This window comes from Vulpes lagopus, chromosome 2 (genome assembly GCF_018345385.1).
Source record: "Vulpes lagopus strain Blue_001 chromosome 2, ASM1834538v1, whole genome shotgun sequence".
NCBI lineage: Eukaryota > Metazoa > Chordata > Mammalia > Carnivora > Canidae > Vulpes > Vulpes lagopus.
In genome coordinates, this window is record NC_054825.1 from 38,974,078 (window position 1) to 39,046,166 (window position 72,089).

Below are 72,089 nucleotides of genomic sequence, written 5' to 3' on the forward strand. Positions count from 1 at the left end.
ACCATTAGCCAACCTTATTAAAAAAAGAAGAGAGAGAAAAAAAAAAAAAGAAGAGAGAGAAGACTCAAATTAATAAAATCATGAATGAGAAAGGAGAGATCACTACCAACACCAAGGAAATACAAACAATTTTAAAAACATATTATGAACAGCTCTACGCGAATAAATTAGGCAATCTAGAAGAAATGGACGCATTCCTGGAAAGCCACAAACTACCAAAACTGGAGCAGGAAGAAAGAGAAAACCTGAACAGGCTAATAACCAGGGAGGAAATGAAGCAGTCATCAAAAATCTCCCAAGACACAAGAGTCCAGGCCCAAATGGCTTCCCAGGGGAATTCTATCAAACGTTTAAAGAAGAAACAATACCTATTCTACTAAAGCTGTTTGGAAAGATAGAAAGAGATTGAGTACTTCCAAATTCGTTCCATGAGGCCAGCATCACCTTAATTCCGAAACCAGACAAAGACCCCACCAAAAAGGAGAATTACAGACCAATATCCCTGATGAACATGGATGCAAAACTTTTCAACAAGATACTAGCCAATAGGATCCAACAACACATTAAGAAAATTATTCACCATGACCAAGTAGGATTTATCAGCGGGACGCAAGCCTTGTTCAACACTCGTAAAACAATCAATGTGATTCATCATATCAGCAAGAGAAAAACCAAGAACCATATGATCCTCTCATTAGATGCAGAGAAAGCATTTGACAAAATACAGTATCCATTCCTGATCAAAACACTTCAGAGTGTTGGGATAGAGGGAACTTTCCTCGACATCTTAAAAGTCATCTATGAAAAGCCCACAGCAAATATCATTCTCAATGGGGAAGCACTGGGAGCCTTTCCCCTAAGATCAGGAACAAGACAGGGATGTCCACTCTCACCACTGCTATTCAACATAGTACTGGAAGTCCTCGCCTCAGCAATCAGACAACAAAAAGACAGTAAAGGCATTCAAATTGGCAAAGAAGAAGTCAAACTCTCCCTCTTCACCGATGACATGATACTCTACATAGAAAACCCAAAAGCCTCCACCCCAAGATTGCTAGAACTCATACAGCAATTTGGTAGCATGGCAGGATACAAAATCAATGCCCAGAAATCAATGGCATTTCTATACACTAACAATGAGACTGAAGAAAGAGAAATTAAGGAGTCAGTCCTGTTTACAATTGCACCCAAAAGCATAAGATACCTAGTAATAAACCTTACCAAAGAGGTAAAGGATCTATACCCTAAAAGCTATAGAACACTTCTGAAAGAAATTGAGGAATACACAAAGAGATGGAAACATATTCCATGCTCATGGATTGGCAGAATTAATATTGTGAAAATGTCAATGTTACCCAGGGCAATTTACACGTTTAATGCAATCCATATTAAAATACCATGGACTTTCTTCAGAGAGTTGGAACAAATTATTTTAAGATTTGTGTGGAATCAGAAAAGACCCCGAATAGCCAGGGGAATTTTAAAAAAGAAAACCATAGCTGGGGGCATCACAATGCTAGATTTCAGGTTGTACTACAAAGCTGAGGTCATCAAGACAGTGTGGTACTGGCACAAAAACAGACACATAGACCAATGGAACAGAATAGAGAACCCAGAAGTGGACCCTGAACTTTATGGTCAACTAATATTCGACAAAGGAGGAAAGACTATCCATTGGAAGAAAGATAGTCTCTTCAATAAATGGTGCTGGGAAAATTGGACATCCACATGCAGAAGAATGAAAGTAGACCACTCTCTTTCACCATACACAAAGATAAACTCAAAATGGATGAAAGATCTAAATTTGAGACAAGATTCCATCAAAATCCTAGAGGAGAACACAGGCAACACCTTTGTTGAACTTGGCCACAGTAACTTCTTGCAAGATACATCCACAAAGGCAAAAGAAACAAAAGCAAAAATGAACTATTGGGACTTCATCAAGATAAGAAGCTTTTGCACAGCAAAGGATACAGTCAACAAAACTAAAAGACAACCTACACAATGGGAGAAGATATTTGCAAATGACATATCAGATAAAGGACTAGTTTCCAAGATCTATAAAGAACTTATTATTAAACTCAACACCAAAGAAACTAACAACCCAATCATGAAATGAGCAAAAGACATGAAGAGAAATCTCACAGAGGAAGACATAGACATGGCCAACAAGCACATGAGAAAATGCTCCGCATCACTGGCCATCAGGGAAATACAAATCAAAACCACAATGAGATACCACCTCACAACAGTGAGAATGGTTAAAATTAACAAGGCAGGAAATCACAAATGTTGGAGAGGATGCGGAGAAAAGGGAACCCTCTTACACTGTTGGTGGGAATGTGAACTGGTGCAGCCACTCTGGAAAACTGTGTGGAGGTTCCTCAAAGAGTTAAAAATAGACCTGCCCTATGACCCAGCAATTCCACTGTTGGGGATTTACCCCAAAGATTCAGATGCAATGAAACGCTGGGACACCTGCACCCCGATGTTTCTGGCAGCAATGTCCACAATAGCCAAACTGTGGAAGGAGCCTCGGTGTCCATCGAAAGATGAATGGATAAAGAAGATGTGGTCTATGTATACAATGGAATATTCCTCAGCCATTAGAAACGACAAATACCCACCATTTGCTTCTACGTGGATGGAACTGGAGGGTATTATGCTGAGTGCAGTAAGTCAACGGAGAAGGACAAACAGTGTATGTTCTCATTCATTTGGGGAATATAAATAATAGTGAAAGGGAATATAAAGGAAGGGAGAAGAAATGTGTGGGAAATATCAGGAAGGGAGACAGAACATAAAGACTCCTAACTCTGGGAAACGAACTAGGGGTGGTGGAAGGGGAGGAGGGTGGGGGGTGGGGGTGAATGGGTGACGGGCACTGAGGGGGACAGTTGACGGGATGAGCACTGGGTGTTATTCTGTATGTTGGTAAATTGAACACCAATAAAAATTAATTTATTAAAAAAATAATAATAAAATAAATTTAATTTGACAGTCTTCTTTTAAATTGGGTGGTTAGCCTATTTGCATTAATTAATTGCTGTAAATTTGGGTTAATTCTTACCTTCTTATTATGTGTTTCTTACTTACCTCTTCATTTTTTCTTCTTTATTCTCCTTTTTAAAAGTGTGTTGTCTTGAGTGACTTAAGATGGAGGAAGAGTATGAGGTCCTAGCTTCATCTGGTCTGGAATTCAGGTAGGTAGTTATCAAATCATTCTGAACACCTGTGAAATCAGTCAGAGGTCTGAGAAAAGAAATGATGCAGTTCTATAAAAGATAGACAACCACTTTTTGGAAGGTAGGAGGTGCAGAGCGGTGAATCAGGGATGATAGAGGATATGGTGTAGTAGGGATCCAGCTTAAGGAGGCTACCCCAAAGTATTATAAGCAGTGGAGGCAAAATTGGAAATTTTATAGCAGTCTACTATAGTGGGGGACATCCTTGGCTTAAAGGTGCTCAGGTGGCAAATCAGGGAAGAATACCAGGTGGGACAACGTGGTCTCAGGATCCACAGGGTCATAAAGAGAATGGGGGTGCCTGAGTGCAGCACAGTTCTCAGACATCAAAGTTGGGAAGTTGGCTGGCAACAGAGTCTAGGCACCAGCTTTCTGCTCAGTGTTGCCATAAACGACAAATCCTACACAGTCATGTGACCTCTCTCTGGGCAGGAGCCCAGCAAAAAGCAGAAGCCTGGTGAGACCCTGTCACTCCCTGGGAAGCCTGGGAGACCCTGGGAGTAACAACACAGGTCTAAGCTGGTCGAAGTTCAGAAAGTTTGGAGATTTGAAACTAGGTCACATGCCTGAGATAAAAACACTTGGGGCACCCGGGTGACTCAGTGGTTTAGCACCACCTTCAGCCTAGGGTATGAAAATATAAATAAAATAAGTATATATATTTATATAATTTTATTACCTTCCTATTTTGGGATCTAGTTTCCTTTAACAAAGAAATCAAAATACACCCAGTATCTAGTTTATTGTTTTGTTCTGTTATACTCTTTTTTTTTTTTTCTTATTTTGTTTTGTTTCTGTTTCCTTCAGGGGTTTTTTTTTTCCGGTTTTGTTATTGGTATTTTTGTTTTCTCTCTATTTTTTCTCTTCTTTTCTGGGCATAATGAGGAGATGGAGAAACACACCCCCCAAAAAAGAACAGGAGGAAATACTCACTGTCAGGGATTTAAAAGGAGAATTACAGACCAATCTCCCTGATGACAATGGATGCAAAAAGTCTCACCAAGATACTAGTTAATAGGATCCAAAAGTACATAAGAGGATTATTTGCCACAGCTAACTGATTTATTCCTGGGCTGTTGGGGGGGGTTGGGGGTTTCAACATCCACGAATCAATCAATGTGATACACCACATTAGTAAAGGAAAGGTAAGAACCATATGATCCTCTCAATCGATGCATAAAAAGATTTTGACAAAATACAGAATCATTTCTTGATAAAAAAAAAAAAAACAAATCCTCCATTGGGATGTTTGAGTGGCTTGGAGGTTGAGCACGTGCCTTAGGCTCAGGGCATGATCTCAGATTCCTGGGTTCAAGTCTCATGTCGAGCTCCTTGCATTGAGCCTGCTTCTCTCTCTGCCTGTGTCTCTGCCTCTCTGTGTGTCTCTCATGAATGAATAAATAAATATTTTTTTTAAAAAAAACCTCCACTATGTAGGGAGAGAGGGGACATAGCTCAATATCATAAAAGTCATATAAAAAAACCCACAGCAATTATTATCCTCAATAGGGAAAAACAGACCTTTTCCCCTAAGGTCAGAAAAATGGCACGGATGTCCATTCTCACCACAGTTGTTCAACATAGTACTAGAAGTCCTAGCCTCAGCAATCAGACAACAAAAAGATATAAAAAGCATCCAAATTGGAAAAAAAGAAAGGAGTCGGACCCTCACGCTTCACAGATGACATGATACTCCATAGAAAACCCAAGACTACTAAAAAACTGCTAGAACTGATAAAGGAATCCAGCAAAGTCTCAGGATATAAACAAAACATGCAGGAATCAGTTGTATTTCTATACACTAACAATGAGACAGAAGAAAGAGAAATAAAGGGATTGATCCCATTCACAATTGCACCAAAAACCATAAGATACCTAATCAAAGACCCAAAGAATCTACAATCTGAAAACTATAGAACACTCACGGAAGAAATTGAGAAAGACACAAAGGAATGGAAAAATATTCTATACTCATGGGTTGGAAGAACAAATATTGTTAAAATGTCTATGCTATGCAAAGCAATCTATACATTCAATGCAATCCTTATCAAGCCTCATGTTGAATTCACTGTTTTCCCATCCCTGCTTGAAGAGCATATGCTCTTTCTCTCTCTATCCCCCCACCAAATTTTTTTTGTCTATTTCAGGGAAGGTGGGACTCACATGGAAACTCATAAAGCTTTCTATATTTGCCTTGACCTTCTAAGAGCAACATTAATCTGGAAAGATTCAGGCAGGAAAACATTCCAAACAACTACCATATGCCCCAGAGTTGCTTACAAACACTTTGGGAGGTTAGTACCCTTCTCTGGTTTGGAATGGGAAGCCAGAAGTCTCGGAAAAATAGGTCTCTCCTGCCACAGCAGCCCGGCTGAGATACCCAGTAAAAAATGCAGCTTCCAGGCCAGTGATTGATATGGATACAGCTTCTCCACCCTCTGGCTCACATCTCTTTGTCTTCTGTAACTAAAAAGAATCGGGTTCCACTTCCCATATTCTCTGTTAAAACCAAGGGGACTGCCATGTTAAAGATGTTACAGAAACAACCTAGCATTTCCTCTCCTTCCCTGAAGAAGAAAAAAATGTGTGCTTTCATTTTTCAAGAAGATTGATGAGCAAACGACATTTTCTTCATATGAAGATATGCAATAAAAAGAATCATAAAAAAAAAAATAAATAAAAAAAATAAATAAAAAGAATCATAATATTGGTGAAAGCATGAGGAAAACTAGACCAAGAAAGGTGAACTATCCCAGTATCTTCTCCAAAGCCTCATAAACTCTAGATTATAATCCATCTCTTTCTCACTGTAAAATATGTTCTTTTAACAAATAAGTTCTGGTCTCAGTGCATACATCACATGGAGAAAATTGTAGTATGGACTTTTACCTCAAAGCAATACTAGTATCCAACTTGGGATTTTAAAAGCCCTTGGGAAAATGTCATATAATTTCCTTCAAAAATCTTGGCAGGAAGTAGTGCAGATTCTAGGAGTCAGCATCACCACAGACCATGGGAACATAAATATAAAGTTCAGGCCAGGGATTCTTGTTTTCAACAGTGGCTAACTAGCTGCCAACAGGACAGCAGCTGTGATTTTACTTTCTGCCCCTGTTTCTTCAGAATCTAATAAGGTTTGAGAACATGCACTCTCTGCTCAATGGCTGGGTCCATCCTGTTGGGTGACCAAACAGTATTGTGGCAAAAACATCACAGAGGCTTCAAACTTTCATGTCAGCACCTTCTCACTATTGATACAGTAAAACAAGGATGCTTCTTCACGTGGAAAGGTGAGGATGTGATGGAGGAGCATGGTGTGGTAGAAGGTGACTTGGAGCAGGTGTGCCCTCAACATGGAGCAGTACAGTAGCATGATCATTGCCTCAGCCCCACCCATGGCTAAACCTATAAGAAGCTGCTTGTTACCATTAAGGGGATAGGAGGTGAGAGCAATGATGCATGTTATGTGGGCTTTTACCCACTGGGTAAGGCAGATCCAGACCTGGCATCAAAACCAAAAGCCGTCTGTTCAGCTCTAGCCCAGACATGGAGACAGCCAAATATGGTTGTTTTAGTCTGTCTACTCCTTTCTGGGGTTCAGGTTACCTATAGCCTTGCTGTGATATGAAACATCTGGGCTATAGAAAAAGGACTTCTCAGCCAGAACACTGAGAGCATGGGATGCAGATTCACCACCCTCTGAGACAACAGGCTGTGACAAATGAATTTCCTTCTTTACAGTCAGCCCCAGGGCAAGCTCTTGATTTCTTAGAAGAAAGCTGCAATAGGAGAGGGAAGCTGCTGGGACAGGAAGCCCTGCCCACCATGAGGAGACTCCTGTGTGTACTTGGCCTCAAGGACCCTGATGACTAGGTAGACGCATTTCGGGAAAACCACAAACTACCATACCTAGAACAGGAAGAAATAGAAAACCTGAACAGGCCAATAACCAGGGAGGAAATTGAAGCAGTCATCAAAAACCTCCCAAGACACAAAAAGTCCAGGGCCAGATGGCTTCCCAGGGTAATTTTACTAACCATTTAAAAAAGAAACAATACTTATTATATTAAAGATGTTGCAAAAGAAATAGATGGAATACTTCCAAACTCGTTCTATGAGGCCAGCATCACCTTAATTCCAAAACCAGAAAAAGACTCCACCAGAAAGGAGAATTATAGACCAATATCCCTGATGAACATGGATGCAAAAATTCTCAACAAGATACTAGCCAATAGGATCCAACAGTACATTAAGAAAATTATTCACCATGACCAAGTAGGATTTATCCCCGGGACACAAGGCTGGTTCAACACTCATAAAACAATCAATGTGATTCATCATATCAGCAAGAGAAAAACCAAGAACCATATGATCCTCTCAATAGATGCAGAGAAAGCATTTGACAAAATACAGCATCCATTCCTGATCAAAACTCTTCCAAGCGTAGGGATAGAGGGAACATTCCTCAGCATCTTAAAAGCCATCTACAAAGAGCCCACAGCAAATATCATTCTCAATGGAGAAACACTGGGAGCCTTTCCCTTAAGATCAGGAATATTACAGGGATGTCCACTCTCACCACTGCTATTCAACATAGTACTAGAAGTCTTAGCCTCAGCAATCAGACAACAAAAAGACATAAAGGCATTCAAATTGGCAAAGAAGAAGTCAAACTCTCCCTCTTTGCAGATGACATGATACTGTACATAGAAAACCCAAAAGCCTCCACCCCAAGATTGCTAGAACTCATACAGCAATTTGGCAGTGTGGCAAGATAAAAAAAATCAATGCCCAGAAATCAGTGGCATTTCTATATACTAACAATGAGACTGAAGAAAGAGAAATTAAGGAATCAACCCCATTTACAATTACACCCAAAAGCATAAAATACCTAGAAGTAAACCTAACCAAAGAGGTAAAGGATCTATACCCTAAAAACTACAGAACACTTCTGATAGAAATTGAGGAAGACACAAAGAGATGGAAAAATATTCCACGCTCATGGATTGGCAGAATTAATATTGTGAAAATGCCAATGTTACCCAGGGCAATTAACACATTTAATGCAATCTCTATCAAAATACTATGGACTTTCTTCAGAAAGTTGGAACAAATCATCTTAAGACTTGTGTGGAATCAGAAAAGGCCCCAAATAGCCAGGGGAATATTAAGAAAGAAAACCAGAGCCAGGGGCATCACAATGCCAGATTTCAGGTTGTACTATAAAGCTGTGGTGATCAAGACAGTGTGGTACTGGCACAAAAACAGACACATTGATCAATGGAACAGAATGGAGAATCCAGAAATGGCCCCTCAACTCTGTGGTCAACTAATATTTGACAGAGCAGAAAAGACTATCCACTGGAAAAGGGACAGTGTCTTCAATAAATGGTGCTGGGAAAATTGGACAGCCACGTGCAGAAGAATGAAACTAGGCCATTCTCTTAAAACCATCCACAAAGATGAACTTAAAGTGGATGACAGATCTAAATGTGAGACAAGACTCCATCAAAATCCTAGAGGAGAACACAGGCAACACCCTTTTTGAACTTGGCCACAGCAAGTTATCCCAAGAGATACATCTATGAAGGCAATGGAAACAAAAGCAAAAATGAACTATTGGGACTTCATCAAGATAAAAGCTTCTGCACAGCCAAAGAAACAGTCAACAAAACTAAAAGACAGCCTACAGAATGGGAGAAGATATTTGCAAATGACCTATCAGATAAAGGGCTACTATCCAAGATCTATAAGGAACTTATTAAACTCAATGACAAAGAAACAAACAATCCAATTCATAATGGACAAAAGACATGAACAAAAGTTTCACAGAGGAAGACATAGACATGGCCAACAAGCACATGAGAAAATGCTCCACGCATCACTGCCCATTAGGGAAATACAAATCAAAACCACAATGAGATACCACCTCACACCAGTGAGAATGGGGAAAATTAACAAGACAGGAAACAACAAATGTGGGAGAGGATGTGGAGAAAGGGGAACCCTCTTGCATTGTTGGTGAAATGTGAACTGGTGCGGCCACTCTGGAAAACTGTGGGGGGGTTCCTCAAAGAGTTAAAAAGAGAGCCACCCTACGACCCAGCAATTGAACTGCTGGGGATTCACCCCCAAAATACAGAGGCAATGAAATGGCATGACACCTGCACCCCAGTACTTTTAGCCACAACGTCCACAATAGCCAAACTTTGTAAGGAGCCTCGATGTCCATGGAAAGAGGAATGCATAAAGAAGATTGGTCTATGTATACAATGGAATATTACTCAGCCATTTGAAATGAAAATTACCCATCATTGCTTCATTGTGGATGGAACTGGAGGGTATTATGCTGAGTGAAGTAAGTCAATTGGAGAAGGACAAACATTATATGGTCTCATTCATTTGGGGAATATAAAAAGTAGTTTAAGGGAATAAAGGGGAAAGGAGAGAAAATGAGTGGGAAATATCAGTGAGGGTGACAGAACATGAGACACCTAACCATGGGAAATGAACCAGGGGTGGTGGAAGGGGAGGTGGTGGGGATGAGGGCCTAGTTGATGGGCACTGAAGGGGGCACTTGATGGGATGAGCACTGGGTGATATGCTATATGTTGAAAATTGAACTCCGATAAAAAATAATTTAAAAATGAATAAAATAATAAAAAGAAGAGGGAAAGAAAACCATTAGATCAAGAAGGTAGATTTAGGGAACTCAGTAATTCCATAAAGCAAAATAATATCTATACTATAGGAGTCCCAGAAGAGGAGTAAGAACGGGGACATGAGGTTTATTTGAACAAATTAGCTAAGAACTTCACTACTCTGGGGACGAAACAAGAATTCATGTCCAAGAGACACAGAGAACTCCCCTCAAAATCAACAAAAGAAAGGTTAACACTTTGACATATTATTGTATAATTTGCAAGTTATAAAGATAAAGATGAAATCCCAAAAGCAGTTTGGGGCAAGAGGTCCTTAACCTATATGTGTAGACACCTAAGGTGGGCAGCAAACCTGTCCACAGAGACCTGGCAGGCTATAAAGGACTGGAATGATATATTCAACATGCTAAATGTGGAAAATATGCAGCTAAGAATATTATATCCACCAAAGCTGTCATTAAGAATAGAAGGAGAGAAAAAGAGTTTCCAAGTCAAAAACTAAAGGAATTTGTGAACACTAAACCAACCCTGCAAGAATATTAAAGAGGACCTTTTGAGCAGAGAGAACAAAAGTAACAAAGACCAGAAGGGAACAGAGAGAATCTACAGGAATAGCAACTTTACAGGAAATATAATGACACTATTCATATTTTTCAATAATTACTCTGAATGTAAATGGATTAAATGCTCCAAAACAAAAGACATGGGGTATCACAATGGATTAAAAAATAAGACCCATTGATATACCACTTAAAAGAGATTCATTTAGGGCCCAAGGACACCTCCAGATTGAAAGTAAGGTGGTGAAGAATCATTTATCATGCTAATGGAGTGGCCATGCTTATATCAGACAACTAGATTTTAAACCAGAGTATAAGAAATGAAGAAGGACACTATATCATAATAAAGGATTCTATCCAACAAGAATATCAAATAATTATAAATGTTTATGCCTCTAACTCTAGAGTAGCCAAATATATAAATCAACTAATAACAAGATTAAAGAAACAAATTGATAATAATACAATAACAGAAGGGAACTTTAACACCTCACTCACAGCAAGAGACAGACCACCTAGGAAATAAGGCCTTTGAATGATAAACTGGACCAGATTGACTTCACAGATATAAACAGAGCATTTCATCCTAAAGCATCAGAATATACATCCTTCTCAAGTGCACATGTAACATTCTCTAGAATAGATCATTTACCAGGTCATAAATCAGGACTCAGCTGGTACAAAAAGATTGATATAATACCATCCATATTTTCAGACCACAATACCAAAGTCAACTGCAAGAAAAAAATTTGGAAGGACCACAATACATGGAAGTTAAAAACATCCTACTAAGTGAATGGGTCAACCAGGAAACTAAATAATTTAAAAACTACATGAAAGCAAATGAAAACATAACTGTTCAAAACCTTTCAGATGCAACAACGGAAGTCCTAAGAGGGAAATATATGGCAATATAGATCTTCCTCAAGAAGCAAGAAAAGTCTCAAACACACAACCTAACTTTATAGCCAAAGGAGCTGGGGGAATAAAACAGCAAATAAAGCCTAAACCAAGCAGAAGAGAATTAACAAAGATTAGTGAAGGAATCAATGATATGGAAAGTTTTTTAAGTAGTAGAACAGAACAGTGAAACTAGGAGCTGGTTCTTTCAAAGAATTAACAAGATTGATAAACCCATAGCCAGACTTATCAAACAACAGAGAAAGGACCCAAATAAATAAAATCATGAGTGAAAGAAGAGAGATCACAATCAACAACCACAAAGAAATACAAATAATAATAGAATATTATGAAAAATTATATGCAACCAATTAGGGAATCTGGAAGAAATGGATGCATTCTTAGAAAAGTAGAAACTACCAAAACTGAAACACTAAGAAATATAAAACACAAACAAACCCATAACCAGCAAAAAAAAATTGAATCAGGATTCAAATATCTCCTCCAAAACAACATTCAATGTCCTGATAGCTTTCCATGAGAATTCTACTAAACAATTAAAGAATTAATATGCAGTCTTCTGAAACTGCTCCAAAAAATAGAAATGGAAGGAAAACTTCCAAACTCATTCTATGAGGCCAGTATTACCTAGTTATAGTGGCATGCTTCATGAATACTGTTGACCCACTTGAAATGCCTTCTGTTTTCAGTATCCAAATGGATATTCTTTTCTGCTTTGTCAAAGATTAGTTAACCAAAGAGTTGAGGGTCCATTTCTAGGCTCTCCATTCTGTTCCATTGGTCTGCATGTCTGTTTCTGTGCCAGTACCACACTGTCTTGATTATTACAGCTCTGTAATAGAACTTGAACTCTGAAACTGTGATGCCACCAGCTTTGATTTTTCTTTGTTTTTATTGGAGTTCAATTTGCCAATATATAGCATAATACCCAGTGCTCATCCCACCAAGTACCCCCCTCAGCGCCCACCACCCAGTCACCCCAAACGCCTACCCAACTCACCTTCCACTACCCCTTGTTCATTTCCTAGAGTTAGGTGTCTCTCATGTTTTGTCACCCTCACTGATATTTTCACTCCTTTCCCTTTATTCCCCTTCATGAATTTTTATATTCCCCAAATGAATGAGACCATATGTTTGTCCTTCTCTGATTGACTTATTTCACTCAGCATAATACCCTCCAGTTTCATCCACGTCAAAGCAAGTGGTGGGTATTTGTGTTTCTAATGGCTGAGTAAAATTCCATTGTATACATAGACCACATCTTCTTTATCCATTGATCTTTCGATGGACACCAAGCCTCCTTCCAAACTTTGGCTATTGTGGACATTATGGCTATAAACATCGGGGTGCAGGGGTCCTGCCGTTTCACTGCATCTATAACTTTGGGGTAAATCCCCAGCAGTGAAATTGCTGCTAGTAGGGTAGCTCTATTTTTAACTATTTAAGGAACCTCCACACAGTTTTCCAGATTGTCAGCACCAGTTCACATTCCCAACAAGAGTGCGAGAGGGTTCCACTTTCTCCACATCCTCTCCAACATTTGTTGTTTCCTGCCTTGTTAATTTTTCCCATTGTCACTGGTGTGAGGTGGTATCTCATTGTGGTTTTGGTTTGCATTTTCCTGATGGCCAGTGATGCGGAGCATTTTCTCATGTGCTTGTTGGCCATGTCTATGTCTTCCTCTCTGAAATTTCTGTTCATGTCTTTTGCCCATTTCATGATTGGATTGTTTGTTTCTTTGCTGTTGAGTTTAATATGTTCTTTATAATTGTTGGATACTAGCCCTTTATCTGGTAGGTCATTTGCAAATATCTTCTCCCATTCTGTAGGTTGTCTTTTAGATTTGTTGACTGTTTCTTTGGCGGTGCAGAAACTTCTTATCTTGATGAAGTCCCAATAGTTCATTTTTGCTTTTGTTTCCATTGCCTTCATAGATGTATCTCTTGTGAGAACTTGCTGTGGCCATGTTCAAAAAGGGTGTTGCCTGTGTTCTCCTCTAGGATTTTGATGGATTCTTGTCTCACATTTAGATCTTTCATCCACTTTGAGTTTATCTTTGTGGATGGTTTTAAGAGAATGGTCTAGTTTCATTCTTCTGCTCGTGGCTGTCCAATTTTCCCAGCACCATTTATTGAAGAGACTGTCTTTCTTCCAGTGGGTAATCTTTCCTGTTTTGTCGAATATTAGTTGACCATAGAGTTGAGGGCTCATTTCCGGTTCTCTATTCTGTTCCTTGATCAATGTGTCTGTTTTTGTGCCAGTACCACAGAGGATCACAGCTTTGAAGTACAACTTGAAATTTGGCATTGTGATGCCGCTGGTTCTGGTTTTCTTTTTCAATATCCCCCTGGCTATTTGGGGTCTTTTCTGATTCCACACAAGTCTTAAGATGATTTGTTCCAACTCTCTAAAGAAAGTCCATGGTATTTTGATAGGGATTGCATTAAATGTGTGAATTGCCCTGGGTAACATTGGCATTTTCACAATATTACTTCTGCCAATCCATGAGCATGGAATATTTTTCCATCTCTTTGTGTCTTCCTCAATTTCTATCAGAAGTGTTCTGTAGTTTTTAGGGTATAGATCCTCTACCTCTTTGGTTAGGTTTACTTCTAGGTATTTTATGCTTTTGGGTGCAATTGTAAATGGGAATGACTCCCTTATTTCTCTTTCTTCAGTCTCATTGTTAGTATATAGAAATGCCACTGATTTCTGGGCATTGATTTTTTTTATCCTGCCACACTGCCAAATTGCTGTATGAGTTCTAGCAATCTTGTGGTGGAGGCTTTTGGGTTTTCTATGTACAGTATCATGTCATCGGCAAAGAGGGAGAGTTTGACTTCTTCTTTGCCAATTCGAATGCCTTTTTATCTCTGTTTGTTGTCTGATTGCTGAGGCTAGGACTTCTATTACTATGTTGAATAGCAGTGGTGAGAGTGGACATCCCTGTTGTATTCCTGATCTTAAGGGAAAGGCTCCCAGTGTTTCCCCATTGAGAATGATATTTGCTGTGGGCTCTTGGTAGATGGCTTTTAAGATGTTGAGGAATGTTCCCTCTATCCCTATGCTCGGAAGTTTTGATCAGGAATGGATGCTGTATTTTGTCAAATGCTTTCTCTGCATCTATTGAGAGGATCATATGGTTCTTGGTTTTTCTCTTGCTGATATGATGAATCACATTGATTGTCTTACGAGTGTTGAACCAGCCTTACAACCCCGGGGATAAATCCCACTTGGGTCATGGTGAATAATCTTCTTAATGTACTGTTGGATCCTATTGGCTAGTATCTTGTTGAGAATTTTTGCATCCATGTTCATCAGAGATATTGGTCTATAATTCTTATTTTGGTGGGGTTTTTGTCTGGTTTTGGAATTAAGGTGATGCTGACCTCATAGAACGAGTTTGGAAGTATTCCATCTCTTTCTTCTTTCTGAACACCTTTAGTAGAATAGTATTGTTTCTTCTTTAAACATTTGGTACAATTACCCTGGAAAACCATCTGGGCCTGGACTTATGTGTCTTGGGAGGTTTTTGATGACTGTTTCAATTTCCTCCCTGGTTATTGGCCTGTTCAGGTTTTCTAATTCTTCCAGTTCTAGTTTTGGTAGTTTGAGGTTTTCCAGAAATGTGTCCATTTCTTCTAGATTGCCTAATTTATTGGTGTATAGCTGTTCATAATATGTTTTTAAAATCGTTTGTATTTCCTTGGTGTTGGTGGTGATCTCTCCTTTCTCATTCATGATTTTATTAATCTGAGTCTTCTCTCTCTTCTTTTTAATAAGGCTGGCTAATGGTTTATCTACCTTATTAATTCTTTCTAAGAACCAACTCTTGTTTTTGTTGGTGTTCCACAGTTCTTCTGGTATCTATTTCATGAGTTCTGATCAATTCTTTATTAATTCTCTTCTGCTCCTGGGTGAAGGTTATATTTGCTGTTCCTTCTCCAGATCCTTTAGGTACAAGGTTAGCTTCTGTATTTCAGTTCTTTGCAGATTTTGGATGGATGCTTGTATTGCGATGTATTTCCCCCTCAGGACTACTTTTGCTATATCCCAAATATTTTGAAGGGTTGTATCTTCATTTTCATTAGTTTCCATGAATCTTTTGAATTCCTCTCTAATTTCCTGGTTGGCCCTCTCATTTTTAGCAGGATGATCTTAACCTCCACTTGTTTGAAACCCTTCCAAATTTCTTCTTGTGGTTTACTTCTAGTTTCAAAGCATTATGGTCTGAAAATATGCAGGGGATGATCCCAATCTTTTTGTATTGGTTAAGATCTGAGATATGACCCAGTATGTGGTCTATTCTGGAGAAAGTTCCATGTGCACTTAAGAAGAATGTGAATTCAGTTGCATTGGGATGTAAAGTTCTGTAAATTTCTGTGAAATCCATCTGGTCCAGTGTATCATTTAAAACTCTTGTTTCTTTGGAGATGTTTTGCTTAGGATATCCATCAATTGTAGAAAGCACCATGTTCAAGTCTCCAAGTATAAGTGTATTATTATCTAAGTATGTTTACTTTGGTTATTAATTTACTGATACACTCCGCAGCTCCCACATTCGGGGCATAAATATTCATGATTGTTAGGCCCTATTGTTGGATAGATCCTTTAAGTATGATATAGTGTCCCTCTTCATCTCTTACTACAGTCTTTGGGATAAACTTTAATGTATCTGAGATGAGGATTGGTACCCCTGGTATCTTTTGAAGACCATTTGAATGGAAAATGGTTCTCCAGCCTTTTATTTTCAGGCGGTAGGTGTCCTTACATCTAAAATGAGTCTCTCGTAGACAGCAAATAGATGGATCTTGCTTTTTTCTCCAGTCTGAAACCCTGTGCCTTTTGATGGGATCCTAAAGCCCATTCACGTTCAGAGTTACTATTAAGAGATGTGAATTTAGTGTCATCATGATACCTATTCAGTCCCTGTTTTTGTGGATTTTCCTTGGACGTCCTCTTTCTTTAACAGAGTCCCCCTTAATATTTCTTGTAAAGCTGGTTTGGTGGTCACATATTCTTTCTGTTTCTGCCTATCTTGCAAGCTGTTTATCTCTCCTTCTATTCTGAATGAGAGCCTTGGTGGATAGAGGAGTCTTCTTGGCTGTATGTGCTTCTCTTTTAGGTCCTCGACTAAATCCTGCCAGCCCTTTCTGGCCTGCCAGGTCTCTGTGGAGAGGTCTGCTGTTAACCTAATACTTCTCCCCATAAAGGTTAGGGATCTCTTCTCTCTCGCTGCTTTTCGGATCTTCTCTTTATCTTTGGAATTTGCAAATTTCACTATTAAATGTCGGGGTGTTGAACGGTTTTTATTGATTTTAGGGGGGGATCTCTCTATCTCCTGGATCTGAATGCCTGTTTCCCTTCCCACATTAGGGAAGGTCTCAGCTATGATTTGTTCAAATACACTTTCTGGACTTCTGTCCCTTTCGGTGCCCTCTGGAACCCCAATTAAATGTAGATTTTTTTCCTTCTGAGGCTGTTATTTATTTCCCTTAACCTTTCCTCATGATCTTTTGTTTTTCTCTTTTTTCCTCAGCTTTCTTCCTTGCCATCAACTTGTCTTCTATGCCTTTCGCTGGTTCTTCTACCTCATTAACCCTGTCATTAGGACCTCCAGTTTGGATTGCATCTCATTTAATTGATTTTTTTCTGGCCTGATTAGACCTAAATTCTGCAGTCATGAAGTCTCTTGAATCCTCTATGCTTTTTTCCAGAGCCACCAGTAGCTTTATCATTGTGCTTCTGAATTGGCTTTCTGACATTGAATTGTAATGCAAATTCTGTAAATCTGTGGGAGAGAGTACTGCTTCTGATTCTTTCTTTTTTTGGTGAGTTCTTCTTTACTCAGTGCAGAGTGGCTAAAAACAAGCTGTACAGGAAAAAGGAGAAAAAGAGAAATAATGGGAGTGGGAAGCAAACAAAAAACAAAACAAACGAACAAAAAAACAAGGAGGGATATCCTCTGATTCTATACACTGTAAGTCTCTAGACTTCCCCTGGAACTCTCCCACACTGCTTGGTCAGGAACTTGCTCTTCCCCTGTCCTTCCAGCTGGCCTTCTGTGGTAGGGGCCTGTTGTGCTGATTCTCAGGTGTGTGCACCTGGGTGAGCTGCCCCGCCCCCTGCCAGGTGCAGGGTTCAGTTGGAGCCATTTTTCTTGTGAGGCCCCTGCTCCCTGCCAGCCCTGCTCAGTCCCAGTTACAAGGTGACACCAGGAGGAACAACAACCTTGGAGGCGGCCAGCTCTCCAGCTCTGGAATCCGCTCCAGCAGTAACCACCACAGTCTCCCAGTCTGTAGGGGCCTGGATGCTCTGGGGGCGGGGGCACTGATCTGCACAGCTCAGGGCCGCCTGGTGGCAGGAGTGTACTTGCTGTCTTGTGTCCTCCTGGTTTCTGCCTGTCCCAGGGGGGCCCGGGATCCTGGGCTGTGTCCCCGGCGCCCTGGCTCCAGGGCCTTCGCTACAGGAATCGTGCTCCTGGGACCGCGCAGCCCCCTCCGTGCAGAGCTGCTGCCAGAGCGGCAGCCTGAGCTGCTCCCGGGGCCGGCCTGGCAGGCGCTTCAGCACTTTAGGGCGTGTGGCGCGCTCTCCCCGGGGCGCATGTCCTCTGTTAGTGATCCCAGGAACCGAGGGGCATCACTGCCCCTCCTGGGATCCTGCCCAAGTTCCCTGCCAGCACCTTTGGTCCGGGAAGATTGGTAAAGCTCCTGCTTCTCTGGGGCTGGGCTTTCCTGTCCTGGGGGCACTCACCGCTCTGCCCCCCGGCCCTAGCCCGGCTTCTCGCGGGGGCACCTCCCCTTGGACGCTTTTTTATTTCTTTATTTTTTCCGTCCTCTTACCTTGATAGAGGCACAAACTCTTCTCACTGTGGCATTCCAGCTGTTCTCTCTTTAAATCTCAGGCCAAATTCGTTGCTTTTCAGGATGATTTGAAAGTTATCTAGGTACGTTGGTGAGGACAGGTGACTTGGGGACCCTTCTCCTTGCCATCTTGCCCCGCTTCCTCGATAAATTTCAAACCATTCTTAACATCAACAAATCTGACCTAAGATTTAAAGAGAGAACAGCTGGAGCTCTACAGAGAGAAGAGTTTATGCTTCTAACAAGGTAGGAATATGGGGAAATAAAATAAGAAAAAATCGAGTTGGGGAAGGGCCCCATGAGGAGCCAGGCTAAGGCCAGTTGGGGAGAGCCTGGGGACAGGAAAGCCCAACCTCAGAGAAGAGGGAACTTTTAAAAATCCACACCAGAGTCTTCCCAGATGGAAAGGAGCTCAGCAGGGAAATTGAGCAGAACCCCAGGAGGAGCAGGGAAGCCTCCAGTCTCCCAGAGTCACTAATAGAGGAGGGGCGCCCCAAGTAGAGTGAGCAACAGACTGTGGGCCGATCTCCCTAAAGGGTTGGAGCAGGAACCTGGCTGGGCCTTGGGGAGAAGCCAGTTGGTCAGGTAGTGGCTCTGGGCAGAGGAGTCTGCGCCCTGCTGCCTTTGGGAGCCGCACCCCAGGAGCGCGATTCCATCAGCACAGGCCCCAGATCCCAGGGCAATGAGTGGGTACAGCTCAGGATCCTGCGCTCCCCCGGGACACGCAGAGGTGGTGAAGGCACAGGACAGTGAGGACTCTCCTGCCACTGGGTCCCACCAAGCTGTGCAGATCAGCCCAGCTGCCCCAGGAGCATCTAGGCCAGTGTGGATGGGGAGCTGTGGTAGTTACTGTGGGGAGCTGACTCCAGAGCTGGAGAGGTGGCTGCTGCCAGTGGTGGTGTTCCTCCTGTGCCTATAAGACAGGGGGCTGCCAAGGAAAAAAGGCCTCTCAGGATAAACAGCTCTCACTGAGCCCAGGATCCAGCAGGGGGCTGGCGGGACATCTCCCCCAGGTGTACACACCTGAGAATCAGCACAGCAGGCCCCTACCCAGAAGACCAGCTGGAAGGACATGGGAAGGGCAAGTTCTTGACCGAGCAAGCTGGAAAGCTACAGGGGAAGTCGAGGGATTTACAGTATATAGAACCAGAAGATACCCCTTCTATTTTTTCTTCCTTTTCCTAGTAAAATGTGTTTTTATACCACACTGTAAATTTCCAATTTTTTTCTCTTTTCCACCTTAGCTACAATATTTTACTACATCTTAATTTTTAAGTTTCTTCCTTTTTGACATTCATATTTCTACAATTATAGGTCCTACATATATTTCCCACTTCTTGATTCCCTTAAACATACTCAACTTGGCAAGATATACAAGATGTCTTTTTGTTCAGTATTTTTTGCTTTCCCTGCCTCATTTTGTTCTACAATGGCAGAAGTTAATACCTTCTAAAACATGACCAGCATGCACTCAGAACCAAGTGGTATACCATGCTGGTTCATTCTGTGAGATTCCTCATTCCCATTCTGCCCCCCTCTTTTATCTCATTTATGTTTAGGTGGACAATGTTGGGGCCTTCTACAAGTATTTCTGGTTTATATAAATTTGGGACTGAGCATCTTCTAACATACAGAATTTAATATACTCAGAACCAAGAGGATCACCCTCTAGGACCCCTCAGGTAGACTACATTCTCCCTCCCCTACAACTTTGCCACCACGAACATCTCCCAGTCCCCCCTTTCTTTTCTTCTCTTTTTTCTTTTCTTTTTCCTCTTTACCTTTGCTTTTTTCTCTTCTTTTTGTTTTCTTCTTCTTTGGTATTCTTGGCCTTTTATTTTTTACTATTTTGTTTTAAAATTTGCTTTTCACTTGAGTGGTCCTTTTGTTTTATTTTGTTCTGATTTTTGTTTTCAATTCTGGTCTCTGACCTCGGCATAATCATCTAGGCTGAAATTTACTTAGGGCATGGTTTATATTCTTGACTCAGCCTGTTCATACATCCACTCTGCACTGAGAAAAATGATCAGAAGGAAGAACGCACCACAAAAGAAAGAATCAGAGACAGTACTCTCTCCCACAGAGTTACAGAACTTGGATTACAATTCGATGTTAGAAAGCCAATTCGGAAGCATAATAATAAAGCTACTGGTGGCTTTGGAAAAAAGCATAAAGGATTCAAGAGACTTCATGACTGCAGAATTTGGATCTCATCAGGCTGAAATTAAAAATCAATTAAATGAGATGCAGTCCAAACTGAAAGTCCTAACGATGAGGGTTAATGAGGTAGAAGAAAGAATGAGCAAAATAGAAGAGAAGTTGATGGCAAGGAAGGAAGCTGAGGAAGAAAAAGAAAAACAATTAAAAGACCATGAGGAGGGGGCAGGGCAAGATGGCGGAGTAGTTGGGTTCCCAAGTCACCTGTCCCCACCAACTTACCTTGATAACTTTCAAATCATCCTGAAAACCTAGGAATTCCACCCTAGATTTAAAGAGAGAACAGCTGGAACGCTATGGAGAGAAGGGTTTGTGCTTCTAACAAAGGTAGGAAGATGGAAAATAAATAAATAAATAAATAAATAAATAAATAAATAAATAACAATCAATGGGGGAGGGGCCCCCCGCGGACCCCAGCTAAGGCCTGTGGCAAAAGCCTACAGGGACAGGAAAGCCCAGCACCTAGAGAAGAACTTTAAAAAATCTGCACTGGATTCTTCACAAAAAGAAAGGCACTTAGCACAGAAATCAGGTTAGCACAGGAACTGCAGAAGGGGCAGGGATGCCTCCAGGTTCCCCAGGACACTAACAGAGGAAGTGGGCCTGGGAGAGAGATCACCAGGGAGACCGTGGGCCAAACGTGGTAAAGGGCCTAGCACGCCCACTGGGCCTCCAGAAAGCTCAGGTGGTGGGTTCGGGTGGAGAGAGCTGTGCCCTGCTGCATTTGGGAGCCACGCCCTGGGAACACATTTCCAGCAGCGAGAGCCCCGGATCCCAGGGTGCAGGGAGACACAACCCAGGATCCTGCATTCCCCCAGGACAGGCAAGGCGGGGAAGGAAGAGGAAAGCGAGGAAGTTCCTGCCGCGGGGTGCCCCGGAGCTCTACAGATCAGCGCCTCCCACCCCCAGAGCATCCAGGCCTGTGTGGACTGGGATACTGTCTTAGTTACTGTGGAAGCGGACTCCAGAGCTGGAAGGCTGGCCGCCACCAATGTGGTTCTTGCTCCTGGTGTCACTCTGTGCCTAGAAGGGGAGGGGCTGCAGGGGAACAGGGGTCTCACACGATAAACAGCTCCCACTGAGCCATGCACCTGGCAGGGCGCAGGGCAGCATCCCCAGGTCCACACATCTCAGAAACAGCACAGCAGGCCCCTGCCCCAGAACCCCAGCAAGAAGGTCAGGGGAAGAGCAAGTGACGGAGCAGCGCTGGAGAGAAACAGGGGAAGACAAGGGAATTACAGTATATAGAACCAGAGGATACCCCTCCTTTTTTTTTTCCCTTCCTTTTTCCGGTACAATTCATTTTTAGCCACTGTGCACTGAGCAAAATGACTAGAAAGAACTAACCACAAAAGAAAGAATCAGAAACAGGACTCTCTCCCAAGAGTTACAGAATTTGGAATCCAATTCAATGTCAGAAAATCAATTCAGAAGCACAATTAAAAAGCTACTGGTGGCTCTGGAAAAAAGCATAAAGGATTCAAGAGACTTCATGACTGCAGAATTTAGATCCAATCAGGTCGAAATTAAAAATCAATTAAATGAGATGCAATCCAAACGGGATGTGCTACAACGAGGGTTATTGAGGTAGAAGAAAGAGTGAGGGACATAGAAGACAAATTGATGGCAAGGAAGGAAGCTGAGGAAGAAAGAGAAAAACAATTAAAAGACCATCAGAAAAGGTTAAGGGAAATAAATGACAGCCTCAGAAGGAAAAATCTACATTTAATTGGGGTTCCAGAGGGCGCCGAAAGGGACAGAGGCCCCGAACAAATCATAGTTGACAACTTCCCTAACTTGGGGAGGGAAACAGGCATTCAGATACAGGAAATAGAAAGGTCCCCCCCCCTAAAATCAATAAGAACCATTCAACACCTCGACATTGAATAACGAAACTTGCAAATTCCAAAGATAAAGAGAAAATCCTTAAAGTGGCAGGGCACAAGAGATCCCTAACTTATATGGGAAGAAATATTAGATTAACAGTAGACCTCTCCACAGGGACCTGGCAGGCCAGAAAGGGCTGGTAAGATATATTCAGGGTCCTAAGTGAGAAGAACATGCAGGCAAGAATACTCTATCCACCAAGGCTCCCATTCAGAATAGGAGAGATAAAGAGCTTCCAAGATAGGCAGAAACTGAAAGAATGTGTGACCACAAAGCCAGCTCTGCAAGAAATACTAAGGAGGATTCTGTAATAGAGGATCCAAGGGAACAATCCACAAAAACAGGGACTGACACTAAATTCATATCTTTCAATAGTAACTCTGAATGTGAATGGGCTTAATGACCCCATCAAAAGGCGCAGGGTTTCAGACTCGATAAAAAAGCAAGATCCATCTATTTTCTGTCTACAAGAGACTCATTTTAGACAGAAGGACACCTACAGCCTGAAAATAAAAGGTTGTAAACCATGTACCATTCAAATGGTCCTCAAAAGAAAGCAGGGGTACCCATCCTTATATCAGATAAACTAAAGTTTATCTCGAAGACTGTAGTGAGAGATGAAGACGGATACTATATCATACTTAAAAGAGTCTATCCAACAAGAGGACCTAACAATCATGAGTATTTATGCCCCAATAGTGGGAGCTGCCAAGTATATCAATCATTTAATAACCTAAGTTAAGACATAGTTATATAATAATACACTTATACTTGGTGACTTCAATCTAGCACTTTCTAAAATTGATGGATTTTCTAAGCTCAACATCCCCAAAGAAACAAGAGCTTTAAATGATAAACTGGACCAGATGGATTTCACAGATATTTACAGAACTTTACATCCAAACGCAACTGAATACACATTCTTCTCATGTGCACATAGAACTTTCTCCAGAGAGACGACATACTGGGTCACAAATCAGGTCTTAACCAATACCAAAAGATTGGGATTGTCCCCGGCGTATTTTCAGACCATAATGCTTTGATTAGAACTAAATCACAAGAAGAAGTTTGAAAGGATTTCAAACATGTGGAGGTTAAGGACCATCTTGTTAAAAGATGAAAGGGTCAACCAGGAAATTAGAGAAGAATTAAAAAGATTCATGGAAACTAATGAGAATGAAAATACAACCATTCAAAACCTTTGGGATACAGCAAAAGCAGTCCTGAGGGGGAAATACATTGCAATGGAACAGAATAGAGAATCCAGAAGTGGACCCTTAACTTTATGGCCAACTAATATTCGACAAAGGAGGAAAGACTATCCACTGGAAAAACAGACAGTCTCTTCAATACATGGTGCTGGGAAAATTGGACATCCACATGCAGAAGAATGAAACTAGACCATTCTCTTACAGCATACACAAAGATAAACTCAAAATGGATGAAAGATCTAAATGTGAGACAAGATTCCATCAAAATCCTAGAGGAGAACACAGGCAACATCCTTTTTGAACTTGGCCACAGTAACTTCTTGCAAGATACATCCATGAAGGCAAGAGAAACAAAAAGCAAAAATGAACTATTGGGACTACATCAAGATAAGAAGCTTTTGCACAGTGCAAGAAACTGTCAAAAAAACTAAAAGACAACCTACAGAATGGGAGAAGATATTTGCAAATGACGTATCAGATAAAGGGTTAGTTTCCAAGATCTATAAAGAACTTATTAAACTCACAGCAAAGAAACAAACAATCCAATCATGAAATGGGCAAAAGACATGAACAGAAATTTCACAGAGGAAAGACATAGACATGGCCAACAAGCACATGAGAAAATGCTCCACGCATCACTGCCCATTAGGGAAATACAAATCAAAACCACAATGAGATACCACCTCACACCAGTGAGAATGAGGAAAATTAACAAGGCAGGAAACAACAAATGTTGGAGAGGATATGGAGAAAGGGGAACCCTCTTACACTGTTGGTGGGAATGTGAACTGGTGCAGCCACTCTGGAAAACTGTGTGGAGGTTCCTCAAAGAGTTAAAAATAGACCTGCCCTACGACCCAGCAATTGCACTGCTGGGGATTTACCCCAAAGATACAGATGCAATGAAACGCTGGGACACCTGCACCACGATGTTTATAGTAGCAATGTCCACAATAGCCAAACTGTGGAAGGAGCCTCAGTGTCCATCGAAAGATAAATGGATAAAGAAGCTGTGTTCTATTTATACATTGGAATATTACTCAGCCATTAAAAAAGACAAATACCCACCATTTGCTTCAACGTGGATGGAACTGGAGGGTATTATGCTGAGTGAACTAAGTCAATCAGAGAAGGACAAACATTATATGGTCTCATTCATCTGGGGAATATAAAAAATAGTGAAAGGGAATAAAGGGGAAAGGAGAAAAAATGAGTGGGAAATATCAGAAAGGGAGACAGAACATGAGAGACTCCTAACTCTGGGAAACGAATAAGAGGTGAGGTGGAAAGTGAGGTGGGCGGGGGGTGGGGGTGACTGGGTGACGGGCACTGAGGCGGGCACTTGATGGGATGAGCACTGGGTGTTATGCTATATTTTGGCAAATTGAATTCCAATAAAAAATAAAATAAATAAAATAAGGAAAATTCCTTGTGTCTTCCAAAATCACCTTTTCTATGAAATCTCCAAAGTATAAAGACACCAAAAAAAATCCAAACTAAAGAAGATGGGAAGAGAAACTAACATCCATAAAGGATATACATATGGTCAACAGGTATATGAAAGATGATCACCATCACAAATAGAAATGCAAACATCACTAAGGGAAAACTACAAGTAAAACCACAAGGAGATATCACCTCACCCTTATTTAGGTTAGTATTAGTAGGGGATCCCTGGGTGGCTCAGTGGTTTAGAGCCTGCCTTTGGCCCAGGGCGCAATCCTGGAGTCCCCGGATCAAGTCCCACGCCAGGCTCCTGGCATAGAGCCTCCCTCCTCCTGTGTCCCTGCCTCTCTCTCTCTCTCTCTCTCTATGTCTATCATAAATAAATAAATAAATCTTTTTAAAAAAAGATTAGTATTAATAAAACAACAATAACAATAAAAAACAACAAAAAACAATAAAAAATAACAAAAACCAAAAAAACAAAGGATAAGAAATGTCAGCAAAAATATGCAGAAAAAGGAATTCTCCTACACTATTGATGAAAATGAAAATTGGTGCAGCCACTTTGATCAACAATATAGTGCTTTCTGAAAAATTTGAAGATAGAATTGCCATTCAATTCAGCATTCCCACCTCAGGTTATAAATATCCAAAAGAATTTAAATATAGATCTCAAAGAGATATTTGTGCTCCCATGTTCATTACAGTATTTTTCGCAGTAGCTAAGATGTGGAAATAAAGGACTTTTCCTTTATTCATGTCCATGTAAAGTCCATGTAAAGAATGGATAAGAAAGTGAGATATACATGGAATATCATCCAGACTTTACAAAAAGATTGTGCCACTCACACCAACATGTATATGTCTGGAGGACATTATTCTGAGTAAAATAAGCCAGAATCAAAAGACAAACAGTGCCTGATCTCCCTTTTTTTAATAATAAATTTATTTTTTATTGGTGTTCAATTTACCAACATACAGAATAACACCCAGTGCTCACCCTGTCAAGTGCCCCCCTCAGTGCCCATCACCCATTCACCCCCACCCCCTGGCCTCCTCCCCTTCCACCACCCCTAGTTCGTTTCCCAGAGTTAGGAGTCTTCATGTTCTGTCTCCCTTTCTGATATTTCCTACCCATTTCTTCTCCTTTCCCTTCTATTCCCTTTCACTATTATTTATATTCCCCAAATGAATGGAACCATATAATGTTTGTCCTTCTCCGATTGACTTATTTCACTTATACGTGGCATCTAATCAAATACATAGAAGCAGAGAGTAGAGTGGTAGCTGTCAAGGGTTAGAGAGGAAGCGAAATAGGAAGGCACTGATCAAGTTTCAATTATACGTAATAAATGAGTTCTGGAAATCTGTGTAACATTGGGCCTATGATTAAAGGTACTTCATTGCCTACTTTAAAATTTTCTAAGTGGGTATATCTTAAGTTAAATGTTTTTGTCTAGCATGTAAGGGCAAAAAACAACAGCAAAGTGACCAGGAAGAAATATTTGGAGGTGATAGATAAGTTAATGGTATTGAGAGTCATGATGGCTTCAAGGGTATATACTTACCTTAAACACAGCAAGTATCTACAGATTTTTTTATACCAATCATGTACCAGAGAAGTGGTTTAAAAATTATGATTGGAAAAAAAATAAAAAATAAAATAAAAATTATGATTGGAAGTATCTTTAGTACAGAATTAGCTTAGGATATTTGTCTAAATAAAACATTTTATAGCACCAGAATCTAATGCATCACTCCCCACATTAGGGTTTGTCATTCACTTGGTACCATCTGTGGTAATGACCAGCCTGGAATTAGAGTCAGTTTTGGATTTCATGTCTTCATTATCATGTTTGTCAAGTTCACTTTTCAATCATAGTATATATCAAGGTAATATAAAATGCACTTAATTGGTCTAAATATAATAAATTATTATCCAATCTTGACTAAAACGTTGGGAGGCTCACACACTTTTCAATAGTTTGATCACAATTCTTTGATTTATTCCTTCATTACCAAATCTCCTCCACTTCAATACACTCTTCACTCTTTCAGTTCTCAGGGTGGAACATTATTTTCATTTTCCTGTAGTATCCTATTGCTATGTCCATGAGTATTTTCAAGTGGACTCTAGAGATTATCTGGCTCAATCTCCATATTTTATAGAGAATGTGACTTATGTGTTTTTGGAAGTTGACTGTTAGTTGAAACCTCACCAGGCTTATCCAATGCAGATGATTCAGAGTCTACTCTGGTCCCTTTGCATTCCATTCCCAGTGCCACTTCCCTAAGCCATCATTCTTTTTTTCAAAAAATATTTTATTTATTTATTCATGATAGACAGAGAGAGAGAGAGAGGCAAAGACACAGGCAGAGGGAGAAGCAGGCTCCATGCAGGTAGCCTGACATGGGACTTGATCCCAGGTCTCCACGATCACACCCTGGGCTAAAGGCAGCACTAAACTGCTGAGCCACTCGGGCTGCCCCCTAAGCCATCATTCTTTTCTCTTTTTTCCAGTTCCTGTAACAGTGTCTGTACCAAATTTCTTATTCTGATCTTGGCTTTTCCAAACTTTTTTTAATACAATGTATACAGTGAATCATCTGTGATTTTTTAGGTCCTTTTTTATACTTCTTCATTGTCAATCAGATGAAGCCTGAACTTTGTAATGGGACCATCAAGGCCAAATAGGATCTAATCATGGTATAGGATATGTTTCATAAAATGTATTTGAGATTATCTAATCTCAGGGTTTGGGTTAAAAGTAAACAAAATAAAAATTGTGAGCGCATCTGGATGGCTCAGTCAGTTAAATGACCAACTCTTTATTTCAGTTCAAGTTGTGATCCCAGGGTCCTTGTTGGGCTCCACATTCTGCAGGGAGTCTGCTTCAGGATTTTCTCTCCCTTTTGCCTGCTCTTCCCCTGCTCACATGCTCTCTCTCTCAAATAAATAAGTAAATCATTTTTTAAAAATGTGTGGCATTGAGGGGGGCACTTGACGGGATGAACACTGGGTGTTATTCTGTATGTTGGCAAATTGAACACCAATAAAAAATAAATTTATTATTTTTAAAAATGTGTTTATCTTTTTTATTTTATTTTTTAAAGTTTTTATTTATATCCAATCAATTAACATACACCTATTGTGATAATATTCCTTCCTATCCCCTCTAGTAGCCATCAGTTTGTTCTCTAGAGTTAACATTCTGTTTCTTGGTTTGCCTGTCTCTGTTTTTTCCCACGTGCTTGTTTGTTTTATTTCTTAAAATCTTCATGAGTGAAATCATATGGCATTTACCTCTCACTGATTTACTATGCTTAGCACAATACACTCTACCTCCATCCACATTGGTGCAAATGGCAAGACTTCATTCTCTTTATGGCTGAGTAATATTCCATTGTGTGTACATATAAATACATATGTTTATGCCACATTTTCTTTATCCATTCATTAGTTGATGGAAATAAGGCTTCTCTCCATAATTTGGCTATTGTTAATAATGTTACTGTAACATCAGGGTGCATGTATGCCATTGAATCACTATTTTTGCATTCCTCGTGTAAATCCATAGTAGTGCAATTGCTGGATTGTAGAGTAGTTCTGTTTTTAACTTTTTGAGGAACCTCTATACTGTTCACAAGAGTGACTGTATCAGTTTGCATTCCCACCAACAATGTAAGAGGGTTCCCCTATCTCAGCATCTTTGCCAACACCTGTTGTTTCTTATGTTGTTAATCTTTTTAGAGATGCTTCCACTGAAGAAAAAATAGACACATCCTAGCTAGAAAACAGGTGTAAAAAGTATACAAAGTGTAAGGATTGAGATTACGGAAATGTTGGTTTTCAAATAGGTTATCAATCAGAAGATAACTTTATGGTTGGCCAATAAGTCAACAAGGAAAGATGTTTTATTTGTTTATTTTCATTATTAATGTGAAGATTAGCAAATGACTTAGATTAACTCAACCTGAATCTTTGGAAGAAATTATAGAAATATTAGTGCTCCCTTCCACCAATATACACAAGCATTCTGTGGTAGCAGCTTTAGGATGGGAACCAATTATAAGTATGCTTTATACATATGAGGGGCTGGAGCTACAAAAATTAATTCAGGTATTAAGAGTATTACTATCATGGACTACTATGTGTATTCTCTCTCCTTAGAGAAGGGCCTATGACTGAGAATAATTCTGGTTTCTCTCCAGCATGGGATTGATTCACATATGTAGCTAAGCTAAGGGCTAAGATCAGCATCTAAGAACACACCTGAAGCAAACCAAATATATTCCAAGGTGAAGAGTACTATGACACTATGATTATTACATCCATGGGTTAGACATGGAGGGAATGTGAACCAAGGCATTGGTACTATTCCTATTATTTCCTTCATAACTACAGCCAAATATACAATCTTCTATCATTAAATCTAAATGTCTTTTGGTAAATATCTACTAATTCTGTTCAACCATGTTTATAGCTAGGTAGAGGTGAAATAATAAGTATACGAGTTGCTAAATTTTGGAAAATTCAAGCACATGGTTTACATCAGATGGAAGAATAAAAAAGTGTTTTGCAATTAATCAAATGTCATCAATATGTGGAATATTTAGGGAGAAGATAGCTATGCACATCAAAATAAATTGTGGACTTGAAAAGAAAGATTTTCATTTTGCTATGAAAGTGCAGAGTTCAAGAGTGGTCTACCAAAGACCCTGTACTACAACTCTTTGGACTGCTTTCGTGGCTAGAATGAAGACAAATAGTGCTCGGAAGTCCTCTACTCCAAGGCCATGCAATTTTTTTTTTCATCTTGATATTTTCATTCCACGCATTGTGTCTGTCAGAGCCTTATTGACCTGCTTGTTCCACAGAGTATAAATGACAGAGTTGAGAAGCAGGGTTACCACTGTGTTCACAAAGGCAGCCTCCCTGTTGGAGTTCATCCTGTTCGTTTGCTTTGGTTTCACATATAGACACATAAAGACACAGCTGCCATACATCAGAGAGGGGACTATGAGGTGAGGTGAGCAGGTGGAGAAAGCTTTCTTTTTCTCCTTGGCTGATGGGAGTTGCAGGATTGTGACTACTATGTTGCTATAGGCAATGATGGTTATGATAAGGGATGTCAAAAGGATAAAGGAAGTGAGGACAAAGGCCAACATATCTGACCTGGTGTCAGAACAGGAGAGATGAATCAGGGGGCCAAGGTCACAGAAAAAATGGGGGATGACATTGGGACCATAGAAGGATAACTGGGAAATATTTACTGGGAAACATTTACTACCAGACAAGTGATGAGAGTGAAGTCCAAAGCACATCAGGCCATGACCAGAAGGAAGCAAGTCTTCAGGTTCATGATGATTGGGTAATGCAGAGGCTTGCAAATGGCCACATACCAATCCTGAGATGTCACTGCTATGAGGAAGAAACCTGCTGCTCCCAGAAATAAAAAGGCAAAGGCTGTATGAAACAGGCAGGAAAGGAAATGGTTTGCTTGCCTCAGAGAAAGATGACTAACAACTTAGGAATAATGGTATTTATGAAACAACACTCCACAAAGGAGAAAATGCTGAGGAAAAAGTACATAGGCATGTGGAGCCGGGCGTCAGCACAGGTGATGGTCATTATGACAACATTGCCTGAAATGGATGCCAGGTATGCCAGCAGGGGCACGAGGAAGAGGATCCTGGATGGCAGGAAATCCCTCCAGGGTGAATTCTTGGACAGTTGTAACATTCTCCATTTCCATGGGCATCTCTTCCCACTATAGCATCACTGCTGGTCTTAAACTAAAATCAGCATGCACAAAGATTTTACAGGAGCACGATTAAGTTATCTGACTAACCAAGAGAGTGGCTAGGCTGAGAGGAATTTGGATTAGCTAGTTGGTTCTGAATCAGAAGGACTTGAGTTCAATACTGGTTCAATACTGAGTTTTAACTCCTGAGAGAAGGGTCATCTTTGGAAAGTTAGTTAGCCTTTGTCAACTTCACTTTCACCTTCTGCAGAATGAAGATGATGGGATCTAACTGTCATGTTCTTGTGAGAATAAGATAAAGCATGTAACTCACTTGGCATATGATGCCAATGATTCCTATGTGTTCCTCAAAGTCTAATTGTAATGTTATTATCATTAATATAATGCTTATATAGAACATCATCTGTATGCATGGCTGTTGACATTGTCATAGTTATACAACACTTACTATTTTTAAAGATTTTATTTATTCATGAGAGGCAGAGAGAGAGAGAGAGAGAGAGAGGCAGAGGGAGGCAGAGGGAGAAGTAGGTTCCATGCAGGGAGCCAGACATGGAAATTGACTGGGTCTCCAGGATCATGCCCTGGGCTGAAGGTAGCGCTAAACTGCTGGGCCACCAGGGCTGCCCACACTTTTTATTTTTTTATAATGTTTCAATTTCTAATAAGGCATAACACTAATATTAGTAATATTCCTTTTGAATATTCCTTTTAGTGATGCCACACATTCTATGGTACAACTTGACATCATCATCATGTGTTGAGGGCTTAAGCATGGTACTATGCTGGTCACTGACATTCAGTATTTTTATTCTGCTTTACAATAATCATGAGCCCCTTCTTCTACAGAAGCAGTAATGGAACCTTATAGAGTTCCAGAGAGTTTAGGTCACATATCTGGGACTTTAGCCTGAATGCCCAAATCCAGAGACCTGCTGTTTAAAAATACAATAATAAAATATTTTTAAATGGAAACAAATTTATTGTTGATTATCTTTCTTACTTAAGTAAGGATTAGCTTTATTTATCTTAATTGTTTCTATCCATACTTAGTATCACTGATGAATTGTTGTTCAATGGATTGAAATGGGACTTAGAAAGGATCTACTTTAACAAAATCACTTTATAGATAAGACTAGAGACCAGAGGATTGTTGTTAGGGGCTGCCTAACAACAGGACATAAATTGTAAATTCAGGATTTGCCATCCCTGTACCCTCTCCAGGACTCATGCTGTCTTGTGAGGAAGGTGGGAATGACAAAATTCATAGGATTATCCCACTTAAGAGGATATGCTGGGCACCTGGAACTCATGCACTCACTCTCAGAACCAAGTTCAGGGAACATTCTTTTCTCTTCAGTCCTCTCAATGAGCAACTTCTCTTATATTGGTGTTTGACTCTAACATCTCAATACTAGGCTAAAAGTCAGCTGTGTGGAATGTGTTACTCTTACTAACCCACCCTGGGCCAGGTCCTCTGAAGAGCTGCTCATGAAATCAAACTGCTCACCTGAGTGGAGCTTCTGCTTCTGTCCTGTTGAACCCAGTAAGTCTACCAAGTCACCAGGGTCCTTAAGGCCAGGCACAAACAACTGTCACCTCATAGGAGGGCAGGACTTCCTCCTCTTACAGCTATTGTCATTCAAGAAATCAAGTTCTTTGGGCTTAATGATCCCATCAAAAGGCGCAGGGTTTCAGACTAGTTAAAAAAGCAGGACCCATCTATTGGCTGTCTAAAAGAGACTCATTTTAGACAGAAGGATACCTACAGCCTGAAAATAAAAGGTTGGAGAAATATTTACCATTCATATGGTCCACAAAAGAAAGCAGGGGTACCCGTCCTTATAACAGATAAACTAAAATTTACCCCGAAGACTGCAGTGAGAGATGAATAGGGACACTATATCATACTCAAAGGATCTATCCAACAAGAGGACTTAACAATCCTCAATATATATGCCCCGAATGTGGGAGCTGCAAAATATATCAATCAATTAATAACCAAAGTTAAGACATACTTAGATAATAATACACTTATACTTGGTGACTTCAATCCAGTGCTTTCTACACTCGATAGGTCTTCTAAGCACAACATCTCCAAAGAAGCGAGAGCTTTAAATGATACACTGGACCAGATGGATTTCACAGATATCTACAGATATCTACATCCAAACTCAACTGAATACACATTCTTCTCAAGTGCACATGGAACTTTCTCCAGAATACACCAAATACTGGGTCACAAATCGGGTCTTAAGCGATACCAAAAGATTGGGATCATCCCCTGCATATTCTCAGACCATAATGCCTTGAAATTAGAACTAAATCACAACAAGAAGTTTGGAAGGACTTCAAACACGTGGAGGTTAAGGACCATTCTGCTAAAAGAAGAAAGGATCAGCCGGGAAATTAAGAAAGAATTAAAAAGATTCATGCAAACTAATGAGAATGAAGATACAACCGTTCAAAATCTTTGGGATGCAGCAAAAGCAGTCCTGAGGGGGAAATACATTGCAATACAAGCATCCATTCAAAAACTGGAAAGAACTCAAATACAAAAGCTAACCTTACACCTAAGGGACCTAGAGAAAAAACGGCAAATAGATCCTACACCCAGCAGAAGAGAGTTAATAAGGAATCGAGCTGAACTCAAACAAATCAGGACCAGAAGAACTGTGGAACAGATCAATAAAACCAGGAGTTGGTTCTTTGAAAGAATTAATAAGGTAGATAAACCATTAGCCAGCCTTATTAAAAAGAAGAGAGAGAAGACTCAGATTAATAAAATCATGAATGAGAAAGGAGAGATCACCACCAACACCAAGGAAATACAAACGATTTTAAAAACATTATGAACAGCTCTATGCCAATAAATTAGGCAATCTAGAAAAAAATGGACGCATTTCTGGAAAGCCACAAAGTACCAAAACTGGAAGAGGAAGAAATAGAAAACCTGAAGAGGCCAATAACCAGGGAGGAAATTGAAGCAGTCATCAAAAACCTCCCAAGACACAAGAGTCCAGGCCCAGATGGCTTCCCAGGGGAATTCTATCAAACGTTGAAAGAAGAAACCATACCTCTTCTACTAAAGCTGTTTGGAAAGATAGAAAGAGATGGAGTACTTCCAAACTTGTTCTATGAGTTTAATTCCAAAACCAAAGACCCCACCAAAAAGGAGAATTATAGACCAATGTCCTTGATGAACATGGATGCAAAAATTCTCAACAAAATACTAGCCGAAAGGATCCAATAGTACATTAAGAAAATTATTCACCATGACCAAGTAGGATTTATTCCCAGGACACAAGGCTGGTTCAACACTTGTAAAACAATCAATGTGATTCATCATATCAGCAAGAGAAAAACCAAGAACCATATGATCCTCTCATTAGACGCAGAGAAAGCATTTAACAAAATGCAGCATCCATTCCTGATCAAAACTCTTCAGACTGTAGGGATAGAGGGAATAGTCCTCAACATCTTAAAAGCCATCTACGAAAAGCCCACAGCAAATATCATTCTCAATGGGGAAGCACTAGGAGCCTTTCCCCTAAGATCAGGAACAAGACAGGGATGTCCACTCTCACCACTGCTATTCAACATAGTACTGGAAGTCCTCGCCTCAGCAATCAGACAACAAAAAGACATTAAAGGCATTCAAATTGGCAAAGAAGAAGTCAAACTCTCCCTCTTCGCCGATGACATGATATTCTACCTAGAAAACCCAAAAGCCTCCACCCCAAGATTGCTAGAACTCATACAGCAATTTGGTAGCGTGGCAGGATACAAAATCAATGCCCAGAAATCAGTGGCATTTCTATACACTAACAATGAGACTGAAGAATGAGAAATTAAGGAGTCAATCCCATTTACAATTGCACCCAAAAGCATAAGATACCTAGGAATAAACTTAACCAAAGAGGTAAAGGATCTATACCCTAAAAACTATAGAACTCTTCTGAAAGAAATTGAGGAAGACACAAAGAGATGGAAACATATTCCATGCTCATGGATTGGCAGAATTAATATTGTGAAAATGTCACTGTTACCCAGAGCAATTTACACATTTAATGCAATCCCTATTAAAATACCATGGACTTTCTTCAGAGAGTTAGAACAAATTATTTTAAGATTTGTGTGGAATCAGAAAAGACCCTGAAAAGTCAGGGGAATTTTTAAAAAGAAAACCATAGCTGGGGGCATCACAATGCCAGATTTCAGGTTGTCCTACAAAGCTGTGGTCATCAAGACAGTGTGGTACTGGCACAAAAACAGACAAATGGATCAATGGAACAGAATAGAGAATCCAGAAGTGGACCCTCAACTTTATGGTCAACTAATATTCGATAAAGCAGGAAAGACTATCCACTGGAAAAAAAAGTCTCTTCAATAAATGGTGCTGGGAAAATTGGACATCCACATGCAGAAGAATGAAACTAGACCACTCTCTTTCACCATACACAAAGATAAACTCAAAATGGATGAAAGATCTAAATGTGAGACAAGATTCCATCAAAATCCTAGAGAAGAACACAGGCAACACCCTTTTTGAACTCAGCCACAGAAACTTCTTGCAAGATACATCCATGAAGGCAAAAGAAACAAAAACAAAAATGAACTATTGGGACTTCATCAAGATAAGAAGCTTTTGCACAGCAAAGGATACAGTCAACAAAACTAAAAGAATGGGAGAAGATATTTGCAAATGACGTATCAGATAAAGGGCTAGTTTCCAAGATCTATAAAGAACTTATTAAACTCAACACCAAAGAAACAAACAATCCAATCATGAAATGGGCAAAAGACATGAACAGAAATCTCACAGAGGAAGACATGGACATGGCCAACACACACATGAGAAAATGCTCCACATCACTTGCCATCAGGGAAATACAAATCAAAACCACAATGAGATACCACCTCACAACAGTGAGAATGGGGAAAATTAACAAGGCAGGAAACCACAAATGTTGGAGAGGATGCGGAGAAAAGGGAACCCTCTTACACTGTTGGTGGGAATGTGAACTGGTGCAGCCACTCTGGAAAACTGTGTGGAGGTTCCTCAAAGAGTTAAAAAGAGACCTGCCCTTCGTCTCAGCAATTGTAATGTTGGGGATTTACCCCAAAGATACAGATGCAATGAAACGCCGGGACACCTGCACCCCGATGTTTCTAGCAGCAATGTCCACAATAGCCACACTGTGGAAGGAGCCTCGATGTCCATCGAAAGATGAATGGATAAAGAAGATGTGGTTTATGTATAAAATGGAATATTAGCCATTAGAAATGACAAATACCCACCATTTGCTTTGACGTGGATGGAACTGAAGGGTATTATGCTGAGTGAAATAAGTCAATCAGAGAAGGACAAACATTTTATGTTCTCATTCATTTGGGAATATAAATAATAGTGAATGGGAATAGAAGGGACGGGAGAAGAAATGGGTAGGAAATATCAGAAAGGGAGACAGAACATAAAGACTCCTAACTCTGGGAAAGGAACTAGGGGTGGTGGAAGGGGAGGAGGGCGGGGGGTGGGGGTGAATGGGTGATGGGCTCTGAGGGGTCACTTGACGGGATGAGCACTGGGTGTTATTCTGTATGTTGGCAAATTGAACACCAATAAAAAATAAATTTATTATTTAAAAAAAAAGAGAAATCAAGTTCTTTCTCTGGGCTGAGGGGAAAGGAGAGTAGAAGAAAATTCATTTGTCACTGCCTATTGTCCCAGAGTGGGGTGAATATGCCTCTCATGTTGCCAGTGGTTTAGGTGGCAAAGCCCTATTTCCACAGCCCAGAATGTTTCATAGCACACACAGCAAGGCTACGTGGCAGCCTAGACTACTGAAACCCCAGAAAGGAGCAGAGATATAAAACAACCTCATTTTGTTGCCCACAGGTCTGAGCTACAGCTGAACTCTCAGACTACATAGGGTTCTGATGAAAGCTCTGGCTCTGCCACCCCCAGGGGGTAAAAGCCCAGTTAACATGCAACATTGCTGCCCACCTTTCTATACCAGTTAAGGGGAACAGGCAGCTTCTTTTACATTCAGCCCTAAGTGCTGCTAAGACAAATGTCCTGATGCAGTGCCTCACCTCATGACATACCTTCTCCAAGACACCTTCTCCTGCACCATGCTCCTTCATCATAACCTCACCCTTCCATGTGAAGAAGCATTCTCATTTTACAGCATCAACAATGAGAAGATGCTGGGTTGCCTGGGTGGCTCAGCAGTTGAGTGTCTGCTTTTGGCCCAGGACATGATCCCGGACTTCCAGGATCGTGTTCCACATTGGGCTCCCTGTGAGAAGCCTGATTCTCCCTGGCTTGCTCCAGAAGTAGAACAAAGCCTCCAATTAACCTGCCTGTATCTGAGAGCCAACAGGACCCAGCATGCATTAGGCCCTTGAGGATGACTGATAGTAAAGCAATGGTTTTACAGAGTGTGTGGTGTGAATGAGAGTGCAGGCATTTGCCACAGGATCTCATCCCAATTCGGTATATAGTTAGTAGGGTTTTCACTCTCTCAGCTTCTCACTGAAGAGAGAAGGAATTGGACCACACATCTAACACATCCCACTTTTCCAGCTTCTGTTAGAAAGACTAGCTTCTCTCCTACCTGTCTCAGGGCACTAACAGGGTTTGGCATACTTTAGTCTCCTGGGGCATACTAAAAACAAAGATTTGGATGACTAAAACAAAGGGTTTGGATGAGCACAAAGATTTGAGAAGTACCCGAATCTCTGGCTGGGTTAATTGGTGAGGTTTATCTCATACACTAAGCTGGTTCATGAGGCTGGGCTGTGAGCATTGGCAGAAGTGGCTGTTTTATCTAATGCATAGAAACCAAAAATACAGGGAACCCCTGCTTTTAGATTAGGCTCATAAATTATCTTCTTTGGAGAAAAAAAGGGATATATAGAGACACAGCTGTCCTTGGAAGATCATGACCCCCAGGACACTTTATAATCATACCCTTCCCAGACATAAAAACTGAAATCATCCAATATTCTTTGACAGTCTAAATCTTCTTCATCAGGTTATGCCTTAAATATTAAGTAATTCTCAAATCAAACAGGAAAGGAATATATGCACTCAAATCAGACCTATGGAAAATCAAATGCATGCCATGTAAATGCTGTATCAGATGTGACAGGAACTACTTCCCACTAGGGCCAGTTGTCTGCAGGCGGGAGCCACTTCCTTCCTGAGACAACAAACACAGTAACTGACCCAATTTTAATTCATTTTTAAAATAACCAATGCACTTGTTCCTTTTAAACTTTCCTAATTATGAGTTTTTTAGTTTTTGCTATATGAAATGTCAACTATAATTTAGCTTAACCTGGAAGTCAGTGGCAGCTCCCATACCTAAAGTCACATTAGGAAAAAATGTCTCTTACATGTAGGGAGAGAATTTGGTAGTGGGATCACCTACCTTTCAGCAATCTATTGGGGTCAGGGCTTCGCAACCTCAATTACAGGGAATAAAACCTCAACACATTTAAAAGTTTTGGGGTACTTAGATGGCTCAGTTGGTTAAGCATCTGCCTTTGGCTCAGATCATGATTCCAGGGTCCTGGGACTGAGCCCTACATAGGGCTCCATGTTCAGCAGGGAGTCTGCTTCTCTCTCTCTTTTTTGTCCCTCTCCCTGTTTGTGCACATATGCTCTTTATCTCTTAAAGGGGAAAGGAGAGAAAATGAGTGAAAATATCAGTGAGGGTGACAAAATATGAGAGACACCTAACTCTGGGAAATGAACAAGGGGTAGTGGAAAGGGAGGTGGGCAAGGGTTTGGTGTGACTGGGTGACGGGCACTGAGGGTGGGCACTTGGTGGGATGAGCACTGGGTGTTATGCTATATGTTGGCAAATTGAACTCCAATAAAAAAAAGAATAAATACAATCTTTTTAAAAATTTTAAGGTTTTACGTTTTATTTATATTTCAAGAAAGAGTTAAAGACAATTTTATTAACATTTGATACAGTGGGAAGATGACAAAGTCAAAGTGCCCATTCTAACCACATGGAGTTACACTGAGCTTTTATACCTCTAAGACCAATAGACCCAAAGAGAGAATAAGCTTACTGCTGACTCATTTACATAAAAGATACAATGAATACAATACCATTAACTTTCTTTAGGCTATTATATTATGACTTTATGTAATTTTCAGAATAATTTGTTACTAAAATTTCAACCATGAATACTTAAAATGGTAATGGTTTCTACCCATTTTTTAAAGTATCAGGAGGCTCAAGCATGAAAATGTACCATAAACAGTAACAATTGTTATCTGATTGGTGACTTTTTTATTCTTAGTCTAAAGACTTTGCATTATGTATGTATACTAAGCTCTCCATAAATATTGTTTGAGCTGAATTCATAAAAGACCACTGAGTAGAAAATTAAGGAAGATATTTTCAGCACAATATAGAGAACTAAGAGGAATTCCCAAATAGTGAAAAGTATTGTATTGTAAAATAGGATAGTGCCCATCTAGATGAAAATTAGCATAAGCTAGATCACCATAGGGAGAGATTCTACAGAAAAGATTTCTGCAATAGTGGGAAATTGAACTACAAGACCAAGAAGATCCACTTACCCTCTAAAGCTCTGTTTACGCAACCTCACCCAGGACAGAGCATCTCTCAAAGCCTGGTGGACCTGCTTGTTCCGCAGAGTATAAATAACAGGGTTGAGCAGCGGGGTCACCACTGTGTTCACAAGCGCAGCCTCCCTGTTGGAGTCCATCCTGTTTGTTTGCTTTGGTTTCACATATATAAAGACACAGCTGCCATACATCAGAGAGAGGACTATGAGGTGAGATGAGCAGGTGGAGAAAGCTTTCTTTTTCTCCTTGGCTGATGGGAGTTGCAGGATTGTGACTACTATGTTGCTATAGGCAATGATGGTTATGATAAGGGATGTCAAAAGGATAAAGGAAGTGAGGACAAAGGCCAACATATCAATAGACCTGGTGTCAGAACAGGAGAGATGAATCAGGGGGCCAAGGTCACAGAAAAAATGGGGGATGACATGGGGACCGCAGAAGGATAACCGGAACACCTTTACTACCAGACCAGTGATGAGAGAGAAGGACAAAGCACAACAGGCCATGACCAGGAGGAAGCAAGTCTTAAGGTTCATGATGGTTGGGTAATGCAGAGGCTTGCAAATGGCCAAGTATCGATCTAAGGACATTACAGCCATGAGGAAGAAAATTATTGACCCATAAAACAGAAAAGAAAAGGCTTGTGTGACACAAGCAGTAAAGGAAATTGTTTGCCTTCCTGAAAGAAAGATGGACAGCAGTTTAGGAATAACTGTGGTGATAAAACAGCATTCAAAGAAGGAGAAAGTGCTAAGTAAAATATACATGGGTGTCTGGAGACGATAATCAACCCAAGTGATGATGATGATCACCATATTTCCTGTGATAGAGGCCACGTATGCCAGCAGATGTACCAGGAAGAAGATGTTTCCCAAGTACTGGATGGTAGGAAACCCTTCCAGAATGAATCCTCGGATTACTGTCTCATTCCTCACCTCCATAGTGATCTTTTCTCTGTCATCAACTCTCTTGGATATGTTAAACTGAAAACATTATCAGCAAAAAATAAAAATTTAATTGATGGCCACTGTTAAAAAATGACTACTTGCTACTACAATTCTGAATAAGGAATCACTTTATATCATTTAAATGCTGTATTATAAATTATTTTGAACTTTTTCTATTATTAAGCTATAAAAATTGAGGGTTTATTGTTTATTTTTGAGGGTAATTTTTATTTTTATTTTTTGTCCTTTTCTGATTGATTTATTTCACTCAGCATAATACCCTCCAGGTCCCCCCACATCAAAGCAAATGGTGGGTATTTGTCATTTCTAATGGCTGAGTAATAATTTTTAATGTGCCACTTTATTTTTTAGAAAATAATATCTTTGGATAGCAGTCTATAAGGTAAACACTGTAACATGAAAATGATTGTTTGCAGGTAACATATAAAACTAATGGATAACAATAAAGGCTGTCATCCCACAGAGAATAATTTTATGAGGTCATAGTGTAAATTTCTAAACTTCAGGTAGGATATGCAATATATAAAACCCTCCAATGTGCTGACTTTAGCACTCTGGAAACAGAAAGTGTAGGGGGAGAAGCCATTTTCTTATTAGCATGTTCCAAACCGGTTATTTTCATGAAGTTGGTTCAGCCTGAGTTATTCACCTAGGACTTTAAAACTGAGCAGAAAACCAAGTTTATCTCAGTGTCTCATAACTACCCAGTCCTTCGGTTTAAGAGAAACCATGTCTAAAGATGAAGGGTGGTGATGACTGGGTTGTTTAGAATCAATGAATAAACATTTAATGAGTACATCAATTTCCCTCCCACTCTACACACCTCTCAGAACAGAAGATTTTCTTTCTGTTTAAGTCATAAATTACCTTTCAGTTTTCTGGGAATTCACAGTTTTCCAGGAATATTTTTGCTACACTGGAAAATTTCAGTATGATGGAATTACACCTATATTCCCATTACAATCACTGGAGGAACATTCATTTTTTTAAAAATGCCAATGTCTAGCTAGAAGCTGGATGAATTGACATGTAATCTTTGAGAAAGGAGTTTGGGCATCTGTTGGAAATCAGTGCTCTACTGAATAAGTCACCATAATTAAATTGTATTTTAATTTTTTGATTTAGTTAAAACTATTACATTAACTATTCATGATTCGCAATACAAACTTAAACATAACCATCGAATTTCATAACAGAAGAGAGTCAGAAAAAAAAGAAGAGAGTCAGGAAATAAAAACAACAAAGGTCACTTTCCTTTGGACCCTGTTGCTAGTCACTTTCGACAACAACCAGTTGCTCCTCACCTTTCAGAGTCAGTGAGAATCATTGCAGTCATAAATGAGAATACATTCACATGCCCTGATAAATATTTACCACCGGGTTATTTACCAATTTACCATCCCCAATGAGGACACACGTGGTCTAAAAGAACAAACCTCTGGAATATTCAGAATTCATTAGAGGAGAAGGAACTTAAATCACAACAGAGTCCCAGAGGACATTTAATTGTTCATATTTGGAAATAAGAAATTTCAGCAGAAACATACCATAATTTCCATTTCACTGCATATGGTAACATACTACCACCATTCTCAATAGCTACGTTGTCCTTTGTACAAGTCCTTAAAGGTATATTTGCCATGAGTGCCCTAGAGTTGCAAAATTTACAAAATACTGAATTATATATGACAAGAAAGACAAGCATATACAACAAAAGACATTTTACAATTTTTTTCTTTTTTTTCCTTTTTAACATGGTATTTTATTTAATGAGGTATAATTTACACACTGTAAAATGTACAAATTCTAGTTACAGGTTGATAATTTTCTACATATGTAAACAGCCATGTAACTACTACCAAACCAAACTATAAAACATTCCCATCTCATCACAAGTCTCCTGTGCCTCTCCCAAGTCAATAGCCCACACCAAGAGAAAACTACTTTTATTTCTGTCATCAAAATTTTCTTTTGCCACTTCTTGAGATTCATTTAAGTGGAACACAGCATATGTCTGGCTTTATTTCCTCAGATTTCCTCAGATTTCCATGCTATCACATGAACCAATGATTTATTCTTTCAGAGTGCTTTGAGGTAGGTCATTATCTATCTATACAACAGTTTTCCACTCTTCCACTGAAGGACATTTGTGTCCTTTCCAGTTCAGGGCTACTATGAATAAAGACATTATAAATATTCTTCTACAAGTCATTTTGAAGACTGCATTTATTCTCTGGAGTATATGGCTTGGAGTGAGAGTACTGAACTGATCATAAAATAGGTCTTAGCATTATAAGAAATCACAAAACAATTTCCAGAATTGGATTTCATTTCTCAATAGCAATTCATGAGTATTTAAAATGCTCCATATTCTCACAAACGTTTGGTCTTATAAGTCATTTTTAATTGGACACAACCTCTGTAAATTGGTTCGGCCATTGCAGAAAACAATATGGAACTTCCTCAAAAAATTAAAAATAGAATTACCATGTGATCCAGAACTCCTACTTCTGGTATATATCCAAAGGAACTGAATAAAGGATATCTGCACTCTCAATGCTTATCACAGCGTTAGTCACAATAGCCAAGATATGAAAATAGCCATTAGTGGTGAATGGGTAAAGAGACGTGATATATAATGTGTAATATTATTCAGCCATGAGAAAGAAGGAAATTCTGACATTTGTGGCACCATGGGTGGTCCTAGAGGACATTAAAGCAGAATGAAATAAGAGAAATATTAATACTATATGATATTTCTTTTTTTTCTTATTAGTCTTGTTAAGAGCTTAACAATTTTGAGTTGTTTCAAAGAACCAACTTTTTCTTTAAACTTTTAGTTCACTATTTCATTGATTCATATACATGTGCATTCATGTTTATATGAATTCAAACTCATCTGCATAATTTAGTTAAACCTCCCTTTTATTTTTCTACCCTTTAAAACTGAATATCTAAATGATTAATTTTATACATTTTTAAAAATATAAGTATTAATGCTATGCAGTTTCCTCTAAACATGCTTTAGACTGCATTTCATGAAATTTAATATCTTGTGTTAATATTTTTGCGTCCAAAATATTTTAAGATTTTCTTAGTAATATTTTCTGTAATCCAAGAGTGACTTACAAATGAACTATTTTAAAAAAAAAGAAATGTGCTTTTTATATCCAAGTATTGAGGAATTTTCTAAGTAAATTATTGTAATTCATTTCTTACTTAATTCAATTGTGATTGGAGAACATGTTCCATATATTTTCAGCCCTCTGAAATATTTTGAGATTTGTTTTACAACCCAGCAAAAATATATCTTGAAATTTCTTTTTTTTTTTTTAGTTTTTTAACTTAAATTCCAGCTAGTTAGCGTATAGTGTAATATTAGCTTCAGGAGAAGTTAGTGATTCATCACCTACATATAACCCCAGCACTTATCATAGGTGCCCTCCTTAATACCAATCACCCATTTAGCCCATCCCCAGCACACCTCCCCTCCAGCAACCATCAGCTTGTTCTCTATAGTTAAAAGTATCTCTTATGCTTTGCCTCTCCTTTTTTTTCTTTACCCTATATTCATCGGTTTCTTAAATTCCACATATGAGTGAAAGCATATGGTATTTATCTTTCTATAACTGACGTAAATCCTTTAGCATACTACACTCTCGTTCCATCCATGTCATTGCAAATGGCAAGATTTCATTCTTTTTTATGGCTGAGTAACATTCTATTGTGTGTGTGTGTGTATGTGTGTGTGTGTGTGTGTGTGTGTGTATCACATCTGTTTAACTCATCAATCAATGGACATTTAGGCTCTTTCCATAATTTGATTATTGTTGATAATGCTGCTATAAACATTGGGGTGCATGTATCCCTTCAGATCAGTATTTTTGTATCCATTGGGTAAATACCTAGAAGTGCAATTTCCAAGTGCACATGAAAATAATGTGTATTCTCCAGGTGATGAATGTAATAATCTACAATAACCAGTTATGTACACTTAGTTGATAGTCATTCAAATCCTCTGTACTTAATGACTTCTTTTTGTCTTTTTGCCATATTAATTATTAAATGATGGTGTTAAAACCTCTAACTATAACTGTGGATATTTTTTTAACTTCTCCTTTTTAAAATATTATTTATTTATTTATTTATTTATTTATTTATTTATTATTTATATTGAGGTTCAATTTGCCAACATATAGTATAACACCCAGTGCTCATCCCATCAAGTGCCCTCCTCAGTACTTCTTTTAGTTTCTCCAACCTTTCTTTCATGAACTTTAAGTTCTACTATTGTGTTCATATATATATAGAATTATGTCTTCTTGATAATGTCATCCCTTTATCATTACAAATTTACCCTTTATCTCTGAAAATACACTTCATCATGAAGTCTTTTTTTAAAATAAATATTATTTTGGTCACATAACTTTCTTTTGCTTCATATTTGCTTGTAATTTCTTGCTCTGTGTATTTAAATGTTATTCTTATAACCAGCACATAGTAAGTATGTGCTTTTTACCTAATATGGTAATCTCTGTCTCTGTCACTCTGTGTGTGTGTCCTTCTTTTTTTATTTGAGTGCTTAGTCCATTTACATATAATGATATTGTTGCAAATTTAGATTTAAGTCTACCATCTTGATGTTTCCTTTAATTTGTCCCCTGTTTTATATTCCTTATTCTCTTCCCTATCTTCCTTTTAATTAAACAAGCATTTTTACATAAATTTATTTTTTATTGGTGTTCAATTTGCCAACATAAAGAATAACACCCAGTGCTCATCCTGTCAAGTGCCCACCTCAGTGCCTGCCACCCAGTCACCCCCACAGCCTGCCCTCCTCCCCTTCCGCCACCCCTAGTTCATTTCCCAGAGTTCGGAGACTTCCATTTCTGTCTCCCTTTCTGATATTTCCCGCTTATTTTTTCTCTTTTCCCCTTTATTCCCTTTCACTATTTTTCATATTCCCCAAATGAATGAGACCATATAATGTTTCTCCTTCTCCGATTGGCTTATTTCACTCAGCATAATACCTTCCAGTTCCATCCCGTCGAAGCAAATGGTGGGTATTTGTCGTTTCTAATAGCTGAGTAATATTCCATAGTACACATAAACCACATCTTCTTTTTTTAATAAATTAATTTTTATTGGTGTTCAATTTACCAACATACAGAATAACACCCAGTGCTCATCCCATCAAGTGTCCCCCTCAGGGCCCATCACCCATTCACCCCCACCCCCCACCCTCCTCCCCTTCCACCACCCCTAGTTCGTTTCCCAGAGTTAGGAGTCTTTATGTTCTGTCTCCCTTCCTGATATTTCCCACACATTTCTTCTCCCTTCCTTTATATTCCCTTTCACTATTATTTATATTCCCCAAATGAATGAGAACATACACTGTTTGTCCTTCTCCGTTGACTAACTGCACTCAGCGTAATACCCTCCAGTTCCATCCACGTGGAAGCAAATGGTGGGTATTTGTCGTTTCTAATGGCTGAGTAATACTCCATTGTATACATAAACCACATCTTCTTTATCCATTCATCTTTCGATGGACACCGAGGCTCCTTCCACAGTTTGGCTATTGTGGCCATTGCTGCTAGAAACATCGGGGTGCAGGTGTCCCGACGTTTCATTGCATCTGAATCTTTGGGGTAAATCCCCAACAGTGCAATTGCTGGGTCGTAGGGCAGGTCTATTTTTAACTCTTTGAGGAACCTCCACACAGTTTTACAGAGTGGCTGCACCAGTTCACATTCCCACCAACAGTGTAAGAGGGTTCCCCTTTCTCCACATCCTCTCCAACATCTGTGGTTTCCTGCCTTGTTAATTTTCCCCATTCTCACTGGTGTGAGGTGGTATCTCATTGTGGTTTTGATTTGTATTTCCCTGATGGCAAGTGATGCAGAGCATTTTCTCATGTGCTTGTTGGCCGTGTGTGTGTCTTCTTTGGTGAAATTTCTGTTCGTGTTTTCTGCCCATTTCATGATTGGATTGTTTGTTTCCTTGCTGTTGAGTTTAATAAGTTCTTTATAGATCTTGGAAAATAGCCCTTTATCTGATACGTCTTTTGCAAATATCTTCTCCCATTCTGTAGGTTGTCTTTTAGTTTTGTTGACTGTATCCTTTGCTGTGCAAAAGCTTCTTATCTTGATGAAGTCCCAATAGTTCATTTTTGCTTTTGTTTCTTTTGCCTTTATGGATGTATCTTGCCAGAAGTTACTGTGGCCGAGTTCAAAAAGGGTGTTTCCTGTGTTCTCTTCTAGGATTTTGATGGAATCTTGTCTCACATTTAGGTCTTTCATCCATTTTGAGTTTATCTTTGTGTATGGTGAAAGAGAGTGGTCTAGTTTCATTCTTCTGCATGTACAATATTCCCAGCACCATGTATTGAAGAGGCTGTCTTTCTTCCAGTGGATAGTCTTTCCTCCTTTATCAAATGTCAGTTGATCATAAAGTTGAGGATCCACTTCTGGATTCTCTATTCTGTTCCATTGATCTATGTATCTGTTTTTGTGCCAGTACCACACTGTCTTGATGACCACAGCTTTGTAGGACAACCTGAAATCTGGCATTGTGATGCCCCCAGGTATGGTTTCTTTTGTAAATGCCCCTGGCTATTCGGGGTCTTTTCTGATTCCACACAAATCTTAAAATAATTTGTTCCAACTCTCTAAAGAAAGTCCATGGTATTTTGATAGGGATTGCATTTAAAGTGTAAATTGCCCTGGGTAACTTTGACATTATCACAATATTAATTCTGCCAATCCATGAGCATGGAATATTTTTCCATCTCTTTGTGTCTTCCTCAATTTCTTTCAGAAGTGTTCTATAGCTTTTAGGGTATAGATCCTTTACCTCTTTGGTTAGCTTTATTCCTAGGTATCTTATGCTTTTGGGTGCAATTGTAAATGGGATTGACTCCTTAATTTCTCATTCTTCAGTCTCATTGTTAGTGTATAGAAATGCCACTGACTTCTGGGCATTGATTTTGTATCCTGCCACACTGCCAAATTGCTGTATGAGTTCTAGTAATCTTGGGGTGGAGTCTTTTCGGTTTTCTATATAGAGTATCATGTCATTGATGAAGAGGGAGAGTTTGACTTCTTCTTTGACAAGTTGAAGGCCTTTAATGTCTTTTTGTTGTCTGATTGAGGAGGCTAGGACTTCCAGTACTATGTTGAATAGCAGTGGTGAGAGTGGACATCCCTGTCTTGTTCCTGATCTTAGGGGAAAGGCTCCCAGTGCTTTCCCATTGAGAATTATATTTGCTGCGGGCTTTTCGTAGATGGCTTTTAAGATGTTGAGGACTGTTCCCTCTATCCCGACAGTCTGAAGAGTTTTGATGAGGAATGGATGGTGTATTCTGTCAAATGCTTTCTCTGCATCTAATGAGAGGATCATATGGTTCTTCGTTTTTCTCTTGCTGATATGAAGAATCACATTGACTGTTTACGGGTGTTGAATCAGCCTTGTGTCCCGGGAATAAATACTACTTGGTCATGGTGAATAATTTTCTTAATGTACTATTGGATCCTATTGGCTAGTATCTTGTTGAGAATTTTTGCATCCATGTTCATCAGGGACATTGGTCTATAATTCTCCTTTTTGGTGGGGTCTTTGTCCGGTTTTGGAATTACGGTGATGCTGGCCTCATAGAATGAATTTGGAAGTACTCCATCTCTTTCTATCTTTCCAAACAGCTTTAGTAGAGTAGGTATGGTTTCTTCTTTAAACGTTTGATAGAATTCCCTGGGAAGACATCTGGCCCTGGACTTTTGTGTCTTGGGAGGTTTTTGATGACTGCTTCAATTTCCTCCCTGGTTATTGGCCTGTTCAGGTTTTCTATTTCTTCCTCTTCCAGTTTTGGTACTTTGTGGCTTTCCAAGAATGCGTCCATTTCTTCTAGATTGTCTAATTTATTGGCGTATAGCTGTTCATAATATGTTTTTAAAATCGTTTGTATTTCCTTGGTGTTGGTAGTGATCTCTCCTTTCTCATTCATGGTTTTATTAATTTGAGTCTTCTCTCTCTTCTTTTTAATAAGGCTGGCTAATGGTTTATCTACCTTATTAATTCTTTCAAAGAACCAACTCCTGGTTTTGTTGATCTGTTCCACAGTTCTTCTGGTCTAGATTTTTTAGAGTTCTGCTCGAATCTTTATTAACTCTCAACTCTCTTCTGCTGGGTGTAGGATCTATTTGCTGTTTTTTCTCTAGCTCCTTTAGGTGTAAGGTTACCTTTTGTATTTGAGTTCTTTCCAGTTTTTGAATGGATGCTTGTATTGCAATGTATTTCCCCCTCAGGACTGCTTTTGCTGCGTCCCAAAGATTTTGAATGGTTGTATCTTCATTCTCATTAGTCTGCATGAATCTTTTTAATTCTTTCTTAATTTCCTGGTTGACCCTTTCATCTTTTTCATCTTTTTAGCAAGATCGTCCTTCCAAACTTCTTGTTGTGATTTAGTTCTAATTTCAAGGCATTATGGTCTGAGAATATGCAGGGGATGATCCCAATCTTTTGGTATCGGTTCAGACCTGATTTGTGACCCTGTATATGGTCTATTCTGGAGAAAGTTTCACGTGCACTTGAGAAGAATGTGTATTCAGTTGAGTTTGGATGTAAAGTTCTGTAGATATCTGTGAAATCCATCTGGTCCAGTGTATCATTTAAAGCTCTTGTTTCTTTGGAAATGTTGTGCTTAGAAGACCTATCGAGTGTAGAAAGTTCTAGATTGAAGTCACCAAGTATAAGTGTATTATTATCTAAGTATGTCTTAACTTTGGTTATTAAATGATTGATATATTTTGCGGCTCCCACATTCGGGGCATATATATTGAGGATTGTTAAGTCTTCTTGTTGGATAGATCCTTTAAGTATGACATAGTGTCCCTCTTCATCTCTCACTACAGTCTGGGGTAAATTTTAGTTTATCTGATATAAGGATGGCTACCCCTACTTTCTTTTGTGGACCGTTTGAATGGTAAATGATTCTCCAACCTTTTATTTTCAGGCGGTAGGTGTCCTTATGTCTAAAATGAATCTTTTGTAGACAGCAAATGGATGGGTCCTGCTTTTTTATCCAGTCCGAAACCCTGTGCCTTTTGATGTGGTCATTAAGCCCGTTCACATTCAGAGTTACTATTAAAATATATGAGTTTAGTGTCATCATGATACCTATTCAGTCCCTGTTTTTGTGGATTGTTCCATTGGACTTCTTCTTAAAGGGGAATTTTAAGAGTCCCCCTTAAAATTTCTTGCAGAGCTGGTTTGGAGGTCACATATTCTTTCAGTTCCTCCCTGTCTTGGAAGCTCTTTATCTCTCCTTCCATTCTGAATGAGAGCCTTGCTGGATAAAGTATTCTTGGTTGCATGTTTTTCTCATTCAGGACCCTGAATATATCCTGCTAGCCCCTTCCGGCCTGCCAGGTCTCTGTGGAGAGGTCTTCTGTTAACCTATTACTCTCCCCCATTTAAGTTAGGGATTTCTTGTCTCTTGCTGCTATAAGGATCTTCTCTTTATCTTTGGAATTTGCAAGCTTCACTATTAAATGTCAAGGTGTTGAACGGTTTTTATTGATTTTAGGGGGGATCTCTCTATTTCCTGGATCTGAATGCCTGTTTCCCTTCCCAGATTAAGAAAGTTTTCAGATATGATTTGTTTAAATACATATTGTGGCCCTCTGTCCCTTTCGGTGCCCTGGGAACCACATTTAAATGTAGGTTTTTCTTCCTCAGGCTGTTACTTATTTCCCTTTTTCTATCCTCATGATCTTTTAATTGTTTGTCTCTTTTTTCCTCAGTTTCCCTCTTTGCCATCAACTTGTCTTCCATGTCACTCGTTCTTCCACCTTGTTAACCCTCATCATTAGGACTTCTAGTTTGGATTGCATCTCATTCAATTGATTTTTAATTTCTGCCTGATTAGATCTAAATTCTGCAGTCATGAAGTCTCTTGAGTCCTTTATGATTTTTTCTATAGCCACCAGTAGCTTTATTATAGTGCTTCTGAATTGGCTTTCTGACATTGAATTGTAATCCAAATTTTGTAACTCTGTGGGAGAGAGGACTATTTCTGATTCTTTCTTTTGAGGTGATGTTTTCCTTCTAGTCATTTTGCTTAGCAGAGTGGCAAAACAAGGTATATTGGGAAAAGGGGAAAAAGACAGAAGAGAAAGAAGAAAAGGAAAACAGAAAAGGCAGAAAAAAGAAAAAAAGAAAAAAAAACAGAAGAAAAAGAAAAAAGGGGAAAAAAGGGCGGGAGAAGCAAACAGAAATCAAAAATCAAAAAAAAAAAAAAAGGCAAGGGAGAGTATCCTCTGATTCTGTATATTGTAAGTCCCTTGAATTCCCCTGGAACTTTCCAGTGCTGCTTGGTCAATAATTTCTTTTTCCCCGTCTTCCTACCTTGATAGAAGCTGAACTCTTCTCACTGTAGCATTCCAGCTGTTCTCTCTTTAAATCTCAGGCTGAATTCATAGATTTTCAGGATGATTTGAAGGTTATCTAGGTAATTTGGTGAGGACACGTGACTTGGAGACCCTACTCTTCCACCATCTTGCCCCTCCCCCTATCACATCAAATCTGTTGTTCCAGAAATAAAGATATTTGTTTATAGATTTATTTGGAAAGACTCTAAAGTCACAATTAGACTCCTTTCTACCTCTGGTTAGATTCCTCCAAGTTCCTTTATATTTCCTGTTGTAGGGAAACAATCTTAACTACTCAATTCCTTGTTCCAGAACTTATAATGCTTCCTTTCCTATGGTACTCATCATCAGGTCTTTAGTACTGAAATCATCCTGGCAAACCAGTAATACCAATGGAAACTTTCCATTTCAATTAGAGACATTTATATGTCTTTATTATAGTCAGAACTAGAATTATAAAGATTTACATTCTATTTATAAAAAACTATGCACCATTGAAAATAATGCATTAAGTCATTTCAAGTAGTATTATTAATATCATGACAGTTATATATGTGTCCTTCAAAAATAAATATAGTGACCTCATTACATCTATCCTTGAACCAATTTGATACTCTTAATTCTTGTGAATTTCATTTTTCATCCTCATGCACTTACCAAAAATAGATACTTGAAATACCAGCTTTCCAACTTTGAGATTCCACATGCATCAAACAGAATCATGTATATGAGGCTGTTCATTAAAATTTGCTGAATTCTAATGATCTAAAACTAGTGAAAAGATCCAGGAAGATAATTTCATCTCAGTATAAAGAAGAATGTTAAAGTTTTCAAGAAGTGGAGAATATTGGATTATAAGATAAATTTGCCCCTATTCTAAGAATAAACAAGCAGAACCTCTAATAATGTATTTGCTAGCCTATATAGGAGATTCCAGAAATAGGAGGGACATTGTATTAGATGTAGAAGTAGCATTCTCCTCTGACAGTCAGTGGTTCTATTTCTTCAATCTAACCCTGGACAGAGTATCCCTTGCAGCCTAGTGGACCTGCTTGTTCTGCAGAGTAGAGATGACAGGGTTGAGCAGTGTGGTTACCACCATGTTCACAAGGGTAGCCTCTCTGTTGGAGTTCAGCCTTTTCATTTGCTTTGGTTTCATATATATAAAGACACAGCTGCCATATATCAGAGAGAGGACTATGAGGTGAGAGGAGCAGGTGGAGAAAGTTTTCTTTTTCTCCTTGGCTGATGGGAGTTGCACAATTGTGATTACTATGTTGCTGTAGGTAATGATGGTTATGATAAGGGATGTCAAAAGGATAAACAAATCAAGGACAAAGGCCAACATCTCAGTATATCTGGTATCAGAACAGGAGAGATAAACCAGGGGCCCAAAATTATAGAAGAAGTGAGGTATGATATGGGAACCACAGAAGGATGAATAGGAAAGCATTACAACTGGAACCACCATAAGGATGAATCCCAAAGCTAAACAGGCAATGACCAGAAGGAAACACATCCTTGGGTTCTTGATGGTTGGGTAATACAGAGGTTTGCAAATGGCCAAGTACCGATCTACGGATAATTTAGCCATAAGGAAGAAAACAGTTATTCCCAGGAAAAGAAAGATAAAGTCTTGTGTGAAGCAGGCAGCAAAGTAAATTGATTGCCTCCCTACCAGAAAGATATCCAGCAATTTTGGAATAACAGTGGTTATAAAACAGCATTCAGAAAAGGAGAAACTGGGATCCCTGGGTGGCACAGCGGTTTGGCACCTGCCTTTGGCCCAGGGCGCGATCCTGGAGACCCGGGATTGAATCCCACATCAGACTCCCGGTGCATGGAGCCTGCTTCTCCCTCTGCCTATGTCTCTGCCTCTCTCTCTCTCTGTGACTATCATAAAATAAAATAAAATAAATAAAATAAATAAAAAAAGAAAAGGAGAAACTGCTGAGGAAGAGGTACATGGGTGTCTGGAGGTGATGGTCAGCCCAGGTAATGGTGATTATGAGTATGTTTCCCATGATGGAGGCCAGGTATGCCAACAGATGCACCAGGAAGAGAATCTTTCCAGGGTGCTGGACACCAGGAAAACCCTCCAAAGTGAATTCCTGAACTTCTGTGTGGTTTCTTGCATCCTCCATCACCGACTTTTCCATTTCTCCAACTCTCTGAGCTATTGTGTAGGGTATCATAACTGAAGAATGAAGAACTTTATTTTATTAAATGTATAAAACAGTGTAGACAAATGGAAGAAGGGGAGTGGGAGGTACAGCCTTCCAGTTATGGAATGAATAAGTCACAGAGATGAAAAGTATAGCATAGGGAATATAATTGATGGTATTGTAATAGTATTGTATGGTGCAGATGTTAGCTAAACTTGTGGTGAACATAGCATAACATATAGAGTTGTTGAATTGCTATATTGTATACCTGAAACTAATGGAACACTGTGTGTCAACTATACTTTAATTTAAAAATTTTAAGAATGGAAATAAATCAATTAAAAAAATGTAGGCATGGTAATATTCCATTGTATACATAAACCACATCTTCTTTATCCATTCATCTTTCGATGGACACCGAGGCTCCTTCCACAGTTTGGCTATTGTGGCCATTGCTGATAGAAACATCGGGGTGCAGGTGTCCCGACGTTTCATTGCATCTGAATCTTTGGGGTAAATCCCCAACAGTGCACAGTGGAATATTACTCAGCAATTAGAAACGACAAATACCCACCATTTGCTTCAACGTGGATGGAACTGGAGGGTATTATGCTGAGTGAAATAAGTCAATCGGAGAAGGACAAACAGTGTATGTTCTCATTCATTTGGGGAATATGAATAATAGTGAAAGGGAATATAAAGGAAGGGAAAAGAAATGTTGGGAAATATCAGGAAGGGAGACAGAACATAAAGACTCCTAACTCGGGGAAACGAACTAGGGGTGGTGGAAGGGGAGGAGGGCGGGTGTTGGAGGGGAATGGGTGACGGGCACTGAGGTGGACACTTGACGGGATGAGCACTGGGTGTTTTTCTGTATGTTGGTAAATTAAACACCAATAAAAGTTAAAAATAAAAAAAAAAAAAGAAAAAAAAAATGTAGGCATGGTCATTGGATTTTTCTACTACTTTAAACTTTATATTCTATGTCTAAGTTTTGCACTTTATTAAGTAAAAATATATTTTTATCTATGAATATGTTTATGTTAAGTGGTAAAAAAGAACTGTGCATGTGATTATAAGTCTTCATAAAGAATAATGTAACTTTAACAGTGTTAGTTATTCTTCTATAGTTTATTGACAAGCAGAAAAAATCCTTCTTTAAGTTATATATCTGATCATTATTGATAAGGTACCATTCATATCATGCATCCACAATGTAAATATTATAAAAGGAAAATTGCATCCTTAGTTAAAATACTTATGAGTAGGTCATCCCACCAAAAAAATATATATACCTTGATGATATCCTTAGGATTTTTCATCCATATTTGAAGTCATAACATCATCTGTAGGGAAACTTCCTTTGCTTCCAGGTGCAGCTCTCTAAAGTGAGAGTACTAGAGTAGAAGGTGGACTCTAATTATATTTTTGGAGACACAGGTCAGGTGATTTTCCTACAGAGCTTGAGACTAGTCAGTAAGTGGTCATTCTAAGGGAGAATATCTTCTGACCCTATGAGTCCCTACATTTAGGAGATGCTAGCCTGAGGATAGAAAGAGTAATTGCATGCCTTGACTCTGGCAATTATTTTCTGATCATTCTCTCTTCTATTGTCCACCTAAATAAAATATTCCTTCAAGTCCATAAACTTCTCTATGTGAGCCTTTGTCACTCTGGTCAACTAGTGTTCATTTCAGATCTCTGAACTGGCTGTCTGACTTAGTCAAACCTCACTCTTTTGAGTATATTAAATCAGTCTAAAGAGGAACAGACTCTGCTTCAATTTACAATAAACGAGCAGCAAAATAATGCAATCACACTAAGGCCATTTACTCACCTAAATGCAGCTCACAATAAACAGAACTCAGTCTCCTTCTCTTTCACTCTTCCAACAAATCAAAATTCTGATCTAGGCACTTAGAAATTGTGTGTGTATGTACGTGTGTGTGTGAGAGAGAGAGAGAGAGAGAGAGAGAGAGAGAGAGAGAGGATGGGAAGAGACAGAGAAGCACTTGCATTTAAAATTATCCTAATTTGTCCTAGAGAAAAGTTCAAAATGTGCATCTTGTCTGCTAAGCATGCTTCTTCATATGAAATCGGAACTTTCTAAAACTGGGATAAACAAAAGTGAAAGTTCCGTGGCATTCTTGCCTGATGAAATCCTGAGAAAGAAAGGAGAGCACATATATACCATCCCCAGTGCTCTACTGGAATCTGGGAGTAAGTTAACTTGGAATTCCAAAAAGTTTTATACCTTCCTTACAGGCTCCAAGTTCTCCAAAATCCCATTCTGCTTCTGAGTCAGCCACCACCAACAGGAGACTCTGCTTGCTGGGCAAATGCTCCAGAGCAGGGTGGAAGACAGCCTCCTCACTCAAACTAGCCCCTTCTAATAGTATTCTTCTTAAATACATTCCAGGGCAGGTAAAATGCATTTCCACTTCCTAAATTCTCCATGTTGAGGAGAATAAACATGTCATTGGTAGCTAAGATAAAACTTAAAGTAATTTCCCCCATCATATTCTTAGCATTCGACTCTCTTGACACCAGTCAGGATCCATTAGGACCAGTGGCAAACCCCAGATACACCAGACCTCATTAGAAGATAGAACAAAGTCCAATGTCCCTCTAGAATCCCTGGTAGCTACTAATTGGGCATTGTTGGAAACAGAAAATTATGATACCAAAATCATAGCTACCTTTTCATTACATATGCAAATATAATAATTTGGACTCCCAAATGTCCATTGTCCTCCATGGAAATCTTCAAAGACAGAGCATATATAATCCTCCCAGATTTTATAAAGTCCCAATTTCATAATGCTACTAAGTTGAAACTAAAAGTTTAAGTGTGAAATTTGGAACCCCACCAGTGGTAATAAAGTGAAGCTCCCTTACTCTCCCAGTACAGTGTCAAAGAACACCAGATAAAACACAAAGTTTAAATAAGAGCTAAATGCCCAAGTATCAGTTGACAAAAACTTGTCATATCAGCAACATCAGGATGATAGAGATAGTAGAATTATTTGAAAGAGTTTGAAGTAGCCATCACAAAAACACTTCAATGATCAATCACAATCACAAGCATGCTTGAAACAAATTTAAAAATAGAGGATCCCTGGGTGGCGCAGCGGCTTAGTGCCTGCCTTTGGCTCAGGGCGCAATCCAGGAGACCCGGGATGGAATCCCACATCAGGCTCCCGATGCATGGAGCCTGCTTCTCCCTCTGCCTGTGTCTCTGGTTCTCTCTCTCTCTCTCTCTCTCTCTCTCTCTCTCTCTCTGTGTGTGACTATCATAAATAAATAAAAATTTAAAAAAAAACAAATTTAAAAATAGAGGGGGCAAGATGGCAGCGGAGTAGGGTCCCCAAGTCACCTGTCCCCACAACTTACATAGATAACTTTCAAATCATCCTGAAAACCTATAAATTCAACCTGATATTTAAAGAGAGAACAGCTGGAACGTTACAGAGAGAAGAGTTTGTGCTTCTAACAAGGTAGGAAGGTGGGGGAAAAAAATAATCAAGTTGGGGAGGGGTCCCTAGAGGAGCCGGTCTAAGGTCAGGTGGTGAAAGCCTCCAGGACAGGAAAGCCCAGTCCTGGAGAAGCAGGAACTTTAAAAATCTGCACCGGATTCTTCCTGGACAGAAAGGCTCTTACCAGGGAACTCGGGCAGAATCTCAGGAGGGGCAGTGGAGCCTCCCATTTCCCGGGGTCACTAACAGAGGAAGTGCCCCGGGGGAGAGCGCTCCACACACCGCGGGGCCCAGCTGGGTAAAGGGCTGGAGCCGCGCCCTGCGAGGCCTCGGGAGCAGCTCTGCCAGTGGCTCCGGGCGGAGGGGGCTGCGCCCTGCTGCCTTGGAGAGCTGCGCCCCGGAAGCGTGATCCAGCAGCGCAGGCCCCGGATCCCAGGGCAATGGGGGATGCTGCCAGTGATCCTGCGCTCCGCCAGGACAGGTGAGGTGGGGAGGGCCCAAGAGAGGGAGGGCTTTCCGGCAGCCGGGCACCCCCAAGCTCTGCAGATCAGCACCCCCGCCCTGGAGCATCCAGGACTGTGTGGACTGAGAAACTGTGGTAGTTACTGCAGCAGCTGACTCCAGAGCTGGAGAGCGGGCTAATGCCAGTGTTGTTGTTCCTCATGAATCACCCTGTACCTGGGATGGAGCAGGGGCCACCAGGGAACAGGGGCCTCAAGGGATAAACAGCTCCCACTGAGCCATGCACCTGGCAGGGGGCGGGGCAGCTCCCCCAGGTGCACACATCCGAGAACCAGCACAGCAGGCCCCTCCCCCAGAAGACCAGTTGGAAGGACAGGAGAAGAGCAAGTTCTTGACCGATCAAGCTGGAAAGCGCCAGAGGAAGTCAAGAGATTTACAGTATATAGAACCAGAGGATACCCCTCCTTTTTTTTTTCCTTCTTTTTCCAGTAAAACTCATTTTTAGCCACTCTGCACTAAATGACTAGAGGACTAAATGAGCAAAATGACTAGAAGGAAGAACTCATCACAAAAGAAAGAATCAGAAACAGTACTCTCTCCCACAGATACAGAATTTGGATTACAATTCAGTGTCAGAAAGCCACTTCAAAAACACAATTATAAAGCTACTGGTGGCTCTGGAAAAAAGCATAAAGAATTGAAGAGACTTCATGACTGAAGAATTTAGATCAAATAAGGCTGAAATTAAAAATCAATTAAATGAGATGCAATCCAAACTGGAGGTCCTAACGATGAGGGTTAATGAGGTAAAAGAACCAGTGAGTGGCATAGAAGACAAGTTGATGGCAAGGAAGGAAGCTGAGGAAAAAAGAGAAAAATAATTAAAAGATCATGAGGAAAGGTTAAGGGAAATAAATAACAGCCTCAGAAGGAAAAATCTACACTTAATTGGTGTTCCAAAGGCCACTGAGAGGGACAGAGAACCAGAAAGCATATTTGTTCTCTATCAGTAGGAGTCTCTTATAGCTTGTTTCTCTCTCTCCTTTTTTTCTTTCTCCATTTCCGTATGTTCATCTGTTTTGTTCCTTAAATTCCACATATACATGAGATCATCTATTTGTCTTTCTCTGACTGACTTATTTCATTTAACATAACACATTCTAGCTCCATCCATATCATTGCAAAGGGCAAGATTTCGTTCTTTTTGATGGCTCAGTAATATTCCATTGTATGAGGTCAGTGTTTGATATTTGTTCTCATTCCTGGACAGCTCATCCCAGCTGTCTTACTCCTTGATTTTCTCCTGTGAACTAGCTGCTAGGCTAGTTCACAGGCTGTATCTTTACTAGTTTTTTTTTACTTTACTTAATACTAGGCTGTATCTTTACTTCATTCATGATTCTAAAGGTGGAATGTCTTTCCCCACGACATCCACTGTTCTTGAGAGTGCCCTACGCTTGAACTTTGAATTTAAATTTACTGTATTCTATTTCTGTATTTACTGTATTCTATTCTATTTCCTTTCTCTTTATCTCATCTACTTTTTCCCTGTTATTCTTGTTTTATGCTCTCCCTTGCATGACTAAAAGTATTTGTTATGATTCGATTTGATTTCCAATTTAGCTTGTTAACTGTAACTATGTGTTTAAGTTCAGTGGTCACTTTAGGGTTTGTAGTATTCTTCTTTATCACAGTGTATCTCAAGTGATATTATATCATTTAATATATAGTATTAAGAATCTTATGATAACATTATTTCATTTCTTCCCAGATGGCCTTTGTGTCATTGTCATCATTTACTTCTGAATGTATTATAAATCCCACGATATTATTTTTTAAGATTTTATTTATTTATTCATGAAGACACACACACAGAGAGAGAGAGAGGCAGAGGGAGAAGCAGACTCCATGAAGGGAACCCGATGCGGGACTCAATTCTGTGATTCCAGGGTCATGCCCTGGGCCAAAAGCAGGTGTTAAACCACTGAGCCACTCAGGGATCCCCCTTATTATTTTTCTTTAGGTAGTTTATTATCTTTAAATATATTTAAATAATAAATAAAATATTAAATCTTTCCTAGAATTACTGTTTCTAGTGTTCTCCATTCTTTTAAGTAAATCTAGATCTCCATCTGGCATAATTTTCCTTCTCACTGAAGATTTCATTTAATATTTCTTATTTATGTTTACTGGTGAAGAATTCCTTTTGTATTTGTGAAATATTTTTCACCTTTACTTTTGAAAGATATTTTTACTGGACACAAGATTCTACATTGACAGTTTTCTCCCCTTTCAGAACTCTAAAGATTTTTCTCCATAGTGTTCTGCATTGATCTATCTTTCTTATCATTTCTCTCTGTATTTACTGTGTCTTTTTTATTTTGGTTGTTTTTAGAGATTTTTCTATCATTGGCTTTAAGGATGTGTACTGGTGATTTTTTTTTAGTTTTTATTGTGCATGGAGTTTACTGAATTTATTATATCTAGGAGTTTATATTTTTTATTGAATTTGGAAAAAATTTACCCTTTATTCATTTCAATATTTCTTACATTCTCTTCCACTCCTTATCTTCTTGTAGGGTTTAATCACACATATATTAATCTATTTGATGTTGATTTGGGACTCACTGATGTACTATTCTTATGCTTTTTGTTTTCTTCTGTGTTTGATGTGGATAGGTTGTATTGCTAGTGTTTCAAATTCACCAATCTTTTTTTTTTGCAATGTCTAATGTACTGTTAATCCCATTAAGTGTATTATTAATTTAAGACACTGTAGTTTATATCACAGAAATTGTATTGGAATCCTCTAAATCTTCTAGGTCTCCATTTATTATGTTTTTCTATAGTTTCCTGAATATTTAGAATATAGTTGTTAAATAACTGTTTTAACGTTCTTGTCTACTGATTTTATTATTTTTGTCATTTCTGAGTTGGTTTTCATTCATTTTTCTCACTCAAAATATGGGTGTATTGTCCTACTTCTTTGCATGTCTGGTATACACATTATGTCTAGCATGAGAATTATCATAAATTCTATGGGCACCTTAAAGAAAATAACAATGTTCAACAGTTTGTTGTAGGGGAAAATGAACCATTTTTTATTTTTTTTGGCTGGTTTCTCATAGAACTTTAATAGAGGATAGGAATCAACAAAGATTGAGGATAGAAGGAATGAGATTGAGAAACTCTGATAGGATGGTACTTCCCTTTTCAGGAAGATATGAGGCAAGACGAGTAGTTATTAGAGAAAAGCTGAAAAAGGACTTTAAGAGTACAAAACACATTCAGGGCCACAGCTAGGACATAAGGACTCAACCAAAAATTAATAATTGGATTGTTTTAATAGTTGGTCCCAGCTGATGTTAGGGCATAGGACCTGGGTAGAGTGGGCTATGGTATTGCCTAGGTTTGACTCTCCAAGGCATTCTGAGATCCCTAAATTTGCACAAGTTTCCAAGAATCTCCTGCTGGAAGGCCTTCCCTTTCTGCTAAGTCTCACAGCACAGCTCTTACCATCTTCCAGTCAACCTTTCTACAGCTCTGCCTGACACTCATCTTTTGAGGGGCAGCTTTTGGGAATTACACATAATTTTTAAGAGACCCATTTGCTGAGACTCATGATACTGTATAAGAATGTTAGAATTCGGGGATCCCTGGGTGGCGCAGTGGTTTGGCGCCTGCCTTTGGCCCAGGGCGCGATCCTGGAGACCCGGGATCGAATCCCACATCAGGCTCCCGGTGCATGGAGCCTGCTTCTCCCTCCGCCTGTGTCTCTGCCTCTCTCTCTCTCTCTCTGTGACTATCATAAATAAATAAAAAATTAAAAAAAAAAAAAAAGAATGTTAGAATTCTTTTTTATTATTTATTTTTTATTGGAGTTCAATTTGCCAACATATAGCATATCACCCAGTGCTCATCCCCTCAAGTGCCCCCAACTCAGTGCCCGTGACCCAGTCACCCCACCCCCCACCCACCTCCCTTTCCACCACCCCTTGTTCGTTTCCCAGAGATAGGTGTCTCTCAAGTTCTATCACCCTCACTGATATTTCCCACTCATTTTCTCGCCCTTCCCCTTTATTCCCTTTCACTATTTTTTATATTCCCCAAATGAATGAGACCATATAATGTTTGTCCTTCTCCAATTGACTTAGAACCCACCAGGTCCATCCATGTCGAAGCATCTAGTGGGTATTTTTTGTTTCTAATGGATGAGGAATATTCCATTATATACATATAATACAGCTTCTTTATCCATTCATCTTTCGATGGACACTGAGGCTCCTTCAACAGTTTGGCTACTGTGGACATTGCTGTTATAAACATCAGGCGCAGGTGTCCTGGCGTTTCACTGCATCTGAATCTTTGGGGTAAATCCCCAACAGTGCAATTGATGTGTCGTAGGGCAGGTCTATTTTTAACTCTTTGAGGAACCTCCACACAGTTTTCCAGAGTGGCTGCACCAGTTCACATTCCCACCAACAGTGCAAGAGGGTCCCCCTTTCTCCACATCCTCTCCAACATTTGTTGCTTCCTGTCTTGTTAATTTTCCCCATTCTCACTGGTGTGGGGTGGTATCTCATTGTAGTTTTGATTTGTATTTTCCTGATGGCAAGTGATGTGGAGCATTTTCTCATGTGCTTGTTTGCCATGTCTACATCTCCTCTGTGAAATTTCTGTTCATGTCTTTTGCCCATTTCATGATTGGATTGTTTGTTTCCTTGCTGTTGAGTTTAATAAGTTCTTTATAGATCTTGGATACTAGCCCTTTATCTGATACGTCATTTGCAAATATCTTCTCCCATTCTGTAGGTTGTCTTTTAGTTTTATTGACTGCTTCCTTTGCTGTGCAGAAGCTTTTTATCTTGATGAAGTCCCAATAGTTCATTTTTGCTTCTGTTTCCCTTGCCTTCATAGATGTGTCTTGTAAGAAGTCTCTGTGGCCAAGTTCAAAAAGGGTGTTGCCTGTGTTCTCCTCTAGGATTTTGAAGGAATCTTGTCTCACATTTAGATCTTTCATCCATTTTGAGTTTATCTTTGTGTCTGGTGTAAGAGAGTGGTCTAGTTTCATTCTTCTGCATGTGGATGTCCAATTTTCCCAGCACCATATATTGAATAGACTGTCCTTTTTCCAGTGGATACTCTTTCCTGCTTTGTCCAATATTAGTTGACCATAGACTTTAGGGGCCATTTCTGGGTTCTCTATTCTGTTCCATTGATCTATGTGTCTGTTTCTGTGCCAGTACCACACTGTCTTGATGATCACAGCTTTGTAGTACAACCTGAAATCCGGCATTGTGATGCCCCTGGCTCCAGTTTTCTTTTTCAATATTTCCCTGGCTGTTCAGGGTCTTTTCTGATTCCACACAAATCTTAACATGATTTGTTCCAACTCTCTGAAGAAAGTCCATGGAATTTTTATAGGAATTGCATTAAATGTGTGACTTGTCCTGGGTAACATTGACATTTTCATAGTATTAATTCATCCAATCCATGAGCATGGAATATGTTTCCATCTCTTTGTGTCTTCCTCAATTTCTTTCAGAAGTGTACTATAGTTTTTAGGGTATAGATCATTTGCCTTTTTGGTTAGGTTTATTCCTAGGTATCTTATGCTTTTCGGTGCAATTGTAAAAGGGATTGACTCCTTAATTTCTCTTTCTTTAGTTTCATTGTTAGTGTATAGAAATGCCACTGACTTCTGGGCATTGATTTTGTATCCTGCCATACTGCCGAACTGCTGTATGAGTTCTAGGAATCGTGGGGTGGAGGCTTTTGGTTTTTCTACGTACAGTATGAAGTCATCTGCAAAGAGGGAGAGTTTGACATCTTCTTTTCCAATTTGAATGCCTTTTATTTCTGTTTGTTTTCTGATTGCTGAGGCTAGGACTTCTTGTAATATGTTGAATAGCAGTGCTGAGAGTGGACATCCCTGTCATGTTCATGATCTTAGGGGAAAGGCTCCAGTGTTTCCCCATTGAGAATGATATTTGCTCTGGGCTTTTTGTAGATGGCTTTTAAGATGCTGAGGACTGTTCTTTTTAATGTACTGTTGAATCCTATTGGCTAGTATCTTGGTGAGAATTTTTGCATCTGTGTTCATCAGAGATATTGGTCTATAATTCTCCTTTTTGGTGGGGTCTTTGTCTGGTTTTGGAATTAAAATGATGCTGGCCTCATAAAACGAGTTTGGAGTATTCCATCTCTTTCTATCTTTTGGAAGAGCTTTAGTTGAATAGGTCTTGTTTTTTTTTCTTTAAACATTTGATAGAATTCCACTGGGAAGCCATTTGGCCCTGGACTTTTGTGTCTAAGGAGGTTTTTGATTACTGCTTCAATTTCCTCACTGGTTATCGGCCTGTTCAAGTTTTCTATTCTTCCTGTTCCAGTTTTGGTAGTTTGTGGGGTTCCAGAAATACGCCCATTTCTTCTAGATTGTCTAATTTACTAGTGTATAGCTGCTCATAATGTTTTTAAAATCGTTTGTATTTCCTTGGTATTGGTGGTGATCTCTCCTTTTTCATTCGTGATTTTATTAATTTGACTCTTTTTTGTATTTAGTAAGGCTGGCTATGGTTTATCAATATTATTAATTCTTTCATAGAACCAACTTCTGGTTTTATTTATCTCTTCCACAGTTTTTCTGGTCTCTATTTCATTGAGTTCTGCTCAAATCTTTATTAGCTCTCTTCTTCTGCTGGGTGTGGGTTTTATTTGCCGCTCTTTCTCCAGTTCCTTTAGGTGCAAGCTTAGCTTTTGTATTTGAGTTCTTTCCAGTTTTTTTGATGGATGCTTGTATTGCAATGTATTTCCTCCTCAGGACTGCTTTTACTGTATCCCAAAGATTTTGAACGGTTGTATCTTCATTTTCATTAGTTTCCATGAATCTTTTTAATTCCTCTCTAATTTCCTTTCATCTTAGCAGGATGGTCTTTTACCTCCACCTGTTTGAATTTCTTCCAAATTTCTTCTTCTGATAGAGTTATAGTTTCACAGTATTGTGGTCTGAAAATATGCAGTGGAGGATCCCAATCTTTTGGTATTCGTTAAGACCTGATTTGTGACCCAGTATGTGGTCTATTCTGGAGAAAGCTCCATGAGCACTTGAGAAGAATGTGTATTCAGTTGCATTTGGGTGTATAGTTCTGTAAATATCTGTGAAATCCATCTGGTCCAATGAATCATTTATACCTCTTGTTTCTTTGGAGATGTTGTGCTTAGAATATCTGTCATTTACAGAAAGCGCCATGTTGAAGTCTCCCAGTATAAGTGTATTATCATCTAATTATGTCTTAACTTTGGTTATTAATTGATTTATATACTTGGCAACTCCCACATTAGGGGCATAAATATTCATGATTGTTAGGTCCTCTTGTTGGGTAGATCCTTTAAGTATGATTTAGTGTTCCTCTTCATCTCTTCCTACAGTCTTTGGTATAAACTTTAATTTATCTGAGATGAGGATTGCTACCCCTGCTTTCTTTTGAGGACCATTTGAAAGGTAAATCGTCCTCCAACCTTTTATTTTCAGGCTGTAGGTGTCCTTAGGTCTAAAATGAGTCACTTGTAGACAGCAAATAGTGATCTTGTGTTTTTTATACAGTCTGAAACCTTGCACCTTTTGATGAGATCATTAAGCCCATTCACGTTCAGAGTTACTGTTGAAAGATATAAATTTAGTGTCATCATAATACCTATTCAGTCACTGTTTTGTAGATTGTTTCTTTGAACTTCTTTTAGAGAGTCCCCCTTAATATTTCTTGTAAAGCTTGTTTGGTGGTCACATATTCTTTCAGCTTCTGCCTATCTTGGAAGCTGTTTATCTCTCCTTCTATTCTGAATGAGACCCTTGCTGAATAAAGTATTCTGCTGCATGTTCTTCTCATTTAGGACCCTGAATATATCCTACCAGCCCTTTCTGGCCTTCCAGGTCTCTGTGGAGGGGTCTGCTGTTAACCTAATACTTCTCCCCATGTAGGTTAGGGATCTCTTATCTCTTGCTGCTTTAAGGATTTTCTCTTTATCTTTGGAATTTGCTAGTTTCACTATTAAATTTCGAGATGTTGAACGGTTTTTATGATTTTAGTGGGGGGCTCTCTATCTCCTGGATCTGAATGCCTGTTTACCTCTCCAAGTTAGGGAAGTTCTAGCTATGATTATTCAAATATGCTTTCTGGTCCTCTGTCCCTTTCGGCATCCTCTGGAACCCCAATTAAATGTAGATTTTTCCTTCTGAGGCTGTCATTTATTTCCTTTAACCTATCCTCATGATCTTTTAATTGTTTTTCTCTTTCTTCCTCAGCTTCCCTCCTTGCCATCAAAGTGTCTTCTATGCCACTCACTGGTTCTTCTACCTCATTAACCCTCATCGTTAGGACCTCCAGTTTGGATTGCATCTCATTTAATTGATTTTTAATTTCAGCCTTATTCGATCTAAATTCTGCAGTCATGAAGTTTCTTGAGTCCTTTATGCTTTTTTCCAGAGCCACAAGTAGCTTTATTATTTTCTTTTGAATTGGCTTTCTGACATCGAATTGTAATCCAAATTCTGTAATTCTGTGGGAGAGAGTCCTGTTTCTGATTCTTTTGTGGTGAGTTCTTTCTAGTCATTTTGCTCAGTGAAGAGTGGTTAAAAACAAGTTGTACTGGAAAAAGGAAGGAAAAATAAAAGAGAAAAAAAAAGGGAAAAAACAAAGGAAAAAAAAACAGAAAAAACACCAATGAACAAAAAACAAAAATACAAGGATGGGTATTCTCTGGTTCTATATACTGTAAATCCCTCGACTTCCCCTGAAGCTCTCCAGCGCTGCTCAGTCAAGAACTTGTTCTTTCCCTCTCCTTCCAGCTGGTCTTCTGGGAGAGGGGCCTGTTGTGCTGATTCTCAGGTGTGTGCACCTGGGGAACTGTCCAGCACCCTGTCAGGTGCTCGGCTCAGTGGGAGCTGTTTATCCTGTGAGGCCCCTGTTCCCTGGGCGCCCCGCCCCTCCCAGGCACAGGGTGACACCAGGAGGAATAACAAGACTGTCCTCAGCCAGCCTTCCAGCCCTGGAGTCAGCTCCCGCAGTAACTACCACAGTCTTCCAGTCCGCAGTGGCCTGGATTCTCCAGGGATGGGAGGCGCTGGTCCTCACAGCTCGGGCAGCCCAGTGGCAGAAGCATCCTCCCTGTCCTGTGCCCTCCCAGCCTCTGCCTGTCCCCCGGGGAGTGCAGGATCCTGGTCTGTGTCCCCTGGTGCCCTGGGCTCTGGGGCCTTTGCCGCTGGAATCGCGCTTGGGGCTGCACAGCCGGGTCTGTGCAGAGCTGCGGCCTGAACTTCTCCCGAGGCCCCGCAGGGTTCGGGCTCCACCTGGGGCACACCTTCTCTGTTAGTGACCCCGGAACCTGGAGGCTCCACTGCCCCTCCTGGGATCCTGCCTGAGCTCCCTGTGAGCGCTTTTCTGTCTGGGAAGATTGTTAAAGTTCCTGCTTTTCCAGGGCTGGACTTTCCTGTCCTGAATGCTCTCGCCACCCAGCCTTATCCCGGCTCCTTGTGGGGGCCCCTTCCCAACTGGATTATTTTTTATTCTTTTTTTCTGTCTTTCTACCTTGTTAGAAGTGCGAACTTTTCTTTCTGTAGCTTTCCAGCTGTTCTGTCTTTAAATCTCAGGCCAAATTAGTAGATTTTCAGGATGATTTGAAAGTTATCTAGGTAGGTTGGTGGGGACAGTGACTTGGGGACCCTACTCTTTCGCCATTCTGCCCCGCCCCATCAGTATGTTAGAACTCTTAAATTCACTTTCTTACTTTCCTCTTTTAGCATTCAGGGTAGGTCATATGCCTCTCTACTTCTTTTATCTTCCTTTCACGTTTCCCTTTCTTCCTGTTTAACTATCAAATCATTCTCCTTTCCTTTTTTTGAATCTGTTTTAAGGAGTAACATGAATTTCATTCTGACAGCAAGTCTTTTTTTTTTTTTGTAAATTCTCCTATCTTCAGTTTCTTCTTGTATAGCTAGGGAAATAGCTAATTTTTTTCTAAAAATTTACTCTCCCTTTTTCCTGTATGACTTTCCAGCTTGGCCACATTTCCCAGCTTCCCTTGTAGCTAAATAGGCAACATAATTAAGTTTTAGCCCATAGACTGTAAGTAGAAGTTATGTGTGTAAATGCTTCACTTGCTTGAAATAAATTGCTTTCCCAAGGCTTCCTGTCACTTTTCTTCTTACGAGATGAAGTGTGGAGGTTGTGGAATATTTCATGAAGGTGAAGACAATAATGGCCTAGGAGATCAAGAATCATTGACTTGGGGGAAACCTGGATCTCTTAATAACATGGGGCAAGGCTATCCCATCAGTCTGGAAACAACCCCATTACTCATACACATCTCAGATTATTGAGTGAAAGAGAAAATATTAAGCCACCATATATTTGGGTTTCTTCGTTATAGTAGTTTAGCCTTTAACTTAACTCATACACATTTATTCATGAATGGTGACATATCAGTAACATCTCAGGAAGGAAATTTTTTGTTTATGTATCTTTTGTTTCATTGAAAAAAAGATAACCTGCTCGGGCATAGTGCTGCCAGCACACAATCTTTTGTGTAATGGTTTCCAAATTAATAATAAATAATAAATTTAATTAATTAATTAATAATCCATAATAATAACTCATGTGGTTTCCAAAATGAAGTCCTGAAAATCCTGAAGGTAGATATTAGTATTCACATTATATAGACTTAAAAAATTATTGTATTCAGAGAAATTATAAAACTTACAATAATTTGGGGCATCTTGGTGGCTCATTTGGTTAAGTTTCTGCCTTCTGCCCAGGTCATGATCTCAGGGTCTGATGATTGAGCCCCACATAGGGCTCCCTGCTTAGCAGGAAATCTGCTTTTCCCTCTCCCTCTACCTCTCCCCCTCACTTGTGTGTGTGAGTGTGCGCACACGTGCACATGTGCACATGTGCACAGTGTGTGCACACATGAGTGTGCTCTCTCTCTCAAACAAATAAATAAATAATATTTAAAAAAGACAATTCACACAACTGCTCAAATAACAGGTCTCAAAGCCTTTTGTGAACTATTTACTTTAATGCTTGTTCTAAGTACATCACACTGCTTAGTGAAATTAGAAGTGGTTGAAGTGCCTTTTAATAACAAACCCACTTAACCAAATGGATCAGTCACTTAATCAACAATTATGCATTAAGTGTCAGATATAGTCAGGACATTTTCATAGGGAAGAAGGTAATAGACATATCTAGTCTGTTCTCTGCTCATACAGAAAAACATATATATGTAAATAGGTGCCACATGGGGGGAAGAGGAAGTAAAATATTACCAAACCCTTTTCATATATTAGGTACTGCGATAATGAGGGAAGTCTTATCATTATTATAATTAAGTTCTGTAGAGGTTAAGAGACTTGCTCCAAGTCACACAACCAGTAGCATTCAGGCTTGGGATTTGACTCCAGCTCTGTAAAGACTCCAAAGCCCATGCCATTATCACTGAAGCATGGTTGGAGAGCCCCTGGGTGTGACTGAAATTTAGCAGAGGGTAATCATTTCCCTCCAGGAAGTCAAAGAAGCCTTGTAGAGGTGGTAGAATTAGATCTGGGAGAAAACATGGGAGGACGGGGAAGGGAAGAAAGCTTGGTAAGGGAGCCAAGGTGTGTGGGTGAAAGATGGTGAGGGGGCCAGCGCTATCGGTAGAGATAGTTCATGCTGGGAAGCCTGGGAACATTTGCTCCATGGCTCTAGACTTCCACAAAAGGCAGTCTAGAAATGCTACCTGCCTTTCTGACGCTGCCGTGCCCCCAACTGCCACCCAGTCCACATGTGTGAGCACATTATTCTGAGCACCTGAACCTGAGTCTGTACTGGCCCAGATTATGTGAGCTGGGAGAAAGGTTTGGTCCTGCCCTCTGCTCAAGCTCACACCCTTTTACATACATTTGGATCAGAAGTCTGAACTGGCCTTTGTCTGAACACCAGTGACAGCCAGGCACCCAGCAAAAGTGATACTTAATTGCTCCTTCAGGGTCCACTTAGAATAATAGAGAACAGGTGTCCCAGGTGTCTCCCATTGGCAGTGACAAACTTTGCTGAAGATGAGTCACAAATTCTTGGCAGGATTAGCTTAAATAGGAGAAGAAAGCCTTTATCTAGACTGATTGTCCTAGATTTGTATATTGCTTCAGTGTTACCATGTTTCCAATCTCAATCATGATCGATGGGGAAAGGATGTCTATACATAAAATTTATTAGCTCCACAAGGTGAAGAACTTTTTCAAGGTAATTAGGAGTATTCTGAAGATGGCTCATTCTATTGGGTGATATAAAAGGATGAGAAAAATTCCACTCATAACTCTTAGTCTGCCTAAATTTGATCATTAACTGTATATAAGACCTGGTATTTTTTGTTTGGCTGACATTAGTAACATTTATAGATTTCTCACTCTGTATTATTATTGTTTGATCAGTAAATGAATAGAGCAAATAGGATGCAAAAGCTGGCTGAGAGTTTAAGGTTTGCATTTACACCTCAATCCCCATTATAATCATATAAATTCTTCATTGATTTTTCGTTTTCCTGACTTTTTTTGACATTCAATGAGGTTAGATTTAGTGGGACATATAACAAATTTGTATAATTTTCCAAGAATTCTAGGGTGGAATCCCAAAGACTTGGGACTAGATACTAGCTTTGTCACTAGTACTCTGTGTGACTAGGGTAAGTCATTTGGATGCCTTTGTGATTTTACAATAAATGGTTGGATTAGGTTGTCTTGAAAGTATTTTTCAGATTTAAAACCGAACATATGAGATTTTGGCATTTTCTGATTTTTATCTTTCTGTTATTGAATCTTGTTTATGATAGGAATAATTTACCTTCATGTGTTACAGATGGACATTGGATTAATTACATGGTGACTGAAAAACCTTAAACATCTTTAGAGATAAAAATAATAGAAATGGTTGAATACCTTATGATAGCAATACTTCTCCACTTCTGAAATTATGAACAACAAATTGGAACTAAGATAAAATTTCACTAAAAATAAATTGTCTTCCACGTGAAATCTAATCTATCTTTATGAAAAACTAAGTGAAATGAACTTTTTAATTTCAAGAATTTGAGAACACTTTGCGCTGTTTCTTTAAAGTGATCAAATCATCCAAGATGCATTTTCATTTTCTTTGAAACTTGAGCACTGAAGGGTCTGGTAAGTGTGGAAAATAATCCCTTTTAAAATGTACTATCACCTCTCACGTGGAGAGTCATATAGTCGACATGTAGTATGTGTTTATTTTTTTAATAATAAATTTATTTTTTATTGGTGTTCAATTTGCCAACATACAGAATAACACCCAGTGCTCATCCTGTCAAGTGCCCCCCTCAGTGCCCACCACCTGCAGTATGTGTTTAATTGGCAATTGGTACCTGAAATCTTTTTCTTTTCCCTCACATTTTTGGCAACAATTTTGTGATGCTTGATGAGGATAAAAGCCAATGCCCTATGAACCTCAGGAGAGAAAGGTTTTTGTTATTTTCGGAAGAGGAAGTGATTGGCTGAGGTCCAACAGAGATTTTATGATCATTCTCAAATGAAAGAATATTCGATCCTGGATGCTTTGATCTCCCTGTTGACCAATTGGATGAGGAGACTGTCCACCTGCCCTGGAAATTATAGTGAGAAGGTAATTATCTGAGGGGTAATTTGTTCCCTGAATGTGAATCAGTTTGTTGATACTTCCTTGTCCTGAACACCTGCTCAAAAATTCCATTTATGTTACTTATTTATTTTTCTATCCTCAGTCTGAAGTTAAGAGAATGGGTATAAAGTTTTCTTCATAATAGATTCTTTTGGTACTCCAGTAATGCTATGTGATAGATCCACACATGACTGCTCAATGTTTGGTGATGGAGGTGTCTGTCTCCTTCTAGGTGTGGCCACAGCATTATGAATCTCTGGCTTTAAAATCTGTATGGTGAAGTGGACTGTGAGTGATGACTGGGAGTGTCAGATGGTTAGAATCCCAGGGAAGAAATTAGTGGGAAGTGCAGAAACCTTTCATGGAGACATCCATGGGGCAAATCCAACTCTGTTCCTTTTCAGCCTGAGTCAGCTTTTCAGTCTCACAGTGGTCCCTGGAGTTAAACAGGAGTCACCCACCAGACTATGTTGAGGAGCCAGCAAAATTCCAGAGGAGCAAATAAAATATCCAGACCCACAACTCAAACCATACAGAAGAAATATTTACATTTGTTTGAAACAAATGTGAAAGAGGTTAAAGCATATTGCATTTATTATCTTCAGCAAAGTGATGGAGATGACCTAGTTCCTTACTTCTGGGAAGACACAGATGTAGCTCTGTCATTTGCATCAGCTTTGAACAAACTTTACACTGACACAGCCTATTGCTCTAATTCAGAGAAATGTTATGCTCTTCTATTCAAAGATTAGTCTTCACCTTACAAAGTGGTGATATGACTTGATCATGGGTGTTTACTCATCTTGTATAGACCTTTTAATACTTCAGTCATAAATACATCCACTGAGGTTTGACAAAAAGCAGAATTATTAATTGAAAGTGAACATCCTCCTTAAATCAACTCTTTTAATGAATAAAGAGTTGAAAACAAGGGAAAAGCAAATGTAGTACCAAGCTTAAACAATATAGAATGTGTACTGTGTTGAGAATGAAATCACTCTGCTTTTATTGGTACTGAACTGTTCTTTACTATTATTCCAACAAATGTATTTGAGGGCTCACCTGCTCCATTCCAGGCACAGGTCTGAAGACCAGGAAGTGGTGGCCAGAGATGACTGAAGCAAATGCCCCGATCTTAGAGGACCATATTGTGAAGTGATGTGTAATGGGTTCTAGCATAGAAATATGTACAGAATCCTGAAAGGCCACAAAAGAAAGAATGGTCCTTTATAGGGAAGGGATGTTAGAAAAGGAGGGAGATGATGATAGACCTGATTCATGAGAAGGAGAGCATCCTGGCTGAGAGAGCTGCAAAAACAAAGCCACAAAAGTCTGTCATGGCTGGTATGTTGGCCAGACTGGGAGTTCTGGGTGTGGCTAGAGCTTTGGCTTTGAGGAGTGAGATAAGAGGGAAGACATGGTCTGGACAGGAGGTGGATCCAGGAGTGCCCACTGGGGGCCTTTATTCTGTCAGACTTGCCTTTTAGAAGGGATATT

General features: G+C 39.5%; 2 protein-coding genes and 1 pseudogene across 2 annotated transcripts; all 3 read right to left on the minus strand.

The window, feature by feature from the left end:
• Nucleotides 1-29,824: 29,824 nt before the first annotated feature.
• On the minus strand, nt 29,825-30,768 carry LOC121477004 (annotated as a pseudogene).
• Nucleotides 30,769-39,381: 8,613 nt separating this feature from the next.
• LOC121484144 (olfactory receptor 6C74-like) lies at nt 39,382-40,335 on the minus strand. The gene has a single exon (XM_041742968.1). It carries the CDS (start codon nt 40,333-40,335, stop codon nt 39,382-39,384), a length of 954 nt encoding a protein of 317 aa, XP_041598902.1.
• An 11,493-nt stretch (nt 40,336-51,828) lies between these two features.
• LOC121484141 (olfactory receptor 6C75-like) lies at nt 51,829-52,813 on the minus strand. Its single transcript, XM_041742965.1, has 2 exons — nt 52,740-52,813; nt 51,829-52,534 (listed from the first exon to the last, which is right to left on the minus strand). The coding sequence occupies exons 1-2, from the start codon at nt 52,811-52,813 to the stop codon at nt 51,829-51,831; spliced, it is 780 nt and encodes a 259-aa protein (XP_041598899.1).
• Between the last annotated feature and the right edge of the window lie 19,276 nt (nt 52,814-72,089).

Excerpts from the sequence above, each read along its gene's own strand:
- LOC121484144 (XM_041742968.1), bottom strand. The coding sequence starts at position 40,335 with ATGGAGGTGAGGAATGAGACAGTAATCCGAGGATTCATTCTGGAAGGG.
- LOC121484141 (XM_041742965.1), bottom strand. The coding sequence starts at position 52,813 with ATGGGAAACATACTCATAATCACCATTACCTGGGCTGACCATCACCTC. Across the intron at positions 52,535-52,739 it reads CCCATGTACCTCTTCCTCAG|CAGTTTCTCCTTTTCTGAAT; the intron begins CAGTTTCTCCTT and ends ACCCAGGGATCC.